Below are 72,089 nucleotides of genomic sequence, written 5' to 3'. Positions count from 1 at the left end.
AAGGATCTAGTACGCACCCTGATCTGGGAATCTATTTAGGAGCGAGGGGGCTCCGTGAACTACTGATCTTCTCATGTCTGAGAATTTCATGCAGTGGTTCCAAACGTCCAGGTCAACTCCAGAGGATCCATTTGGTGTGAGAAACCCCATTTTGCCAGAAAATCAACAGCTTGATTTCCTGCTCGCCACATAGTTGAAGTTTTGAATAAGATCCCCCAGCTCTTGCACCAACTTGGTAGCTCTCCAACTGTGGCTAAGCTTATCCCAATTAGTTCCCTGAGTCAATTTCTTAAGAGTATTTATCATAAGTTGGGAGTCTCCTTCCACTGCGAGCTTTCTGTATCCCAACTTGATGGCTAGGATTAGGCCCTGACAGGAACCAAAAGATATTGCTTCGTTATTACTTGCATGGCTATAGTAGTCCACATATATGAATTTGGTCTTCACTCTGTAGTCTCAAAAGAGCTAGTCGAATCCCGTAGGACCCGTATTTCCTCTCGAGGCTCCATCAAAACTTAATTTTGTGAATCCCTTGGGTGGGGTCATGAAGATTTGATCTGAATCCACTCTGCTTGGAATTGGTTTCCAGGAGTCTGGGGTAATCATTGTCGGTGCCAGTTTTAGGCGGTTAAGGATTCTGGCCTCTTGGGGAGTAACTTGCCAGCATTTGGTAGCCACTTCTCTCCTAGGATGGTTTCACGAATGTTTTGAACTATCCCTTCCCACACTAACTCCTGATTCTGTCATATGATCTTGAAGATCATGTGGTTTCACTCTTTCCAGATGAACTAAAGAGTAAATCCTAGAACTAATTCCAGGCCCGGTTGAGGATTGGGTTGGAGAAGAGGCCTTGTCTTGAAAGAAGAATGGATTCTCTAATGCTTTTGAGATCCTAATCCATTCTGCTGAAGAGATCTTCCACTTGATTCCATTTTTGAGTGGAAAATAGGCACGTATTTAGAAAGTGTTCTAGGTCCCTTGTGTGGAATCCACAGAGGATACAATGTGAGGATCCGTAGATACCTCTTTTTTGGAGTTGATCTCAGGTTAGGATTCTACCCCTCTAAACCAGCCAAAGAAAGAAGGCCACTTTCGGCCACCACCTTCCCCCCATATATTTTTCCAAATATTTTGTTGGTTCTCTTGTCTCCATCGTGCCTTTAATTTTTATGCCTCCTGTATGCTAAAGGTTCCCCTTGTAGTGTATCCCCACCTTACTAATCCTTCATGTCTGATGATTCTTGTGGTTTTCAGTTCTTTACCCAAATGAATCCATTGGTCTGAATCTGGAGGTTCTGTCCAGTCCTCGCGGCCTTTCCATCTTCTCCATCCTTTTGTTGGTGAGTCTTCTTTCCAATACTGATTCACTGTATGATAATTTCTTTCTGAGGCATAGAGGAACAAATCACTCAGATCCTGTCTAGCAAAAATATTTCCTCTCTACTACCATGAATCTTGTTAGAAGTGAATTGCTTTCCCATTCGTAATTTCCCAGAAGAAGTGTTGATGGATAAGATCATTATTTTGAGTTTCCAGGTTCCATATTGCAGATCCTTTGGGTAGGTCACTGTACCTGAGGATATATTTTGTGTGGGTGGGCATGCCATATTTACATGTCCAACTTTTTATCCATAAATCATCTCCTCCTCTTATCCACCTCCACCATAGTTTAGCTCCTATTACTTGATTTAGGGTCAGAGGGTCGTGAAGGCCCAATCCTCCTTCCATTTTCAACTTGATTAAGTTGGTACACGAAACCAAATCCCAATTCTTCAACTGATGAGCCCCTCCCCAAAGGAATTTTTTGAAATTATCATCCACTTTTTTCCAAGATCTTTTGCGGGATGCCATACCTGAGAGTTGGTAGATCAGTATGGATTGAAGGAAAACGTCTAGGACGACTGTGTGATTGGCCAAGTTGAGAGTACGAAATGTCTAGTTACTGAGTTTTGTTTGGATTTTCTGGAGGAGAGAGTTCCAACATGAGGTTTTTAAAGAGTTCAAAGATAGGGGCATTCCCAGGTATTCATTGGGAAGAGAGCTGACTCCAAATCCTATCACCTGGGCTAAGAAGGTTTGAATATTCCTTATAGTGTTGAAAAAGAAAATGCAGGATTTTCCATTGTTTATCAGGGTCCCAAAGGCTTCCATGAAGTCATGGATAATTTATTTTATACGGTGGGCTTCTCACAAGGAGACATGGTAGAAGAGCAGCATGTCATCTACAAACTATTGGTGTGTGATAGGGAGGTCATTTCCCCATAGTATTAGACCTTGGATTTTTAGAGATTGGGCTTCCTTTTTCAGGTACCTGCCTAGGCCTTCAGCTGCGAGGATGAATAACAATGACGATAGAGGATCACCTTGTCTCAAGCTTCAAGAGGGGTTGAAAGTTCTGGTTGGAGAGCCATTTAGGAGGATGGAATAAACATGGGAGAAAACCATGGAAAGGATGCAGTTGATCCATCTCTGATCAAAGTTGTAGAATTTGAGAATGTTGGTGAGGAAGGTCCAACTAATACGGTCATACACTTTGGATAAGTCTAGCTTGATCATCATACCAAGGACTTTGAGATGTTTTAAGGAGTGAACTACCTCCTGGGAAGTGATGAAACCATCCAGGATCTAATGCGCCTCAACAAAGTTTATTTGTTCTAGGGAAATGAGGTTAGGAATCATGGGTTTGAGGAAATTAACATTGACTGTGACTATAATATTGTAGATAAAATTACATATGGCAGCCGGTCTAAACTCTTGCGGGTCCTCCAATTAGGTCATTTTCGGAACTAAAGTAATAAATGTAGCATTTAGGTTTAGACATCCCTTTTGGTTATGTCTAGACTCCTCCACCACTTCCAACACATCTTTTCCAATGAATTCCCAAGCCACTTGGAAGAACTATGATTTGAATCCATCGGGCATGGGGCTTTATTTTTCGCCATCCTTTTGACCATCTCCTCCACTTCCTTTAAGGAGACCACCCTCATAAGGCCCAAGCTCTGGTCCCTCGATACCAGTTGGGGGATGTTTTGAGTGATTCTTTGAATTGCCTTGGTCCTATCATGAACTGGTTCAGAGAGAAGGGAGTGGAAATGGTTCATTTCCTCATGTTGGACTATTATGTTTCCAGCTTCATCCTTTAGAGAGAAAATCCTATTGTGATGGTGATGTTGGATCATTTCTTTGTGAAAGAAACGAGGGTTTCTTTCCCCTTCTCGTAGCCAGTTAACTATAGATTTTTGCTTCCATAAGATCTCTTCCTATTTTTGTCGTTCTTCTATCTACTTGATCGTCCTCCCTTCTTCCTCCACTAGGTGTTATGCCCTACCTTGGCTTATGATTTTTTGTTGGATTTTTTCCATCTTGTTATTTATTTCGTGTTGGTCTCTCATAATGTGCCCAAACTCTTCCTTGTTCCATTTCTTAATCTTGATTTTTATTTCCTTAAGCTTCAATTGGAACGTGTGCATATGGTTCCTGCCAAGTTCCTCACTTTCCTTCCACCATTCTTCCACTTTCTTCATTAGCTTAGGGTCCTTGAGACAAAAGGACTCAAATATGAAGGGATGGCTTTCGGTACCTACGTTTAGGTCAATCTCCAACCGAATTGGCTAGTGATCAGATCCCATACAAGGGAGGATGGATGATTCTAGTAAGATTTCGCGGCTAACTACCTACTCAAAAACTAGAAAATGGTCCAGACGTGATGCAATCTGGTGTAGTCCCCCTCTTCTATTATTCCAGGTGTGGATTCCATTGTTGGATGGCATGTCAACCAGGTGAAGCACGGTGATCAAGTCTCTGAACATTTCCATGTCTACGTCATGATGTCTGATTCCCCCTTTTTTCTCCTCTAGGGATGTAATCATATTGAAATCTCCCCCAACAATCCATAAGTCGTCTCGATAATCTCTTCTCAAGTTTTCTAGGTTTTTAAGGAAAACCCCTTTTTCTCCTAGAATATGAGGTTGATAGACTCCTGTTAGCGTGGCCCAATCTCTAGATCCAATATGTCTAAATATCCCAAAGAGGAGCTTGAAGGATAGTGCGGCTTGAAGGTCTTTATGATGTTTCTCAGTTTGGCTTCTGGGATCTTGGCTTCTTGGATCACCATAATGTTGGGCTTGTCATTCTTAAGTATCTCTTTCAAGTAGTGTTGTTTTACTTTGTTGTTAAGGCCCCTTATATTTTAGGATGTAATTATAATTTAGACCATTTATTGAGTTGATGGAATATCGTTGACAGTGGAACCACCCTTCTAGAGTTCACCAGCCCTTCTCCTATCATTTGGATGGTCTCATTTAAATTTTTTCTTCCTCGTTTCTTCCCTCCTTTCCCTAGGGGTCCATGGTCCCCCCTAGCTGATTTGTGATCCTAATTGTTCCAGTTGAACTAATCCACCTGTCCCCTATTTTTCTTTGTGTTGTTGGAATGTTTCTTTGTACAATTTCTTCTAATCGTCCGGTATAAAGCGCTCGTCCAAATGCCTCCACTCTTTCAACAGCCTGCATGAGAATTTTTATTAATTGCTTATGTCTTCTCTTTGACTGTCAATTTCCATGTTGGCCTGTTCTATTGGTTGTTCTGTGACCTCTTTCTTTGGTTGTCTGGACCTATTTCTTCCATCTGCCCTTCCCTTGATTCTTCCTCCTCCTCCAGGATGTCATACCGGTTGCTATTTTGTGTTTCTTTTCTTGGTCGCGGTTGGGTCGTGGTATGAGGGTTCTTTTGAGTTCACCTATTCCTCTCTACTTTCTAAAAACCCTCCTCCACTTCTTGTGATTTCCCTAAGTTATTGGCTTTGGATGGCTCCTGGGTCTTGGACTATTTCATCAGGCAATCCCAGAACAAATGTCCATATTCATGGCATCTACAACATCTGAAGGGGATATGCTCATAGTTAATGGGTTGTTGCCATACCTCCTCATGGTATTCCAGTTCAATGGATTCTGGTAAGGGTTCTGTTATATTCATATAAACACAAATCCTTGTGTAAGATGTGTACCTTCCCCTTCTCATGGAGTCCAAAACTTTCACAAATCTTCTTATGGAGTTCCTGATACCCTCCAGGATGTCCAAATCCTAGAAGTACACGTGGAGGCCAAAGAGGTGAACCCATACCGGAGTTGCTACAGATTTTTCCATATTTGGATTATAACACTCTCCCTAGTGTCTTATGAACAACCCTCCATTATTAAAGAAATATGGACCACCATCGAAAACCCTTTCCTTATCCTCCATGTTGGAGAAAATCGTCGTAAATCCCCTAGTCCCAAATTCCAACTTGAGGTGGCCTTTTGGTTGCCATTTATGATGAATCCACTTAACCAGATCCCATTTAGTTAGCCAGACTCCCATAAATTTGCAGATCATTGTGTGGTCCTTCATATATTTCCTGTAGTTCTCGAGTTTGTTGCTAGGTATGACAAAACTAGGATTCTTTGTTGCCCTTGGGAGGCACTGGTCACACATGCGAGTTTTCCATTGGGCTCTGAGGATAGGGGGTCATTTTCCATGATTGTTCTTAGTGTTTGTAGTCTGTGTGCCCTGTGAAATTGTTTCGTCACTCACAATGTTTCAGTAGGAGGGGATCTCTCCCCCCCTGTAGTGACATTCATACCATCTGTCAATGTGATAGTCTAAAGTAGGGCAAAGCTATCGACGACGTATAGAGATGTAAGATTTCTCAGAACCCTAGTAGAAACCTGAAACCCTAGCAAAGCGCTCTTCCTACATAATCAATTAAATTAATTGGATTCTCATATTTTTATGCATAAGAATCATGCAACCTTTTTCCAAAATATAACATGGTTTCTTTTATTTTTATGCACAAGATTCATATGCAATTATTTTAATAAATTAACACAATTAATCTATCCCATTACACACTAAACCATGCAATATTCCCAAGAAATTAATGCAAATTTAACTTATCTTTGAGCAATTTTCCCTTTGCTCCATTAGCTTCCATCAGTATTATTCAATTGGTAATTTTGGAAATGAAAACCAAAATGACCTACTTTAATTTAGTGACATTCTTCACCTCCAACTGCAACAAACCTTTGAATCGAAGGGTTCCAAAGAAAATTCTTTAGAACAATACAGTTAGTCACTTGCCCCAACTTTTTGCATGACAACTATAGATAGGTAAAAACTTTATTTCTAGCTTAATAAAAAAACACAGAGATGATGGAACAAACCCCTCCAAAATAGATCCTTAAGTGAAAATTATAATGTGATATATATATATATATATATATATATAATGTCAAACAAAGTATACTCTACAGACCAAGTGTGTCACTAATTATATTTATCCTCATTTCACCCATAAGCACATTTCAATAATTTCTTCACCTCGCTCAATCTATCATATTAAGTATCAACACATAATTCTAAACATTTTATAATATCAAAATGGTGCAATACTTATCTTTATAATGGATGGACCTTCCTCTAATATTTTGTAGAACTTGTATATACGTGAGATACTTGCATTGTAAACTTCCACTATTAGCAGTAAGAAAATTCCAACAGTTGCCTTAGTTTTTCATATCAAACTCTTAAGGAGATCCATTATTTCATCCGATCACTCTCTGTTGAAAGGTCACACCTCTCATTGGAGCCACAAGACCCATCTCCAAATCTATGCCAACAGAGAGTCATGCTTCCATAACAACACATTTTGTTGTGTGCTACCCTTCTTAAAAAATTGAACAGCGATCATTCCAAGAAGCACTTCCTGTGTTGGAGAAATTTGTAGGGTTCACATAATAGTTTTGTAATTAATTCCTATTAGCAACCATTTATATCACACTAAATTAATAATATTTTCATGAATTCCATGTGTAAATACATAGTTCTAGGAATCCTACATTCTCCCCCCTTTAAAGGTAACAATATCCTTGGTGTTCATCTCTTCTTTCTTTAGTCATCATTATATTTTTTCGAGTCTTTATCTCCCACTGGAACTTTTTTTTTTCATTTATATTGCTTTTATTTCTTGCAATCTACCTTTTAAATCAAATTTTACTCATGACCTATCTCCAGTCATGATAGTTTTGTAACCAAAACAACCAAAGGGGATCCTTTCCATTCAAAATGAAGGATTTTATTTTTAAGAAATACCAATAAGTAAAAGAAATAATGTTTTATTAAAAACCATGAATATTTATAGTTGTGATAATATTCAATCTTTACTGTCAACCTTTTTGTCATTGTTCGGTTTCGTAAAACTTAAACAAAATATCTATAAAAATTGATTATCACTTGCTAATACTTTTGGGAACCATGGCCACTTCTCAAAATAAGTTAGTTACAGGTAATTTATTGGTTGTGGAAAGCACTCTATGAGTGATTTATCATCCCAAAAACAAGCACCTTGGGTGGCTCATTAGCCTCCATGGAAAGCACCTTGTAGAATATAACAAACAAATCCAATTAGTATCTCTCAATGATAATGACATTAATTTTACCATAATATTTTCAACTGTTACTCATTTATGTAATTCTAGGTAATATTTTAACTATCAATCATTTACCAAGTATGTCAACAATTACTCAGAGAGCATATAGTCCTCTAATTCAAAAAAATTAACAAAGTAATCATAACCGCACAAAGTGGATTCTATCTTAGCACTTGCTAAAGACATCCATAAGATTAATATCATGAATTCTTGGATATACAATAGATGTCGCCCTTGAACAACAATTCTGGTAGTTCCTCCCAATTGCTAGGATATTTTCCTCCCAGGAAACTCATCATAAACATTTCATAGATTTACACCTCCTTACCCTAGGCGACGTCATGCTAGATCAAAGTATAGGTCCATTCTTTATCTCCCATTGGCACCTTTAAATTTTGATTTCATTTATGTCCCATATTCCTTCTGATATATCTTCCATGTCAGGCTAGGAGGGGATCTAGGTGGATATTGCTGGCCACCCGCCAATTCCACTTGGACTCCCACCATTGCTTCTTTCAGTTTTTCAGTTTCCTTTATTGTAGCACAGTTTACTATTTTTAGCAATTTTTCGGGTAATAAACTTCCAGAGCTGTTTTGAGGCACTAAACGATGTTTTTTTTGAAATCTAGCCAACAATTTTTTGTCCATAATCATCTTTTTTTTCATAGTCGTCGGAGAGATCTTTCTAACGGGTTATCATGCGCATCAAACGAAGATAATATGACCAAGTCGTGACCCTAGGAAGTTGGTTGTCCAACTCACTCCAATGGGGCCCATAAACTCTTGGTGTTGCATCTCCTCAAGTTAGGGTTTTGGTTGTTTAGGGTTTGATCTTATTGTTCAATAAACAAAAGGCCCTTGAGCCTCATTGTAAGGTAGTTTAGAGGCATGTAGCCACCACATCTCTTCTCAGAGATAAGCTACAATCAGTCGAGCTAGTTTATTTTGATTTCTGCTTGTAAGCATATTTCAGTATTTTCCTTTAATGAAATGAAGTATTCTTTATGTTGTATCTTTGTATTTGTGTTTATTTCTGTACTTTATTGCATTCTTGTTTAAATCTAGATCAACGGTGTCATAGCGGTATGCTCTTTCTCTATTTTTCCTTGCATGTCCCCAACGAGGTCGGGATATAAGGAGTTAGGGTTTGAACTGGTTGAACCTTTGCAAGACCAGCCTCAAAAATCCGAAGGCCTCCCATGGCGGATGAAAAGAAAGATGAGGGGGAAGGAGATCCTATCAAAATCTTGCTCGAAGAAGCCCTCGAGCGACAAAGGAACGCGATGATGGACAACTTTGCCCAGATCCTTCAGCGACTACCTAGGGGCGACACATCTACTTCTAGCAGCTACTCTGGAAGCACCACACCCTTTAAGGTACAAGTTAACTTTGACATTCCCATATTTGAGGGTCAGATAGATGCAGACGCTGTAGATAAATGGTTAAATCTGCTAGAAGGGTATTTTTCTGTTCATGATTTTTCTGGCCAGGAAAAGATTACTTTCGCTCTTCTCAAAGCCACCCCCCACATCAAGGACTGGTGGGAAACCTACTGCGAGAAGAAGGATGAAAGTATGACCTCACTATTTTCAGCCGCACCCACTTGGAATTCATTCCAGGCTGCCATCAAGGAGAAGTACTACCCTGTTAGAAGCTATGAGGATCAATACATAAAGTGGACCACGTTGCAGCAGGGAAGGGACCAAGACGTTCTAGAGTTTACCAATATTTTTCATACCCTTCGCACAAAGTTGGGTCTCAAGGATTCGGAGTAGAATTTGGTACTCAAATGCCATAGCTACCTGCACAATTACATTCAGGATGAAATAGAATTCCTGAACATCTCCTCACATGACACGGCATATTGATATGCCGTCAAGATTGAGAAAAAGTTTAAACAGAAGAAGCGAGACTTTGGATCTGTGAATCTGAAGTAGGGGAAAGTTGCCCCCAAACCTCAAAACAAAGGACAAATATGGGCAGCCCAGGACAACCTGCCAAAGCCGCAAGAAAAGAACAGTGTCGCGAATCCGAAAAAGGACACAGGAAAGTGGTGTGAGTTCCATAAGAGCTCCACTCACAACACAAGTGAGTGTTGGGCCAAGCAGTCACTGGTGGCCAAGCTAAAGGCTTCAAAATCATATGCATGTTTTAACTCTGAGTCAGAACCCGACAAGGGGAATGAAAAAGGGAAGCAGATTATCGATGCGGAGCCCAACGTCACCGCTGCCACCATGAAGATCCAGAAGTAGGAACCTGAAGATCCAGAGGAGTAGGAGCGCCTCTTCCACTCCTATATGTGGGTAAAGGGATCCTTGCTATAGTTCATTGTCAAAAATGGGAGTGGAAAGAACCTCATTTTGGCAGAGGTCATGAAGCGGCTGGGCTTACCGACCACAACACATCCACAATCGTACACCATCGGGTGGCTTTACCAAGGATGGGATCTTCACGTGAGCTAGCAGTGTCGCCTTCCATACAACATCAAGCCCTTCACGGATGAGGTATTATGTGAAGTTTCTCCACTTAATGTTTGTGATGTATTATTAGGCCAACCATACTTGTGGAAGCAACATGCTATGTATGAATCAAGGCCTCGTGCTGTTATTATTACTTTGGGAAATAAGTTGCACAAGATACTGGAGGTAGCACCGCCTACTACCATATCTCTGGTTACTGCAAAACAATGCAGTAAGCTCATTTCCAAAACAGGGAATTTTTTTTTCCTGATGATACGCCCTCAAGGAAAGAAGAAGACAGTGGCCACGACCTCTAGACAGGGCCCCTCCGCACAACAACTACAGATGGAAAAGGTCGTGGAGGAGTATGAGGACATCTTCACCTCCCCTGCAGGAGTTCCTCTGCATTGTCAGGTCAAGCACTCCATCGACCTGAGCCCAGGTGCACCACTACCCAATGGACCAATCTATCAGTGCTATGTTTTGGAGAACGCTGAAATCAAGTGGCAGATTCAGGAGATGTTGCAGAAAGGTCACATCTGACCAAGTTCATCATCCTATGGAAGCTCGATCGTGTTGGTATAGAAGAAGGATGGGACTTGGAGACTCTGTATTAACTATCAGGCACTTAACAAGATCACTTTCCAGAATAGGTACCCGATCCCACAGATTGATGACCTTCTAGACCAACTTAAGGGGGAAAATATTTCAGCAAGATCGATTTGAAGTCAGGTTATCACCAGGTACCAATTGAACCCTCCGATGTGTGGAAGACTACCTTCAAAGCCAAGGAGGGCCTTTACAAATGGTTGGTTATGCCTTTTGAGTTGACGAATGCTCCTGTAACCTTCATGAGGCTAATGGATGACATCTTGTAGCCATTCACCAACTCATTTGTGGTGGTATACTTGGATGACATCTTGATCTTCGTCCATAGTTGGGAAGAGCACCTCCACCAAATCCGACAGGTTCTCCAAACACTATGGAAACACAAGTTATGTGCCAATTTGGAGAAATGCACTTTTTGCATGACCCAAGTTCAGTATATGGGATACATTATTGATGAATGGGGGGTGCATGTAGATCCAGACAAGATCCAAGTCATTCGGGATTGGCTGTCTCTAACCACTCTGACAAAGCTCCGCAAGTTTCTGGGTCTCGCCAACTTCTTCTACAGGTTCGTATTGAGATTTTCTCATATCACATGGCCTTGGAGTCAAGTCACCAAGGGAGGAGCGAAAGAAAAATTATTTTGCTATGAACCTCAACATAGGGCATTCATAGAGTTGAAACATCGCCTCTTCTCTGCACCAGTGCTCGCATTACCAGACTTGCGACAACCATTTGAGATCAAGATAGATACCTCTGACTATGCTATTGGGGCAATCCTTAATCAACACAAGTATCCAGTGGCATATCACGGTGAGACACTTTTAGACACAGTCTGAAAGTATCCCACTTATGAAAAAGAGATGTATTACATTTTGCAGGCCTACCAATAATGGAAGCATTACATTTTGGGGAAGGAAACGGTCATCCACACAAACCACCACCTCATGCAGTTCATACAGACCCACAGGAAGTTGCAGAATGATCGCCATCAGAATTGGTCAACATACCTGCAACAGTTACATTTGAATATCAATTATAAGAATGGCAGCACCAATAATGTTGCAGATTGCCTCAGTCGACCACCGATCAAGGCGTTAACCACCGTGCTCAACTCTTGTGGGCACGAGACTTTTGGTTGGACACTTCTCTACGAAAGTGACCCAGAATTTGGCCAAACATACCAAACACTCTTATAAGGTCAGCATGTTCTATATTTTCACCTCCAGTATGCGTTGTTATGACACCTAGGTCACCTTTGTGTTCCTTCAAGCGAGCATGCCTAGATGATTTGGGAATCACACTACATACCGGCTATTGGGCATTTCGGGGTCGAGAAAACAGTGGCAGTATTGTAGAAGTATTTCTATTGGTCGAGTCTTCGATGGGATGTCGGGAAGTACATCAGATCCTTCACTGCCTGTGCCATTGCCAAACCAACCATTAAGAGGCAAGGCCTATATACCCTGCTGCCTACCCCTAGTCGAGCCTGGGAATCCATCTCGATGGATTACATGTTGGGCCTTCCTCCTACTAAGCATGGAAACGACTGTGTTTTTTTGGTCATCGACAAGTTCTCGAAGATGGCCATTATGGCGGCCTGCAAGAAGAATATCACAGCAGAAGCCACTGCTAAAATATTCTTTGAACGAGTGTGGGTAGACTTTGGGATCCCACAGTTTATCATCCTAAATCGGGACAGTGGTTTCCTTAGTAAATTTTGGTCCAGTATCTGGTCGATGATGGACACCAAACTCACTAAGTCCACAACCTTCCATCTCCAAACTGATGGCTAGACAGAGGTTCTCAACAAGATGATCGTACATATTATGTGCATGTACAACTCAAAGCACCGATGCACATGTGATGAGAGCCTCCCATATGTTTAACACAACTATAACTGATCTCTCCACAGCTTGACTAGCCACATCCATTTTTAGGTGGGCTTGGGTTTCCAGCCACTATGTCCCATTGATGTGGCCATGCCATTTGCAGATACTCAGGAAGATTCGGCTCATGTCTAGTCCGAAACAAATAGGGAAAATAGCTTCATTGTGCACATCCAACATATCTGCGAGCAGGTCCATAACATTTTGGAGAAATCAAATGCCAAGTACAAGTAGCAACATGATCAACATAGGGTTCCACATAAGTTTCAAGTGGGTGACAAAGTCTGGTTGCAATTGCAAAAGGAACACCTTACCAGAGCCTATCGGAAACTCAGACTACTCTGATATGGCACTTACACCATTACCAATGTTGTGGGGGACAATTTGTTTGAGCTCATCATTCCCCCATTCCTTGGCCTGCACCTAGTGTTCAATGTGGACCGCCTTCGGCCATACTTTCCATCATTACTAGACACATCCGACATTGCAGAACAACTCACACCAACAAAGTTAAATCCAGATTGCATGGAACAAGCTGCAACTGATCAGATCATGGACATGTAGGTCAAGCACACTAGCCAGTAGAAGATCCAACTGTATTGAGTTTCAAAGCAGGCCAACTCCTTCATCAGGGTAAGTGGCTCACCACGGACCAAGTTTAGCAGAAGTTTCCTCATCTCATGGAGGAACTCAACGTAATGGGGACCATTTCTTCTTGGGGGGGGAGGAATGATGTAGGTGGATATTGGTGGCCACCAGCCAATTCCACTTGGACCCCCACCATTGCTTCTTTTAGTTTTTCACTTTCCTTAATTGTAGCATAGTTTACTGTTTTTAGCACTTTTTCGAGTCCTAAACTTCTGGAGCAATTTGAGGCCCTAAACGACATTTTTTTGGAAATCTAGCTAACAATTTTCTGTCCAAATTTGTCTTTTCCGTCGTATTCCTTGGAGAGATCTTTCCAACGGGTTATCACGCACGTCAAACGAAGATAATATGAACAAGTCGCAACCCCGGGAAGTTGGCTGTCCAACTCACCCCAATAGGGCCCATAAACTCTTGGTGTTACATCTCCTCGGGTTAGGAATTTGGTTGTTTAGGGTTTTCTCTTACTGTTTAATAATAAAAAGGCCCTTGAACCTCATTGTAAGGAAGTTCAGAGGCATGTAGCTGCCACATCTCTTCTCAGAGATAAGCTACAATCGCTCGAGCTAGTTTATTTCCATTTCTGCTTGTAAGAATATTTCAATATTCTCCATTAATGAAATGAAGTATTATTTCTGTTGTATCTCTGTATTTGTGTTTATTTCTGTACTTTATTGCGTTCCTGTTTAAATCCAAATCAGTGGTATCAGAGGGGTCTGCTCTTTCTCTATTTTTACTTGCATGTCCCCAACAAGGTCGGGATATAAGGAGTTAGGGCTTGAAGTGGTCGAACCTTTACAAGACCAGCCTCGCATATCCTGACGACTTCCCATGGCGGATGAAAAGAAAGACGAGGGGGAGGAGATATTATCAAAATATTGCTCAAAGAGGCCCTCGAGTGACAAAGGAATGCGATGATGGCCAACTTTTCCCATATCCTTCAGTGGCTACCTAGGGGCTACACATCTACTTCCAGCAGCTACTCTGGAAGCGCCACAACTTTTAAGGTACAAATTAACTTTGACATTTCCATATTTGCGAGTCAGATAGATGCAGACGCTATAGATAAATGGTTAAATATGCTAGAATGGTAATTTTCTTTTCATGATTTTTCTGGTCGGGAAAAGATTACTTTCGCTCTTCTTAAAGCCACCCTCCACGTCAAGGATTGGTGGGAAACCTTTTGCGAGCAGAAGGATGAAAGTAAAACCTCACTATTTTTAGCCACACCCACATGGAATTCATTCCAGGCTTCCATCAAGGAGCAGTACTACCTTGTCGGAAGCTATGAGGACCAATACATAAAATGGACCACGCTACGGCAGGGAAGGGACCAAGACGTTCCAGAGTTTACCAATATTTTTCATACCCTTCGCACAAAGTTGGGTATCAAGGATTCAGAGCAGCATTTTGTACTCAAACACTGTGACTGCCTGCATAGGTACATCTAGGATGAAATAGAATTCCTGAACATCTCCTCACTCAGCACGGCATACCGATATGCCATCAAGATCGAGCAAAATTTTAAACAGAAGAAACGAGACTTTGGATCTGCGAACCTAGAGTAGGGGAAAGGTGTCCCCAAACCGCAGAACAAAGGAAAAAGACAAGGTGAGGTCTCCCAGAACAACCCGCCAAAGCAGCAAGAAAAGAACAGTGCCGCGAAGCCGAAAAAGGACACAGGAAAGTGGTGTGAGTTCCATAAGAGCTCCACTCACAACACAAGTGAGTGTAGGGCCAAACAATCATTGGTGGCCAAGCTAAAGGCTTCAAAATCAGATGCATGTTTCGACTTTGAGTCAGAACCCAACAAGGGGAATGACAAAGGGAACTAGATTATCGACGTGGAGCCCAACGCCACCATTGCCACCATGAAGACCCAGAAGGAGGAACCCGAAGATCCAGAGGAGGAGGAGTGCCTCTTCCACTCCTAAAGGTGGGTAAATGGCTACCCTCTATAGTTCATTATCGACAACGAGAGCCAAAATAACCTTATTTCAGCAGAGGTCGTGAAGCAACTAGGCTTACCAACCACAACACATCCACAACTGTAAACCATCAGGTGGCTTCACTAAGGACAGGATCTTCGCGTGAGCTAGGAGTGTCGCCTTCTGTACAACATCAAGCCCTTCACGGATGAGGTATTTTGTGACGTTGCATCCCTTGAAGTTTGTGATGTATTATTAGGCCAACCATACTTGTGGAAGCCACATGCTGTGTATGAATCATAGCCTTGCACTGTCATTGTTACTTTGGGAAATACATTGTACAAGATACAGGAGGTAGCACCGCCTACCGCCATCTCTTTGGTTGCTGCAAAACAATGAGTAAGCTCATTTCCAAAATAGGGAAATTTGTTTTCCTGATGATACGCCCTCAAGGAAAGAAGAAGACGGTGGCCATGACCTCTAGACAGGGACCTCTGCGCGAAAACTACAGATGGACAAGGTCATGGAGGAGTATGCGGACATCTTCACCTCCCCCACAGGGGTTCCTCTGTGCTGTCAGGTCAAGCACTCCATCGACCTAACCCCAGGTGTGCCTCTACCCAATGGACCTATCTATGGGCGCTCTGTTCTGGAGAACAATGAAATCAAGAGGCAGATTCAAGAGCTGCTGCAGAAAGGTCACATCCGACCGAGTTCATCACCCTATGGGAGCCCGATCGTGTTGGTATAGAAGAAGAACGGGACTTGGAGACTCTGTATTGATTATTGGGCTCTGAACAATATCACTGTCTAGAATAGGTACCCAATCCCACAAATTGATGATGTTTTGGACCAACTGAAAGGGGGAAAATATTTCATCAAGATCGATTTGAAGTTAGGATATCACTAGGTACCAATCGAACCCTCCGATCTGTGGAAGGCTACCTTCAAAGCCAAGGAGGGTCTTTTTGAATGGTTGGTTATGCCTTTTGGGTTGACGAATGCTCCTGCAACCTTCATGAGGCTAATGGATGACATATTGCAGCCATTCACCAACTCATTTGTAGTGGTATACTTGGATGACATCCTGATCTTCAGCTAGAGTCTGGAAGAGCACCTCCAGCACATTTGACAGGTTGTCCAAACACTGTGGCAACACAAGTTATGTGCCAATTTGGGGAAATTCACTTTTGGCATGACCCAGGTTCAGTATCTAGGATACATTATTGATGAACGGGGGTTCATGTGGATCCAACCAAGATCCAAGTCATTGGGGATTGGCCATCTCCAACCACTCCGACAGAGCTTCACAGCTTTCTGGGTCTCGCCAACTTCCATTGTAGGTTCGTGTTGGGATTTTCTCATATCACTTGGCCTTCGAGTGAAGTCACCAAGGGAGGAGTGAAAGAAAAAAAAATTTGGTCTGAACCTCAACAAAAGGTATTCACAAAGTTGAAACATCTCCTCTACTCAGCACCAGAGCTCGCATTACCATACTTGCAACAACCATTTGAGATCAATACAGATGCCTTTGACTATGCTATTGGGGTATTCCTTATTCAACACAGGCATCGAGTGGCATATCACAGTGAGACACTTTCAGACACAGTCTGGAAGTATACCACTTATGACAAAGAAATGTATTCCATTGTGTTGGCCTGCCGACAATGGAAGTATTACATTTTGGGTAAGGAAATGGTCATCCACGTAGACCACCAGCCCATGCAGTTCATACAGACCCAAGGGAAGTTGCAAAATGATCGCCATAAAAAGTGGTTAGCATACCTACAACAGTTCCATTTTAATATCAAGTATAAGAAGGGCAGCACCAATAATGTTGCAGATTGCCTTAGTCGACCACCGATCATGGTGTTAACCACCAAGCTCAACTCTTGTGAGCACGAGACTTCTGGTTGGCCACTTCTCTAAGAAAGTGACCCAGAATTCAACCACACATACCAAACACTCTTGGAGGGTCAGTGTGTTCCATATTTTCACCTCCAGGATGCCCTGTTATACCACCTGGGTCACCTTTGTGTTTTTTCAAGCGAGTGTGCAAGATGATGTGGGAAGCACACTACAGTTGGGATGTTGGGCATTTCAAGGTCGAGAAAATAGTGGCAATACTACAGAAGTATTTCTACTAGATGAATCTTTGACAAGATGTTGGGAAGTACATTTGATCCTGCAATTCCTGCTTCATTGCCAAACCGACCATCAAGAATCAATGCTTATATACCTCGTTGCCTTCCCCTATTCGACCTTGGGAATCCATCTCCACGGATTACATGTTGGGCCTTCCTTCTACTAAGCATGGAAACGATTGTTTTTTTGTGGTCGTCGACACGTTCTCGAAGATGGCCATTATGGCAACCTGCAAGAGGAATATCACAGCAAAAGCCACTCCTAAACTCTTCTTTGAACGAGTGTGGGTACACTTTGGGATCCCACAGTCTATCATCTTACATCAGGAGAGCAGGTTCCTCAGTACATTTTGGTCTAGTCTCTGGTCGATGTTGGACACCAAATTCACTAAGTCCATAACCTTCCATCCCCAAACTGATGGCTAGATAGAGGTTTTCAACAGGATGATCGTACATATTCTGGGCATGTACAACTAAAAGCATCCACACACATGGGATGAGAGCCTCCCCTATGTTCAACACAACTATAAATGGGCTCTCCACAGCTCAACTGGCCAGATCCCTTTTCAGGTGGGCTTGGGATTCCAGCAACTATGTGCCATTGATGTGGCCATGCCATTTGCAGCTACTTGGGAAGATTTGGCTCATTTCCTGTCTAAAACAGATAAGGAAAATAGCTTCATTCAACACATCCAACATATCTGCCAACAGGTCCATGACATTCTTGAGAAATCAAATGCCAAGTACAAGCAGGGACATGATCAGCATCCGCTGCCACACAAGTTTCAGGTGGGTGACAAAGTCTGGTTGCATTTGCAAAAGTAACACCTTACCGGAGCCTATCAGATACTCAGACCACTATGATATGGTCCTTACACCTTTCCAAGGCTATGGGGGAAAATGCATTTGAGCTCAACATTCCCCCATTCCTTGGCCTACACCCAATGTTCATTGTGGGCCACCTTCGGCCATACTTTCCGCCATTACTTGACACATCCGACATTGTAGAACAACTCACACCAATAGAGTTAAATCCAGATGGCATGGAACAAGCTGCAACTGATTAGATCATGGACACATAGGTCAAGCACACTCGCTAGTAGAAGATCCAACTATATCGAATTGTCAAAGCAGGCCAACTCCTTCACCAGGGCAAGTGGCTCACCAGGGACCAAGTTCAGCAGAAGTTTCCTCATCTCATGGAGAACTCAACGCAATGGGGAACATTACTTCCTAAGGTGGGAGAAAGGATCCAGGTGGATATTGGCGGCCACACACCAATTCCACTTGGACCCCCACGATTTCTTCTTTCAGTTTTTCAGTTTCCTTAGTTGTAGCACATTTTATCATTTTTAGCATTTTTCAGGTCCTAAACTTCTAGAGCCATTTTGAGGCCCTAAACGACGTTTTTTTGGAAATACAGCCAACGAATATCTGTCCAAAATTGTATTTTTGGTCTTACTCCTCAAAGAGATCTTTCGAATGGGTTATCATGCCAATCAAACGAAGATAAGATGACCAAGTCGCGACCCCGGGAAGTGGGCTGTCCAAATCACCCCAACGGGGCCCATAAACTCTTGGTGTTACATCTCCTCGGGTTAGGGTTTTGGTTTTTTAGGTTTTCTCTTATTGTTCAATAATAAAAAGGCCCTTGAGCCTCATTGTAAGGCAGTTTAGAGACATGTAGCCGCCACATCTCTTCTCGGAGATAAGCTACCATCAGTGGAGCTAGTTTATTTACATTTCTGCTTGTAAGCATATTTTAATATTCTCCATTAATGAAATGAAGTATTATTTCTGCTGTATCTCTCTATTTGTGTCTATTTATGTACTTTATAGTGTTCTTGTTTAAATATGGATCAGTGGTATCAAAGCGGTTTGCTCTTTCTCTATTTTTCCTTGCATGTCTCCAACGAGGTCGGGATATAAGGAGTTAGGGCTTGAACTGGTTGAACCTTTGCAAGACCATCCTCGCAAATATCGACGGCCTCCCATGGCGAATAAAAAGAAAGTCGAGGGGGCAGGAGATCCTATCAAATTCTTTCTCGAAGAGGCCCTCGAGCGACAAAGGAACACGATGATGGACAACTTTTCCCAGATCCTTCAGTGGATAACCAGGGGTGACACATCTACTTCCAGTACCTACTTTGGAAGCACCACACCCTTTAAGGTACAAGTTAACTTTGACATTCCAATATTTGAAGGTCAGATAGATGCAGATGTTGTAGATAAATGGTTAAATCTGCTAAAAGGGTATTTTTTTGTTCATGATTTTTTTGGCCAGGAAAATATTACTTTCGCTCTTCTCAAAGCCGCCCCCCACATCAAGGACTGGTGGGAAACCTACTACGAGCAGAAGGATGAAAGTACGGCCTAATTGTTTTCAGCTGCACCCACTTGGAATTCATTTTGGGCTACCATCAAGGAGTAGTACTACCCTGTCAGAAGCTATGAGGATTAATACATAAAGTGGACAATGATGCGGCAGGGAAGGGACCAAGACGTTCTAGAGTTTACCAATATTTTTCATACCCTTCGCACAAAGTTGGGTATCAAGGATTCAGAGAAGCATTTGGTACTCAAATACCATGACTACCTGCATGGGTACATCCAAGACGAAATAGAATTCCTGAACATCTCATCGCTTAGCACGACATACTGATATTTCGTCAAGATCGAGCAAAAGTTTAAAACAGAAGAAGCAAGACTTTGGATCTGTGAATATAAAGCAGGGGAAAGGTGCCCCCAAACCACAAAACAAAGGACAAACCCAATGCCAGGTGGCCCAAGACAACCCACCAAAGCCACAAGCAAAGAACAGCGGTGCGAAGCCAAAAAAGGACTGTGAAAGTGGTGTGAGTTCCGTAAGAGCTCCACTCACAACACAAGTGAGTGTCGAACGAAGTAGTCACCAGTGGCTGAGCTAAAGGCTTCAGAATCAGATGCATGTTTCGACTCTGAGTCAGAACCTAACAACGGGAATGAAAAAGGGAAGCAGATTATCGATGCGGAGCCCAACGCCACCGTTGCCACCACGAAGATCCATAAGGAGGAACCTGAAGATCCAAAGGAGTAAGAGTGCCTCTTCCAATCCTAGATGTGTGTAAAGGGCTCCCAACTACAGTTCATTGTTGATAGCGGGAGCCAAAAGAACCTCATTTCCGCAGAGGTCGTGAAGCGACTGGGCTTACCAACCACAACACATCCAAAATTGTACACCATCAAGTGGCTTCACCAAGGACAGGATCTTCGTGTGAGCCAACAATATCACCTTCCATACAACATCAAGCCCTTCATGGATGAGGTATTGTCTGACATTGCACCCCTTAATGTTTGTGATGTATTATTAGGCCATCCATACTTGTGGAAGCCACATGCTGTGTATGAATCAAAACCTCATGTTGTTATTGTTACTTTGGGAGATAATTTGTACAAGATATAGGAGGTAGCACCACCTACCGCCATCTCTTTGGTTACTGCAAAACAATGCAGTAACCTCATTTCCAAAACAGGGAAATTTCTTTTCCTGATGATACGCCCTCAAGGAAAGAAGAAGATGGTGGCCATGACCTCTAGACAGGACCCCCTCTGCACAACAACTACATATTGACAAGGTTGTGGAGGAGTACAAGGACATGTTCACCTCCCCCACAGGGGTTCCTCTGCACTGTCAGGTCAAGCACTCCACCGACCTGACCCCAAGTGTGCCGCTGCCCAATGGACCAATCTATCGGTGCTCTGTTCTGGAGAATGATGAAATCAAGAGGCAGATTAAGGAGCTGCTGCAGAAAGGTCACATATAAACGAGTTCATCACCCTATGGGATCCCGATCATGTTGGTACAGAAGAAGGACAGGACTTGGAGACGCTCTATTGACTATCGGGTGATGAACAAGATCATTGTCTAGAATAGGTACCTGATCCCACGGATTGATGACCTTTTGGACCAACTGAAGGGGGGGAAGTATTTCTACCAGATTGATTTGAAGTCAGGATATTGCCAGGTACAAATGGAACCCTCTAATGTGTGGAAGATTTCCTTCAAATCCAAGGAGGGCATTTTTGAATGGTTGGTTATGCCTTTCGGGTTGATGAATGCTCTTGCAATCTTCATGAGGCTAATGGATGACATCTTGTGGCCATTCACCAACTCATTTGTAGTGGTATACTTGGATGACATCCTGATCTTCAGCTAGTGTTGGCAAGAGCATCTCCACCACATCTGACAGGTTCTCCAAACACTATGGCAACACAAGTTATGTGCCAATTTAGAGGAATGCACTTTTGGCATGACCCAGGTACAGTATTTGGGATACATTATTGATGAATGGGGGGTGCATGTGGATCCAACCAAGATCCAAGTCATTAGGGATTTTCCATCTCCAACCACTCTGACAGAGCTCTGCAACTTTCTGGGTCTCGCCAACTTCTACCACAAGTTCGTGTTGGGATTTTCTCATATCACTTGGCCCTTGAGTCAAGTCACCAAGGGAGGAGTGAAAGAAAAATTCTTTTAGTCTAAACCTCAACAGAAGGCATTCACAGAGTTGAAATATCGTCTCTGCTTAGCACTAGTGCTCGCATCACCAGACTTGGAACAACCATTTGAGATTGAGATAGATGCCTTTGACTATGCTATTGGGGCAGTCCTTACTCAACACAGGCATCTAGTGGCATATCATAGTGAGACACTTTCAGACATAGTTCGGAAGTATCCCACTTATGACAAAGAGATGTATTCCATTGTGTAGGTCTACCGATAATGGAATCATTACATTTTGGGGAAGGAAATAGTCATCCACACAGACCACTGGCCCGTGCAGTTCATACAGACCCAAGGAAAGTTGCAGAATGATAACCCTAAGAAGTGGTCAACATACCTGCAACAGTTCCACTTGAATATCAAGTATAAGAAGGGCAGCACCAATAATGTTGCAGATTTCCTGAGTCAACCACCAATCATGGCGTTAACCATCGTGCTCAACTCTTGTGGGCATGAGACTTCTGGTGGCCACTTCTCTACGAAAGTGACCCAAAATTCGGCCACACATACCAAACACTCTTGGAGGGTCAACATGTTCTAGATTTTCACCTCCAGGATGCGTTTTTATGCCACCTAGCTCACCTTTGTGTTCCTTCAAGCAAGCGTGCCAAGATGATTTGGGAAGCACACTACGGTCGGCCTGTTGGGCATTTCGGGGTAGAGAAAATAGTGGTAGTACTGCAGAAGTATTTCTACTAGCTGAATCTTCGATAGGATGTCGGGAGTTACATTAGATCTTGCACTGCATTCGCCATTTCCAAACTGACCATCGAGAAGCAAGCCCTATATGCCCCACTGCCTACCCCTAGTCGACCTTGGAATCCATCTCCATGGATTACATGTTGGGCCTTCCTTTTAATAAGCATGGAACTGACTGTGTTTTTGTGGTCTTTGATAGGTTCTCGAAGATGGCCATTATGGCGGCCTACAAGAAGAATATCGCAACAGAAGCCACTCCTAAACTCTTCTTTGAACGAGTGTGGGTACACTTTGGGATCCCACAGTCTATCATCTAAGATCAGGATAGCGTGTTCCTCAGTACATTTTGGTCCTGTCTCTGGTGGACGTTGGACACCAAATTCACTAAGTCTATAGCCTTCCATCCCCAAATTGATGGCCAGACAGAGTTTTCCAACAGGATGATCGTACATATTCTACGCATGTAAAACTAAGATCATCCATGCACATGGGATGAGAGCCTCCCCTATGTTCAGCACAGCTATAACTGGGCTCTCCACAGCTCGACTGGCTAGAGCCCTTTTCAGGTGGGCTTGGCATTCCAACCACTATGTCCCATTAATGTGGCCATGCCATTTGTAGCTACTCAGTCTGATTTGGCTCATCTCCAGTCTAAAACAGATAAGGAGAACAACTTCATTGAGCACATCCAACATATCCACCAATAGGTCCATGCCATTCTTGAGAAGTCAAATGCCAAGTACAAGCAGCGACATGATCAACATCGGGTGCCACACAAGTTTTAGGTGGGCGACAAAGTCTAGTTACATTTGCAAAAGGAATACCTTACCAAAGCCTATCGAAAACTCAGACCACTCCGATATGGTCCTTACACCATTACCAAGGTTGTGGGTGACAATGCATTTGAGCTCAGGATTCTCCCATTCCTTGGCTTCCAACCAACGTTCAATGCGGACTGCCTTCAGCCATTCTTTCCACCATCACTAGACACATCCGACATTGCAGAACAGCTCACACCAACATAGTTAAATCCAGATTTCATGGAACAGGCTGCAACTGATCGGATCGTGGACACGCAGGTCAAGCACACTTGCCACCAGAAGATCCAACTGTATCGAGTTGTCAAAGTAGGCCAACTCCTTCACTAGGGCAAGTGGCTCACCAGGGACCAAGTTCAGCAGAAGTTTCCTCATCTCATGGAGGAACTCAACACAATGGGCATCATTGCTTGCTAAGAAGGGGGGGGGGGGAATGATCTAGGTGGATATTGGTGGCCACCCAAAAATTCCACTTGGACCCCCGCCATTGCTTCTTTCAATTTTTCAGTTTCCTTAGCTGTAGCACAATTTACTATTTTTAGAATTTTTTTGGTTCCTAAACTTCCAGAGCCGTTTTGAGGCCCTAAACGACGTTTCTTTGGAAATCTAGCTAGTGAATTTCTTTTCAAAATCATCTTTTCCGTTGTGGTCCTCAGAGAGATCTTTCCAATGGATTATCATGCACGTCAAATGGATATAATATGACCAAGTCATGACCCCGGGAAGTTGTCTATCCAACTCGCCCAACGAGGCCCATAAACTCTTGGTGTTACATCTCCTCGAGTTACGGTTTTGGTTGTTTAGGGTTTCCCTTATTGTTCAATAATAAAAAGTCCCTTGAGCCTCATTGTAAGGTAGTTCAGGCGCATGTAGCTGCCACATCTCTTCTTAGAGATAAGCTACCATCGGCCGAGCTAGTTTATTTCCATTTTTGCTTGTAAACATATTTCAGTATTCTCCATTAACGAAATGAAGTATTATTTCTATTGTACCTCTGTATTTGTGTTTATTTCTATACTTTGTTGTGTTCCTGTTTAAATCTGGATGAGGAGGTAACTCCTCAAATTAGATTATGTATATTCATTTAGGTTGTTCATAGTTATATACATGAGGGAGTGACTGTTGAGTTTCATCTCCCGATGACTCTCCATTTTCTCTTATTATTTATTTACACTATTTATAATTGTTCACCCAATCCCTATGATTAGGTGTCAACATTCCCCTTCTTAATCTGAAGGGATGTTGGTGAGTCCAAGCACCATTCTGAATCTTTCAAGCTTTTCTCTTCCAAGTGCTTTGGTGAAGATGTCTGCAATATCCTCATTAGTGGAACAATGGTGAAGATGGATTGTTTTGGCCACAACATGACGTCGAATCAGATGATATTTTGTATTGATGTGCTTTGTTCAATCATGGAACTTTGGGTTCTTGGCCAACCTTATTTCTGAGGTATTGTCAATTATGAGTGGAGTCGAATGTACTTGTTTTACCTGCAAATCTTCCAGAATTTTCCTCAGCCACACATTTTCTTTTGTTGCCTCCGTTGCTACCACATATTCTGCCTCTGTTATGGAATCTATTGGAACTGATTGTTTGTGTGATCACCAGCAGACAGCTCCTTATCCAAGACTCATCACATAACCAGAAGTAGATATCCCAATTTCTTTGTCTCCATCGAAGTCTAAATCAGAGTATCCAATCAAGCTAAAGTCGCCCACCTGTGTATACTTGAGTCCAAAGTCTTGAGTTCCCTTCAAGTGCTTTAAAACTATTTTTACAGTAGACAAATGTCCCTCACAAGGCTTTTGCATAAACCTGGAGAGGATTCCAACAACAATCGAAATGTCTGGTCTGGTAGTAGTCAGGTAGTTGAGACTTCCTACAAGTTATCTATACTTTGTTGCATCCTCAAATTCTTTTCCTGCAATGGATGTGAGTTTTAAGTTTTGTTCCATTGGATTAGTTAGAGGAGTGTATTCAGCCATGCCAAACTTGTTCAACAATTCTCCAATGCACTTATTTTGAGAAAGGAATATGGACTTCGGATGTTGAGTTACTTCAATACCAAGATAGTAATTAACATAGCCCAATAAGTCATTTCAAAACCTTTCCTCAGTTCCTTCTTTATGGATGCAATGTAGCTCTCATTGTTCCCTGTGATCAAAAGATCATCTAATATACCATAAGATATACAGTTGTTTTGCCAACTTTCTTCACAAACAAAGTTGCATCATCAAGATCATAATGTTTGAAATTGAGTTTTAGAAGATGCTCAGTTAGTTTTTCATACCAGGCTCACAGTACTTGTTTGAGGCCATACAAGGATTTCACAAGTTTTCATACTTCATGTCCTTTCATAGCAAATCCTTCCAGTTGGGACATAAAACATTCTCTTTTAGATCTCCATTCAAGAAAGAAGTTTTTACATCCATTTTATGGACTCTCCAACCATTTTGAGCTGCTAGGGAAAAGAGTGTCCGAATGGTAGCCCATTTTGTTGTGGGGGCAAAAGTCTTCTCATAATCAGCCCCTTCCTTTTGTGAAAATTTTTTTGCCACAAGCCTAGCTTTATGCTTGTCAAGTGTGCCATCAACTTTATACTTTTTCTCGTAGACCCAATTGCATCCAATTGGTTTGGTTCCTAATGGAGGATCAACCAGCTTCCAAGTGCCATTATTTATCAAGGCATCATAGTCCTTTTGCATCACTTCTTTCCATTCATCATGAGAAGCAGCTTCTTTGAAGGAAGTTGGTTCAAAATCTGTAGACGAATTCAATTCACAATCATAAGAAAAATCCATATCAACAGGTGAATCAGAGTCATCTACATCAACTCCATTTTGCTAGGTTGAATTTCTAATTCCTATCTTTCCAACCTCATCAAGATGAACATTTTCAAGTGTTTTTTTCAGCCACTTTGGGGGACCTTTCTGAGAAGGTCCAAGCTACTCAGTTGATTGATTTGTGACTAAATCAAGATTGAGTCTCCCAATTCTGTCAATCACATCACTCAAAGTATCATCCGTTGTTGGATTTTTATGCAGGGGAGAGACTAATTCCGAAGAATATTCGACAAGTTGATCTAGTATAGGAATCCCCTCTTCAAGATGTGGAATATGATTATCAAATTCTTGAAATGATTTTTCATTTGTGAATCTATCCAAGCGATCAAGTTATCGCTCAACAACATTGTCAGCTTTAGATGATTCAAGAAATATTACATGTCTAGATACAACAAACCTTTTATTGAATGCATCATAGAGACGATATGCTTTGGAGGTGTTTGAATACCCCATGAAGATACACTTACGACTCCTTGCACCAAGTTTGTTTCTATGTACCTTTGGTATCAAGGCATAACATGTGGAACCAAAGACACTGAGATTCTTTATCAAAGGAATATGCCCATACCTCATTTCATAAGGAGTCTTGTTTCTAATAGCATAGATGGACATCTATTCTTTACATATATAGCACATAGAACTGCATCAATCGAAAACATCAATTTTACATTCTTGAAAAACATCATGGAGTCCCCCATATTTAAGATTGTCCTATTCATTCTTTCAGCTACTCCATTCTATTGTGGATTATATGGCACAATTTGTTGATGTTTGATCCCATGTTGGCGAAGATAGCACATTCAAATTCATTTGAAGTGGATTATTTTCCATTATTAGTGTGAATAGAGACAATATGAGTTTGTGCATCACTTTGAATCCATGTATGAAAGTTCTTGAATGTTTGAAAAGCATCAGATTTGTTCTTCAATAAATAAACCCAACACATTCTGGTGTAGTCATCAATAAATGTCATCATATATTTATTTCCATTTGCAAAAGGAACAGGCATTGGACTACATAAATATGAATGAATGAGTTCAAGTTTTCTATGTGCTTTGGAATGTGAATCATGAAAATACTTTTTTCTATGTTTTTCTAGAATGCAAGAATCACATTGCTTAAGTTTCCTAGGAATTGTAGGCAAATCAGTAACACCATTTTTCTTCAACAAACTGAGGTTGTCATAGCTCAAGTGTCCAAATATAGCATGTCATAATATAATTTATGGAAATATACCTTCTTCATAATGAGAATTGTGTGAGAATTTTTGTGCACAAGCAGAGGTACCTTGCGGCTTGAGAAGCCTTTATTCTTCTATCCCCATCATGACAAGTGAGTGATCTGATGATTTTCTCACCTCAACCTTTCCATTAAACATATGAATGGAGTGTCCTTGTTGGCAGATGTGGACCAAGGACAACAAGCTTCTCCTCAGTTGTGGGAGATAAAAAACATGATGCAGAAGAAAGTCTGGAAGACCATGCAATTTAAGCCTGATTGTGCCAAGCCCTCATGGCTTGAGTTTTGATTATCTGCAAAGTATACTGCTCCATTAACATTGTCAGTAAATTTCTCAAAAAATCTCTTTTAAAGATCATGTGGCAAGTTGCTCCTGAATCAAGCAACCAATCATTTTTCCAAGAAGCAAGTGAAGCATTAAACAAGTCTTCATTTACTCCAATATTACAGTGTGCCACAACATAGTGAGTGAATTCAGCTACTTTACCTTTCTCTTTATCATTGGTTTTACCTTTGGGTTGGTTTCTTTCCTGCTCAATTATGTCCCAAGGAAACTTGCATGTGGTTGCATCATGTGATCCATCTCTTTTGCAACGTATGCAATGAAAATATGACTTTTCTTCTTGAGAGTGTCTGCCCCCCCGCCTTTAAAATTTCTTCTTCCTCTTCCTCTTCAACCAGCTCTTCCTATGGAAGAATCTTGAGAAAGATTCTTCTCTCTATGTGCAAGACACACATTCTCTTCAGAAGATTGAGGAGTTGTCTTCTTCCCAAAAGCTTTCTCTCTTTCAACAAGTTTTTTCACAAGGGAGTCAAAGGTAATTTCTTTGAGGTTTCCATTTGATTGCAATGACTCAAGATAATTTGAGTAAGTGGGATAAAGTGCCTTGACAAAAGATATCAAAGGAATTTCTAGTTCAACATTAGTGACTTTGATATCATACACAATATATTTTACTTTTGATGCAAGAGTAAGAGGATCATCATTTTGTAATTCCAGCTGAACAATTTAATCATGAGTTGAACAACTTGAAGTGTGGAGTGCGAGTCATAGATTTCATTCAGTTTTTGTAAGGCTTCGAAAGCATTTGAAAATGGAGAAATATGGCAACTCACCTCTTCATTTACTGATGCTGCAATCAAGGCATAAGAATTGTCGTTTGCCTTTTCCCAAATGGCGAATTCCTTGTCTGAGGTAGGTTGTTCTAGTTCTTTGTCTCCTCTCCGACACACACTCCTTTCCACAACTCATTAAAAATGAGAGTTTGTTTGATTTTCTGTGACCATCCTGGATAGTTATCCTTGCCGGTGAGAACCACTCCCACAATAGATATCAATTAATGCATTTTTTTTTTTAACTGTGCACTGTAAAAAAAAATATACTTCTGCTGCCAATATATAAAATATTTTCACTTCTGGTGTTAAAGAAAAAAACTGCACTGTAATAACAATATTCTGAAAAAGAAGAAGAAGAAGAAGAAGAAGAAGAAGAAGAAGAAGAAGTGAAATTCTAGTAAAAAATGCAGTATGAAGGGAGTAGCGTACTAGAGGGAGCAACTTACTGGAGGGAGAAGCGACGGTGTCAGAGGAAGAGTAGCAAAAGCTACCTCTATCAAGTTTTGTATCAATATTTGATTAGGTTTTAATAACATATGGAGAAGCTATTGGAATTCAACATTAGAAATCTATTGTGTTCTCATCCATTATCCTGGAAACATTGGTCTGCGTATGAAAGGAGGGGCTGTATGGAGCAACGATAACGTGGAGAGCACGGTCATATGGAAACAACGATACCCTAGAGAGGGATCTTTACACAGAATAGAGTTGTTGTCGAAGGCTAGAGATAACAACGTATACACTGAGTTGCATTCGAAATGCTGCAAGAATGATTTTATGGGCCAGACAGCGCACCAGGACTATTCGCGGCCTCATAAAATAGTGTGTTTCGAAGTATGGGAGCTAGAAGGGGAGCTACACCAAGATTTACACCAATTACCACACAAAGGGCAGAGAACTGAAGAATATGGTAGATTTAAGGACAAATTTATGAAAAATGGAAGAAGGGAGTTACAATGGTAGACTGCAATGCCAAAAATGGAGTTGGCTCTGATACCACGTCAGGCCAGGAGGTAACTCCTCAAATGAGATTATGTATATTAATTTAGGTTGTTCATAGTTATATACATTAGGGAGTGACTGTTGAGTTTCATCTCCCGATGACTCTCCATTTTCTCTTATTATTTATTTACACTATTTACAATTGTTCACCCAATCCCTATGATTAGGTGTCAACATTCCACCCATGAAATTTATCTCCGGTCGTTTGAGCTTTTTCTAGTCTTCCACCAATGATATTTATCTCTAGTCATGTTAGATATTAGTCATCAGATCAGCCAAATAAGATAATACCTCTTGGAAAAATGGAGGATTTATCTAGTACCTTCTTGGATAATTTTCACCATTTCATGATAGTTGGAAGTCTAACATATCATGTGGTGGATCCTCTAATATTCTTAAACATAATAGTAAATAAAATTATTCCATTTTATCTAAAAAATAAATATTTACATTCTTACAAAGAATATTTTCTTTTCAATTTTTTTCATCCACATGTCATCTTAGAAAATCATAAAAGTCATTTTAAATGGATTTACCACTTATCCTTGAAGTTATTTGTAAATATGCATAAAATCAAAGTCATAATTCGATTTCCACTGTCATCAAATGTTTCCTTGAAACATTTTACAATCATTACTTATGGTTCCTACTAGCTCATGATTTGTTGGAGAGTTTCAAGCCCTACTACCTGAGCATCCTCATGGTTTTTGCCTTCAATTAGGGTGTCCCACGAAATCCAACAATTCATAGGAATCGTGACCAACATCCTATGTTACACAAGTGATGTTCATTTAAAATTTTTCATATAATGATCAACAAGCATTTTATAAAAAGCATCATTATGTCTTCTATGTACAATATTGCATGTCATGTTTGTATAATAGTAAAGAGTATACCTTCACATTTATAATCGCAAATAACATCGCAACCTTTTAACTTTCATTTCTTCTTATATTTTGTGTTATTGGAATATTAGTGGTGTCACTATGTTGACATTAATCTACCCTTGCTTAATCACATAAAAACATTAGTCACAATTGTATCTCATATATTCACACTCTTTACAAACTTATGTTATTTACATATCAAACATCCTATCAAATAAACTCAGAATGTATTTTAATTTTCACCTACGTCAGTGTCTTTCAATGCTTAAACAAAGTAAGAAGGTATAGGTCCTGTTAATTTTCCAGTTGTACAAACTATTTTCATTCATTAAGAGTAACCATGGATCCTCTAGAAAATACATCCTCAAAAATTTGAAAAAAAGTTTCGACGAAAATGTTTTCCACAACAACGATTAAGGGATCAGGATCTTCTAATAGATATAGCCATTTTGATCCAAACATCGACATTCCGGAAAGTTCTAATTCATGAAAAATGATATTTCATTTTCATGCATATGTTCTAACGATAAGTAATTATGCACCATTACTAACTTGAAGTCAATCACACATATTTTTGTGGTGAAAGAAATCAGTTATGTGAATTGATTCAAAATCCCATCCATATTCGGTTTAGTAATGATAATGAAGACACCACAATTCTATAACATATTGGACCTAACTTATTAGGTTTAATATGTAGTGTCACCGACAATATTCATAAAGGATAAAATGCAATATTTTGTTAGATTCATGATGTATACTAACTCATTCATATTAGCACATCTTTGAGTTTGCATTTTCATGTCTAAGGTTTGAGTGATCAATGTCTAAGGTTCTATAATTAAGTTGGTAGAACATACATAGGCCAATTCATCGCATGAATTTCAGTACATTATTAAACTATCGGAAAATCATGGTGGCTCGCATCCAATGAGTTATCGTTTATGTGTGTTCATATGAGAGTTCAAGGCCCTTTTCCTTTTTGTTCTTATTTTTGACATAACAATGCATTTCTATTTATCAAACACTATTGTTATCATAATCTAAGTTCTTGTAAAATAGTCAAATATTTATAGTCATGCTTATTCATAGTTAAACAAATATCCACTTCCATAGACATCATATTTTCTTGCATACCTATGCATTCTAGGATGCCAGGGCTACCAATAACCCAAGGATACTTCACAAACAACCTTGTATTTAAACCCAATTCAATAGTATTTCAACAAACATTTACATTGTGCAGTAAATATAAGAGTATGAATTTACTTTCAGAAATTCCATGAGATATTTTCCACTCATCTTCCACTCTTTTCCTCGCCTTCTCCAATTACATATGTGTTCATTTAAAAAATGGTGCAATGGGAAGGCCAAATGGGAATTTAAATCCAAACACATAATGCTCCAAATTCCCTATGAAGTTTCTATGAAATTATTTCGTAGTGCAGTTAAAAATTATGCAGGTGTTGTGAAATGATTTCATAGTCCCCAAGAGAAAAAAAGGTATTGTGGTTTCATGAAGGTGAAACGACTTGAATCTCTCAAAAATCAGTTTCTCACTCCTTTGACTTGCTTTTTAACACTATAAATGACTTACCTTACCTCTCTTCACAAGGATTTCCAACACCAAATCAAATTTATCATACATAAAACAAATTTGAAAGGGTTTTGACAACATTCAAAACAAGGTTCTTTATTTTGTTGTTGTAACAACACTCAAATCATTGTAATTCCAGGGACTTCCATGAACGACCCGACTATAGATATGATTGAGCCAAATCTCTCTTCAACCACCCCATGCCATATTCCAAACATGATTGTGGGATCTCATAAAACACATCAATGAAAACCATCCAGGACTTACAGAGGCCAAACCACATCAACTCATCAAACAATGATTCCACCTCACTGTTAGAAATCAAAAACCATCACCATATTGGTCTCTACCCAATCCTTCCAGGGCTCCAGAGAATTTGTTCCAACTAAACCTTCCAGGAATAGTAACATAACACACAACTATTGTTGGACTTCCAGAGTGATTGTCCAATCAGGGCTTCTAGGACTAGTAACTCAACCCACCAAGGATTTCAGAGTTTTTTTTCCAAACAGGGCTTCCAAGAACTAGTAACTCAACCCGAGCTAAAGGAAACATGAGAACCAACCAGAAAAACAAAGAAATGAACCCACAACACCATACATATCTAGGAAATGGAAAGGCTAGGAAAATCCACTATCAATCTAGGAAATCCTCCATGCCAATGACAAATCATGACCAATAAACCACATGCATATGTGAGGCATGCCACAACTAGTGAATAAAACATACCTGAAACTCGGTACTTGCAAGAAAAACCCACTATATTTGTTTATCTCAATGTCCTCTTGTGCTTTCATGCTCTTCCTTTTCGTTGTTGCTCCAAAACTCCAAGTATGACACACTCTCCAAGAGTGCTCAAAGAAAACTCTAAGTCTCCAAGAGTATGAGAGAGAGATAAGAGAGACATGGCTCCAAAATTGAACTAACAACCGTTTGTGTATTGATACTCAGAAGCCTTTTTATTAATGAGGCCTCTATATTCATCATTTTCCATTATTTTCCTTCATTTTCCTCATCACATGCAACCTGTGACCTTTCACCTCCCTTTTCTCCTAATTTCCATTATTTTCATAAATAAATGTGCCAAAATGTTGTTTTTCCTTCATAAATCCTTTTCCATTTCCTTAGTCATTAATCAACCACAAGTGATCCCCAGCACTATGATTTTTCCCAAAATTCAGCTTGGAATAAGTGTCCCATCAACCGTGATTATTATTTTTCCTTTATTAACTTTTATTACAGAGAATTTTCACCAGGGTTATTATAAAACCCTCCCCCTTGGGGGAACATCATCCTCGGTGTTCAACAACACCTACAACCAACAAGGCTATTGTAAGCAAAACATATTTCCCATGGAGCTTTATAACTTAGCTTGTAGCAGCATTTATAATGATCATCTTGTTGAAAAGGAAACCAACATAACATAACAAGTATAATATCATAATGACATGACACCCATACCTCTTATTATAGCTTTATAAAATAGCTCATGGCAGTATTTACATCCATATACATATGTACATATACCAAACATCATGAAAACATGTACCAAAAATATATACCAAAACATCTGCTCAACTAGCTAATAAGGAAGGATACATAACCTGCATATGATACGCCATCTCCCATGTAGCTTCATCAGGCCCAAAGTGTTTCCATTGCACTCTAACCTGATCAATTTCTCAGTTCTAGAACATGAGCATATTTCTCTGTAAAATGGTGTATGGTTCTGGTTAGAATTCTCCTTTTGACTCCACCTGCAATACAAACCAATCAATCACATGATCAACATCTTTAACATACTTCTTAAGAAATGACACTTGGAAAACATCATGGCCTTTCACTGTCGTAGGAAGTGAAATTTGATAGGCTACTGGCCCAATCCTCTCAATGATCCTGAAAGGTCCACAAAACTGGGGTGCCAACTTGGCACATGATCCAATCCGCAGGGAGCTCTTCTTCAGTTTAATGTGAACGTACACCTCTTCCCCAACTTGGAACTCCCTGAAAACACTACTCTAATGTGCATAGCTTTTTTTCCTATCCTGTGTTTCTTTCAATTTCTTCTTGATTACATGTATTTCCTCATCCATGTCTACTAACATGCCCAGTCCAATCAACACCCTATTAACTGGATCACACCAATAGATGGGAATATTACAACTCTGCCCATACAACACCTTAAACGAACTCATCCTTAGTGAATTTTGGTACCATTGTTATAAACGAACTCTACCAGTGGAAGGTATTCTTCCCACTTTTGATGTTGATGCATCACATACATCCTCAACATGCCCTCCAATATCATGTTGACCCTCTCTGACTGTCCATCTAACTGCGGATGATAAGTTATAATAAAGGATAACTTTCTCCCCAAACCTACAAATAAATCCTTCCAAAATTTGGAAGTGAACTTTATTTCCCTGTCTGATACAATCTTCTTTGAAACTCCATGCAATTTGACCATGTCCCTGATCAAGACCTATGCTACATCACTCGTTGAGAATGTAGACTTTACTGGAATGAAGTGTGCAACCTTTCTCAACTTTTCCACAACAACCATGATGGAATCATGTTGTCTCACTATTCTTGGTAAAACTATGATAAATTCCATGGAATTTCCATTATGGAATCGGAATCGACTGTAATAGTCCACCTAGATGCTTACATTTTGACAATCCAAGAACCCAACAACAAACTCTGTTATGACTCTCTTCAAATCCACTCAATAATAGAATTTCTTCACTACTATCAGTTTCTTCTAATAACCTGGGTTACCTGAATATGGTTTCGCATGAAACTCACTCAATATCACCTTCTTGAGCGCATTATTATCTGGCGCATATATCATGTCTCTAAAGCTAACTAATTCCTCTGTTGTGAGATGATAGTCCACATCCTGTGCACCTGCATCTGTACCTGTATGTGTACCACCACTTGTACATGTACCTATACCTGTACCTATACCTATACCTATACCTATTGTTGAGAAGGTAAATCCCCTCTACGGATAGAGGCGATCCCTACTAGCCCAACAGGGGTCTAGCAACAATCACACAATGCTGCCACGCATGTTCCTAGTTACAATTAGACAAGAAGTAAAGAGCACCTACTTGGATTCCTGCGCTGTCGTTTGTCGAGGGGATGTTTCCCTTACTCCTTCGCTTCAGCTGGTCATAGTCTTCCGCGATCCCCGCGAACGGACACCTGCACACACGAAGGAAAAGCAAACGCAAGCGTGAAATCTAGTAAAAGTAACTATATGCCAGTCAGAAAAGACATAATTCACATTTATCCATTGCATAAACAAACGAGAATGGAACAATAATAGCAGTCATCTATTATTAATCAGAATAGAGAAGAGTACAACCAAATGTTCTGACGTCGATAAACTTCTCAGGAGGGATCAGTCAGCATGTATCTCAAGCATTCACCTTTGAGGATGGTTCTCCCAAGACAAACTAGTCTCTCTCTCTCACACAAATGTCACAAACAAACTTCCCAAAGCAATCAATCACTTCCACTCCTAACACACCACACCTATAGCAGCAATCTGAGCACTACAAGCTCTTGTATAATCCAAGCTAAGTCTAGCTATTTTCTAACTAGCTGCTCATGGTAATGGTGGAAGTTTATATAGGAGAAGGAGTCTCCTAAAAAGGTGGAAGGATGAGCTTATCTTCAAGGGGAGTAGTTGCAAAAGGTCGAACAGGCATGCCATAGAAGGGAGTCGACATTCACAAAGCTAACAACCAAGCCTGGAGAGATCTGGAAGGCTGGTTGTTTGAACAAATCGCCCAAACTGGATCAGCGCGGATTATATGGAGACTGCCGCGCTGTCAGCACATGACAACAACTGAACAAGCCATGACAGCGCGGAAGGACACGTGAAAGCCGCGCTGTGCGTCATCGCGGAAAAGTGATGTTCTTCCGCGATGGCAGCGCACGAAATAGACTGTGGGGCGCTGGTCATCGCGGTTATTTTAGGAACAGACGCGCTGATGCACAAAACTTTGGAAAAATGGGTTTTTAGCCAGTTCAGGGATCAAACACTTAGTGATTGTGACTTCTTGGACACAGCAGGGTGACTGACAGGAAGGCAGTGATAAATTACTGTGTAACAGATGCCCCCTAAAGCATGAAGACCGAGAGAGTGGGAGGGGTGAAATGCTTTACAACACACGCCGAACTGGAACACCACCAGGAAGTACCGAAAAAATCTCTGACAATCATGTACACGCAGTCTAGGCATGGGCGCAGCCAACCAAAAGACATGCAAGACTGGTCTATGGTATGGACGCAGCCACCCAGCTAAAGAGACCATAATAAAGACAAGGTATGGTCGCAGCCATCCATGAAGACTCAGGTATGGGCGCAGCCATCCATCAATGAGTCATGTAATGATTATCCACAAAATCGCAACCTGGACCACAGTGAGCAAGGATCCAGGGTCTTGCGCTCCATCTCGACCCGAACAGAGTACAAGTCCACACATGTGAATACAGGGGTTGGAGTCGAACATGTATGAACATCGCCTGATTACCGGTCAATGATGAGAACCGTTAACAGACGCGAGAGGTACCACCAATAATGACAATGGCCCTCAAGGTACTATAGGTACAATCCGTAGCGTGTGAATCAATGAGTTGGTGTCGAACACCCACGGAATCATTCGATCGTAGGTCAATGATGTAAACCTTGCGTCGAACACGAGGAACCTGCCATTGAGGCATGCAGGCTCCAAGGCACCTGGAAGGAGTCTCTAAGTCACTTTCTCGGATAATGAGTTGAAGTCGACGAGAAGTGGCCTTGATCGAAGGTGGGCCATAATGATTCCCACATCAGCGACACGAGACAAAGGTATAATAATTTGTGATGAGATAGCGAACGAGGTTGCTTTGTGGCAAAGGACAACTTCTCTTGAACACATAACGGCACTATAACGGATTTGGCAGTACTTGACATCAAATGAGCAGCGGGTAGGATGATGATGGCAATAAACAGATGAGAGGTCAAATAGGATGTCCCAAACCCATGGAGGTTAGTGAAAACGAGATGAGATGACCCCACCCAGACACGAAACAGCGGAGTGCCGTGTTCAAGAGCGACGTACTGCCGAGACGACTGTAATCAAAGTTCCATTTTCCCCACCTTTGCAGGCAGGTACCCCGATTATTTTTGGACGACAAGCTTGACGGGGGTAACATATGCTTGATGTGTGTCATGTTGACAATATCCGATGTCATTGAGTGTTTAACGAGCCTGACAAAGGAAAAACTCGGCTTCTTTTCTTGTTTCGAGAGTCTGAAAAGAATGCGGAAAAGGAGGCTCCAGGGGGGTCCTTTTTCGTACAGTTGTGTCTCTCGAGCCCGAAAAAGTATAAAACTGTGCTCGAAAGAACCGCCCGGTCATTACAACCGAGGAGTACTTTTCATAAATAGTGTCGCCGACCGGAAAAAGTAAAAAAGTGGTCGAAGACACGTCGTTTTAGAGCCAATATCGAGTGCGAAACGACAAGCACCCGGCGATCTTTTTGGTTTAACGGTCGGAAAAAGAGCTTAAAAACGACCGCCTTTCGTTCCCTTTAACGAGCTGAAAGGGAGCCCGGCCATCTTCTCTTGTTTAACGTCGGAGAAGAGCTTAGAGACGACACTTTGGGAATCACATGAATCGTGGACTGTCATGACCAAGCTGCGATACCTGTACCTGCACAAGGGCACTACCCGCATAAATCCATTCGATATGCGTAAAAAACATATTGAAACATGCTTGAAAACAGAACCAAGGCTAGTTTTATGGCAAAAAATGGTAAAAACCCAAAAAATATGGTAATTTAGGAGTTTTTACTATAAATAGGGGGGGTAATAAGTCATTTTTACCATTTTACCATTTGGAGTGCGAAGAACGTGGAGAAGCCAAAAAGTTGACGGAGCGATTTCCAGCCCATCCGGAGACCATTTTCAGATCTGCTTCTTCCAGGTAGGTTCCCATTCCTTTGCCCTGCATTCTGGTTCATTTTAGGAGTTTTTTAACGGTCGAATAGGCCCAATTGGGCATTTTTTACTTGCATGGGTGCGCCCTCGGTCAGCGCGGAAATTGCCCACGGGGTCGCGCTGATCGAAAAATAGGCAATGTAACCAACTTCGGGTCAGCGCGGAAAAGGCGTGTTCTTCCGCGCTGACCTCGCATTTTTAACAAAGAGCTGCCATTGTCAGCGCGGCTGTTTCTAAAACAGTCGCGCTGGCGCGGAAAAATTTTGTTTTTTTTGAAAATGAACGTGAATTTTTACCTGGAAGCACTTCTGATCGGTTTTATTGTTCATGCAGGACATCATGGCCTTTCAATGGCAAGAGAGAGTTCACGATGTGGAGGATGTGGCTGCTTGGGGAGACGTAAATTGTTGCAACGCCATGCGGGCGTGTGGATTCATGAAATTCTTCCTGACGCCGCGTCTGAGGGCCCAACATGATTTGCTGGAGCTGCTGATCAGGGCATGGAACCCGGTGGACCAAAAATTCACCATCCGCGGTCACGACATCGAGTTCGATCATATGGACATCTTCTTCTTGACTGGGCTGTCGCGCCGAGGTGGGAGGCCCATCTTAGAGGGGCAACGACCTAGCGGTGGTACCCTGGATGACTTAATGGCTGAGGTTTGCCCAGGGGCAGTAAAGACGCGGAGTGGGAAGTGCTCGATCCCCACAGTGAGAGACATAGTGTTGCGCACCATCCTGTTCATGGTGACCCGGGCAGCGGGCAGCATGGCGAACCATGAGGCGTCCAAGACTCATCTCCTACTAGCCCTCGAGTGTCTCGAGCCTACCGTGTTTGACTGGTGCACTGCAGTGTGCAACAATATGAAAAGGCAGTTGAGCAACTGCCGTCGCGGAGAGACGAAGCAGTTCGGGTATGGATCGATCCTGGTCCCGCTTATTCTGGAGCGAGTACCAGCCATGCGGCTGCAGTCTATGGCTGTGGATGCCCCCAGAGATCCTCGAGAGACGAGGGCCACTCGATGGGCTCGGATTATGCCACGTGGGGGTGGCGGCCGACCGCATAGCTGGGGGGTATACTTCAGAGACTGGTTGGACCAACAGGAGATCTTCGTACAGGATTGGCCATATGCGGGGATGGATTTCCGCAATGATCCTGACTTGGTGCTGCCTCCGGGTGAACAGTGGGATGATGCAGGTATGACACTTTTTGTCTTTTTGAGTTTTGTATATTTTTTTTTTTTATTAAGTACATGTCCTAATAAATGTCTTGTCACGCAGATGTAGGGCCTACTAGACCGATTGGCCTGGCTGTCACGGCACGGAGAGAGGGCCCAGGAGCCGGAGCTTTGGCCTTAGCCCCTCCAGAGGCCAACACGCCAGAGGTTGTGGCTCGCAACCTTGAGGGGTTGCTGGAGGGGGTACCGGATTTCCAGGGGGTTGAGGAGGTCCCTGTGGAGCATCAGATCCACACAGTGGGTGTGGAACCCAGAGTGCACCGCCTTCTGAGGCGGGTAGCACGAGCGGCCGTGTACTACAGAGAGCACCACCCGGCCGATTAGTCACCTAGGTTTTATTTCCACTGTTTATTTTGAGACATTATGACTCGGATGTACTGAGATTTTGGGACACGTACTTCTATTTTTGAGCGCCTCAGTGCGCCACACGATATATATATATATACATACCGGTTTTTGGATGAGTCGTTGTTACATGTGATGATGTGTTATCTTGTGTTATGCGTTTGTTCAGTACAATTTGTGATCTTATGTATGGATTTGCATGACACTCGACTCATGGATTTTATATGTTTAATGCAAGCTTAAAACACACATGCAAACTATGCTTGGAATGATTTATTTACATATGCTTATGGTCTTACTATGCTGTTCTTTCCTTCTTCGTATGATGTTTATCTGTTTCGCAAATGTCTGTCTAATACACGATTTGCCAATGCATCAGTCAACGTATTTAATCGTCTTGGAATATGCTGATAAGTAATGAAATCAAAACTCCGTTCTAACAATCTCACACGTAGGTATAACCTTAATATGCGCTGGTCTCTGACGGAATATTGCCTGTTAAGCTGATGGACCACCAACTGGGAGTCCAGGTTTACCACTAGCTCCCGGATGCCGAGATCAACTGCTTCGGCGAGTAATTCTATTACAGCACTGTACTCGGCAACGTTGTTAGTGGTACGACCTAGGCACACTCCCTGCAGGTTTATCAACTCCCCGTGAGGATCGTAGATCACCCACGCTGCCGAAGACAAATTACAAGTACTACGGCAGGCACCATCAGCGAAACCAACATAAGGAGTACGAGACATCTGCGCAGGAAAGAGAGAGCATAATAAGGGGCAAAACACGCCTTCACACCAAAGCAAAAGAAACTCATGCAGTAAAAACTCAAAAACACACGTATATACAAAGTGACTGTGAGCAGTTATGCATAGTACTTCTTCAGATAGAGCCCATTTCGGGGCTTGTCAAGAGGATTCCCTTCATAATCAATCAACTCATATGCGCCCTTTTGTAAAACACGTTTCACGATGTAGGGGCCTAACCACATGGATTCGAGTTTTCCTGCCCCCAGCTTATCCTTAGCTTGATCGTAGAGCAGTACTAAATCTCCCTCAACAAAGGAACGAGGATGAATATTTTGATCGAAGTGAGCCTTGACTCTCTTCTTCTGCGCTTCGATAGCCAGAGAGGCCAAACGACGAGTCTCGTCTAACCGTTCTAGGTAAAGAAGTCGTTCCTCCACCGAAGTGGTGTTGGGAAGCAACTCGACAGCTAATTTTAATGAAGGAATTTCACATTCGACGGGAAGGGTAGCCTCCAGTCCATAGACTAGTTGAAACGGGGTGAAACCGGTGGCATCCTTCACAGAAGTCCGGTAGGCCCACAAGGCTGGGAAAAGCATTAGATGCCAGTTTGACTTGTGCGTATTGACGGTGCGTTGAAGCATGGTGATCAAAACTTTGTTCACAGCTTCAACTTGACCGTTAGATTGAGGATAGTAGGGTGACGAACTATCTTGACGCAAGCCTAACTGGTTTGTTAACTCTGTCATCATATGATTTCGGAAATGCTTTCCATGATCTGTAACGATAGCCTGAGGGACTCCGAAGCGAGTGATGATATGATTGAATAGAAACTGCGCCGCTGTGTGACCGTCTTCGTTTAATGTAGGCATTGCTTCGGCCCACTTGGTGAAATAATCCACGGCAACGATAATGTACCCATGCCCCCCGGCCGAACGAGGGTTACAGGACGTATAATCGATGCCCCATTTGGCAAATGGATCTACGGTTACAACAGGGTGCAGTGGTGCAACAGGTGCACACATCTTCCGGTGGTAAACCTGGCATTCATGGCATGCGCGTACAGCAAGGATACAATCCTTGAATATAGAAGGCCAGAAATAACCAGCGCGGAGGATCTTTTGAGCGGTAGCGTATCCGGACATGTGGCCACCACAAGCGCCGGAGTGGCAGTCATTCATGACTCGCTCAGCTTCCTCGAGAGTTAAGCATCGGCGAAGAAGGGAATCGACGCCGAGGCGGTACAGGGTGTCGCCCAAAATGCGATACGGTTGAGCCTGATGACGGATCCGTCGTCGGGCTTCTTTTGATGTATTAGGACGAAACGAAGATGTTTGTAAATATACAATGATGTCCCCGTACCATGGGTCGAGAGTGCTGATGAGAAAGAGTGTTTCATCCGGAATTTGCTCCTCTAAATGAGATGGTGCAGATTGAGATGGTAAGGAACAGAGCAGTTCAGCAAAGACCAGTGATTTCTTGGACTTGGCGGCAGTAAATTCCAAGTCGAACTCTTGGAGGATTACGATCCACTTCGAGTATTTGCCCCCCAGCAACTGACGTGATAAAATATAGGTCATGGGGTTGCAGTCAGAGATCACGGTCGTTGTGCGCAACAGGATGTAATGACGGAAACGTTGGACGGCACATACAGCAGCCAATGCCAACTTTTCGACATATGCATAGCGAGTCTCTGTATCGAGGAGGTTGCGACTAAGATAGTATACAACGTGCTCTGAGCCATCGTCATCATCTTGCACTAAAACCATGCCGATGGTGGTATCGGCAGCGGCCAGATAAAGGGTGTAGTCACGGTGGTAATTTGGAGGTCTTAGGAGCGGAGCTAAGACCAGAAGGTCTTTAAGATGCTCAAAAGATTGCTGAGCGATAGCGTCCCAATGAAAGGGCGTGTCTCGCTTTAGTAATCGCGTGAAACCCTTGGCCACCTCGGCATAATTTGGGATGAATCGTCTGAGAAAATTGGCTTTTCCCTGCAAGCTTTGTAATTGCTGTAGAGTAGCAGGGGGAGGAAGATTCACAATGGCCTCGACTTTAAGGGGATCCAAACGGATGCCTTCTCGGGAGACGATAAACCCGAGTAGTCGGCCAGATTCCACGCAGAAGACACACTTATGCGGATTGAGTCGAATACGGTAGTGTCGACAGCGAAGGAAGATTTCGCGTAAATGAGATGGATGGTCTTGACGTTTAGCTGAATGAGCGGGTAGATCATCCAGGTAAGGTTGTACGATGTTTCGGATATCATGAAAAGCATACGACATCGCACGCTGGAAAGTGGCACCGGCATTTTTAAGACCGAAAGGTAGCTTCTTGTAAGCGAAGGTGCCCCAAGGACAAATGAAAGCGGTCTTGTGCTGGTCTGCGGGGGCTATGTTGATCTGGTTGTAACCAGAAAAGCCGTCCATGAACGAATAAATTTCGCTTCCTGCGCAATCATCGATAAGCTGGTCAATAAAGGGCGTAGGAAAGTTATCTTTTGGACAGGCGCGATTGATATCGCGATAGTCAACACAAACCCGAATAGTGCCCTGTTTTTTATTGACAGGAACTATATTAGATACCCATTCCGTGAGGGGAATGGCATAAATGAAACCAGCTCGAAAAAGCTTTTCAACTTCGGCCTTGATGGCTGCAGCCTTTCGAGGATGCACCGGGCGTAAACGCTGACGAACAGGCTTAGCCCCAGGATAGGTAGGGATTTCGTGCTCCACGATACTGGGGTCAATGCCGGGCATTTCTTCGTAAGACCATGCGAAAACATCACGAAATTCACGAAATAGATCTGTGTAGATTTGAATTTCCTCGGGAGTACATGTGACTCCAATATGAATATTTTCGACAACTCCTGTTTTGACAGAGATGTCGATAGCCAAAGTTTGTGTAATGTTACCCATGTTCCCTTCCGAGGACACTTGATATAACTGGATAGGTGTTTGGAGAGGGATATGTGGGAGACATGAAGCAAACTTTCCGAGACACGTGGCCATTTCCGAATAAGGAGGGAGGAACGAAGAGCGATGGTGGTGATCAAACCAAGGGAGCTCTTCGGGAGACATAGTCTCGATAATAGCCTCGTCGGATGGGAATGATTCTTTCAGGGGGTCCGAAGTGGCCTTCTCTCCCAACCAGGGGAAGGTTTGAGGTGAATCGGGAACGCTGCTTGAAAAAGCAGGTCCGGAGGTTGAAGCCGATGCAGCAACTATTTCGATGTAGTTGAGCTCGGCTGGGCTCAACGGCATCATCTCGCCCCATGAGTCTTCTTGATTCACGGGAGGGAGAACCCATGGATCAGAATGCGTCCTGATCATGTTAACGGAGGCGAGATTTGGAGGTGGGAGGGGAAAGACTCCCATCAAGGAGGGATCTTTAAATAATCCGGCACCCACACTCTCGAGCGATTTGAAGGTATGCTCCACGAATGGTACATTCCCTTCAGAAGAGGAAGCAAAAAAGGACAGCTGGTCCACCGTGACGATTTTTCCTTGATGGGGAAAACGAATGACACGGAGTAAGGAGGAAGCCACGGCCTGCATGGCATAAGTCCAGCTTCGTCCTAGAAGGAGGTTGTAAGTGAGGTTAGCGTCAACGACTTCAACCTCGACTTCTACAGTTTTGCCTTCTAAAGAGATAGGTAAACGCGGGAGGATACCAAGTGGACGAGATTCTCTTCCATCGAACGCCTCTAGGGTGGTGGGAGACTGGCTCAGAGCAGGCGAACCAAGAGCCTTCCAACAAGCAACCGACATGATGCAGGTTGAGGCTCCTTCGTCAATGACAGTACGGTGAATCGTCTTGCCTTTGATGAGAACTTGTATAAGGAAGGCCACCTGATGAGGTAATCTCTGCGTGAAACCTTCGAGGTCGAAAGAAATGAGATCCGAATCTGCCGGGTCGATGCCACCAATTGCTGATAGCAGGGACTTCCTCTGGGAGGGGCAGCTCTGGAGGACTTCTAACGCGGACATAGCAGACGGAGCCTGAGCTAAGTCCTCGACAATGCTATAATGCTGTGCGGCACGAGCATTGGGGTTATAAGATGACTTCCTGAGTACACCTTTGGGAGGGGGTCGGGGGATCGTCTCGGTGCTGGGCCGTTCAATGTGAAGAGGGCCAGAACTAGACGCGGGAGCGCTGGAGGGGACCTCCGGCTCCTTCCCGGCTGAAGATGGATATTCTTTCGTTCGAGTCGTGACGTGGACGGGGATGGTTCCTGCCATGAATACTTGAGAACCGAACGAGGAAGAGGATTGAGAAGGGTCTGCCACCTGATGCGTCTGCTGGGATGGGAAAGGCTCTTTGAGGACGGCGGGGGACCCTGAAGCACCTTTTAAAAGCCGACTAACCTCGGACCGCCTAGGGCAGTCCTTGGTGTAGTGATCCTCCTCGCAAATGAGGCAGGGATACTTAGGCTTCCGCTTGGCTCCGTCCTCGGTGGGAGGTTTAGGAGAATTTTGCTTAGGTTGTCCGGATTTTTCTTTGGCCTTTCCTTTCTTTTTGCCTTTCGAGGATTTGTCTGCCGCGGTGGACTGAACGGCATTTACCTCGGAGGTATTCCCAGGAATAGATGGGCTCTGAGAAGCATTCTCGTTAGAGGCGTTTTGTTTCTGTTTCCCAGAGTTTGCGGTTGATTTCTTACTTGGTGAATTCACGGAGCCAATAACTCCATCCACAGACGGTTTCGGTGGAGCTTTGGTTTGTCCGTGCCTCGGGGCATCTGGCAAATAGTCATACAAAGTACCTGACTGAGAATATACTAAGTCAAGGTATTGAGCTCGCGCAATCGCTTGCTCTTCAGTTACACATGCCCCCATTGCAATATCTTTGGCAATTTTAGGAACAAAGGACGTGGTAAACCAGTCGGTCAGGAGTTGATCGGGAATCCAAAATTTAATCAAACGACGGCGCCTTCTCCATTCATGTATATGATCAGAGATGTGCGTTGCCGTATCCTGTTTTAGAGACGTGAGCAAATGGGTCCCAGTCTCGTACCGAATGGGTAACTGAAAATGAGTAAGAAAGGCCATAGCCAACGAGTTAAAGTCTGAAAACATACCGCGATGAAGTTCGATGTACCATTTTGTGGCTGAACCAGTGAGGGTCCTCTGGAAGAGGCGCAGTCGGATAGAATCATCAAGCCATGAGTTAGATGAACACCAAAGGTGATAGGTCATTACGTGGGCTTGAGGATCCTCTCCGGCTTTGCCGTCGAACTTTGGACAGTCACCTGGTATTTTGGTCGGAACCGGTGGCCACCATGAGTTATGTAAAATAGGATCATTTGTTAACTTGGACACATCGGGTAGTTCCAACGTAGCCAAAAATGGAAGCTGCGGGTTGAAGGACATCTGTGGCTGAGGGTTCGAGGCAATATTAGGGTTCCACCCAGATTGGGGTTGCCCCCACGAACTTTGTCCAGACGGACCTGGTCCGAAAGGACCGGCCGCATAGGAATTTTGCCCTGATGGACCTGGTCCGAAAGGACCTGGCACATAGGGAGTTTGTCCGTAGGGGTTTTGTCCGTGTGCGGACGACTGTCCCTGTGGTTGCCCCCCAGCTCCCCATGAATTAGCAGCTTGCCCACCAGGTTGACCATATTGATAATTTTGATAGGGAGTGACCTGTGGTCGCTGATAATTTTGGTAAGGAGCATACTGATTTTGCCCCTGGGGTTGCTGGTAGCCATGTGACTGCTGGGTCGCATACGGAGCTTGGTAGGCAGGCTGCGTTTGATATGGAGGTTGATAACCTGTTTGAGTCTGAGGCCCAGAGTATTGTCCTTGAACCGGTTGAGGTTGGACTACACGTCCCGAAGGTTGACTTGGTCGGATTCGAGATGGACCTGGTTGGCCAGCAGGATAGCTTTGCTGAACGCCAGGTTGTCCATGTGCCACCAAGGGCTGTCTTCGCGGAACGGGTGGTCGAATTGGTTGGATAGCTGGTTGACGCTGAGGCTGGCCAGCTTGTCCAGGTTGACGGTGAGGGTAGACCCCGGGTTGATTTGGCTGTATAGACGGTTGGCCCGTTTGTCCCCCACTGTAACCAGGTTGGGAAGAGGGTTGGGCTTGCTGTACGGCAGGCTGCCCTCTTGGGTATATAGGCTGGGCAGAGGGTTGCGCCCCTTGCCCAGAAGGATTTGTGTTTCGAGGGGTAGGTGGGCCCTGTTGAACATAGGGTTGTCTACCCTGGCCATAAGGATACCCTTGCTGGACGGCTGGTTGATTTGAGGGATTGTAAACTGAGCCAGTTGGTCCAGAGGGGTACCCTGGCCGGAAACCAAGCTGGTCTTGAAAAGACGGTTGCTCTGGCTGCCCAGTAGGTTGATTCTGATATGGGTATGGCGGACCTCCCATGTCCATAGGTTGTTCCTGGTAAGGTTGACCTTGTGGGTGCCCAGATTGTCCTGGGTCAGGCAGGCCATATAATGGTTGCCCTTGAGGGGGCTGCACGTAGAATGACGGGTCCTGATTGGGTGGTCCTATGGGCTGCCGAGGAGGGTCTCGGTTTCCAAAGTACTTAGTAGTGTGGTCATACCTGACATTCAAAGATTCCTCGTTCTCTTCGAAGGGGTGACGAGGGAGACCTGAGATTTCCTCAAGGAACTCACCATTTGCATCGAAGAAGAAAACAGGACCATCGTAATCTGGGTCTGTTATAGGTTCCCCATAAGCATCATACGGTCCTGATCCTGGAATGCCTCCAACAAAAGAACCAGCTTGAGGAACTTCAGACGAGGGAATCGGCGCAGCACTGACGACCGGAGTCGAACGTGCTACACAAACAGTAGGTTGAGCGGGAACTGAGGTGACGATCGGGTTGAGTTCTGAGGTGAGGGGTGGGAAAAGAGGCTGTGAAACAAAAGGGCCAATCGAGGCCGCGAGAGAAGGATCCCATATGGTGGTAGAAGTTGTTCTAGCATCATATCTATCCCTTAGCGATTGATATCGTGGAGGGAGGGGAGATGAAGACGGGATCGGGGTCTCAATGTCTGTGACCGCGGGTGTCTCAATGTCTGTGACTGCGGGTGTCTCACCCGTGCTGGAAGCTGCCCCCTCCATTGGAGATGACATACCTAAAGGGGTACGGGGGGTTTGGGGGGTATCCCAATCTTCTTCCCAGACGGGATTCCAATCCTCCAAGTAATCTGGGTTGCCTGGGGACCGTACGTTAATAGGCTGGATACTCGGAACAATGGGAAGAGTACCGCCTTCAACTGGTACCTCGGGAGCAACAGAGGATTGAGAACCTTGGTCACTTATACCGGGAGTTGATGGGTCAGCCAGGATGACCAGACCCCTTAGAACTCTTAAAGGAAACTATCGATAAAAGCCTACTCAAAACTATCGCACACAAGACCTAAAAAAAGGAGATGTTATCGTGGCCAAATTAATTTTTAAGACGCAAGGACCAGACTTGACCTTTTCATATTTCAGGAGTCGAGAAAAGGAAAAAGATGACTCCAGTCTCCTTCGAATGTTTAATGAGCACGAAGTGACAAGACGCTCACAGGCACCTTTTCGTTTAGGGAGTCTGAAAAGGATCAAAAGTGACTGCTCTGGAACTCTAGGTAGAGGGTGTGCCAAACTCTTCGCAAAACCACAGAATACTTTTTAGGGTACGGGTGGTCAATCTTCGTGAATGCTGTGTTCACTGCATTGCGAATTGTAGGGCGGCCGACTCGGCTTCCTATGGATAAAGGATAAAAGCCTAGTGGGGTCTCCCTATATACTCGACGGTACGTGGGAGCGCAGTCCGTATTAGACCACTATCGAGTCACAGAAGGAGGAATCACCCAACCCAATGTGAAACAACAGTGACTATGTTTTAAGACGCCGGAACACGTCTCTAACCTAGACCTCTAAATATTTGCGTTTAGTTCCAATGCGTTTTTAGATTCATTTGGTTCATTTTATAGTTGATCTTGAGATTAAGTTTCGATTTCAAGCTCTATCGTATGTTCGCTCACAATTACTTAGATGCAATCTATATGCAAAAGAATTTCGTTTCGTTCGATGAATTCTAGCTATGAGAGGGCAAAGAATTTTTTAAACAAAACGAAAACAAACAAACAAGTAGCTAAATGCAACTAAAGCGAGGAAAGGAAACTTTTCTTTTGAAAATGGAAATCAATGAAATGTTCTTTTCCTTCTCGAATTTTAAAATAAGCTACTAATTCATTTTCTTTTAGTGACATAACACACCTAAAGGAATTTGGAGGAACTTGAACACCAAGTAAACTACTTAATGAGAGCACACGAAGTTCCCAAAACACTCGACCAAAGTCTCGAAATCAAAGGGAAACAAGGCAATGCACGAGCTATGTGATCTAAGCTCTGCAAAACAAGCAAGGATTGCAAGCAAGGAGGAAGCGGAAAAGATCACTTGGAAGCACAAACCAATACACTCTAACAATCACTGAAAAAATGCGAAAAGCGAGTCTAGAACGAGCTGGTCAATCAAGCAAACAGGGATCCTTGCGGGAGGCTTGACACACACATGGCCGCTAGATGTCCTAGGGTTCAGAGCGTGAAATCAAATAGAGAAAAGCAAACATCCGACGGACCAGAGTCGCAACCAGTCAATTAGAGACCCAAACACAATCCAGTAATCGCAAAAGTAAGGATGAAAACGTGAACCAAGCAGCTAGAAGGGAAGTTGTTTGCAAACTTAAAACCAAGCAAAACGAAACCCTATGGAGTTGAGCTTCGTAATCAAACAGTTCAAAGTTCAGAGAGTGAAAAACAAGTCATCAGACAAGTGGGGAGAAGCAGGGAAAGTCACAGCAAGAGGTTCAGGAGGTCAAATTGGACAAAAAAAAATTTTTCAGGCTCAGCGCGGGTAGCCTTCAGCAACTCTGCGCTGACAGGGGGAGGCCTTCAGCAACTTTGCGACGTCAGCGCGGAAAGACAGGGAAAAAGCGCGCTGCCCTAGGACAAACGAGGTCAGCGCGGATATAAGACACACAGACGCGATGACTTAAAACGCAAAGGAGAGGGGGCGCGATGTCAGCGCGGAAGAACACGAATAAAGCGCGCTGCCCTTGAAAACGAGGTCAGCGCGACTGTTAGACGTACAGGCGCGATGAAGAGAAAACCAAAAGAACAGGGCCGCGATGTCAGCGCGACTGTTCCGAAATAAAACGCGCTGGGAGTAAAAAACAAGGAAAGCCAAAACAAAAACTTCCCAAACCAAAGGCAGGAGCTTTTTAATAATAAAGACGCTTTCCAGAAACACCCAGAAAGTTCATAAGCCACAAAAGACAATCCCAAAAACCCACAAAGAGATCAATCAAAGCCAAACACAAAAGTGGACTCAAAAACAAAAAGGCTGTTCCCCAGCGGAGTCGCCAAATTGTTGAGAAGGTAAATCCCCTCTACGGATAGAGGCGATCCCTACTAGCCCAACAGGGGTCTAGCAACAATCACACAATGCTGCCACGCATGTTCCTAGTTACAATTAGACAAGAAGTAAAGAGCACCTACTTGGATTCCTGCGCTGTCGTTTGTCGAGGGGATGTTTCCCTTACTCCTTCGCTTCAGCTGGTCATAGTCTTCCGCGATCCCCGCGAACGGACACCTGCACACACGAAGGAAAAGCAAACGCAAGCGTGAAATCTAGTAAAAGTAACTATATGCCAGTCAGAAAAGACATAATTCACATTTATCCATTGCATAAACAAACGAGAATGGAACAATAATAGCAGTCATCTATTATTAATCAGAATAGAGAAGAGTACAACCAAATGTTCTGACGTCGATAAACTTCTCAGGAGGGATCAGTCAGCATGTATCTCAAGCATTCACCTTTGAGGATGGTTCTCCCAAGACAAACTAGTCTCTCTCTCTCACACAAATGTCACAAACAAACTTCCCAAAGCAATCAATCACTTCCACTCCTAACACACCACACCTATAGCAGCAATCTGAGCACTACAAGCTCTTGTATAATCCAAGCTAAGTCTAGCTATTTTCTAACTAGCTGCTCATGGTAATGGTGGAAGTTTATATAGGAGAAGGAGTCTCCTAAAAAGGTGGAAGGATGAGCTTATCTTCAAGGGGAGTAGTTGCAAAAGGTCGAACAGGCATGCCATAGAAGGGAGTCGACATTCACAAAGCTAACAACCAAGCCTGGAGAGATCTGGAAGGCTGGTTGTTTGAACAAATCGCCCAAACTGGATCAGCGCGGATTATATGGAGACTGCCGCGCTGTCAGCACATGACAACAACTGAACAAGCCATGACAGCGCGGAAGGACACGTGAAAGCCGCGCTGTGCGTCATCGCGGAAAAGTGATGTTCTTCCGCGATGGCAGCGCACGAAATAGACTGTGGGGCGCTGGTCATCGCGGTTATTTTAGGAACAGACGCGCTGATGCACAAAACTTTGGAAAAATGGGTTTTTAGCCAGTTCAGGGATCAAACACTTAGTGATTGTGACTTCTTGGACACAGCAGGGTGACTGACAGGAAGGCAGTGATAAATTACTGTGTAACACCTATACCACCACTTGAATTCTGCTGCAACCTGTGCACAATATCCATATACCTGACATCTTGCTGACCTGCCTACAACATCCTATCCTATAAATCTATCTTGTAGGAGCTCATAGTTGCTATGTGGTTTACCTGCATCCACCTACTAGGAGCATATTCCACCTAATTCTCTTTACATTTGATATATCTGATCTCAAAATCGAACTCATAGATTTTGGCCAACTAATGAGCATGCCTTCTATTCAGATTCAGTTGGTCAAATAGATATCGTAAACCATTGTGAACACTCATCAATACAAACATCCTACCAAGAATATAGTGTCTCCACATATTCAATGCATGTACGATTGTTTCCAACTCAAGATCATGTGTCAGGTAGTTCTGCTCATGTTCATTCAGCTTCTGCGACTCATAGGATACCACTAGTCCATCCTACATAAGGACTCCACCAAGTCCTCCCTTGCAAGCATTTGTACATACTACAAACTCTTTGTCTGGATCTACAATCTTTAACACTAGTTCATGTGTCAACGAATGCATGAGTTTCTCAAAACTAGTCGCACACTCCTCTATCCATTCAAACTTCTTAACTTTCCTTTGCAATGATGTGATATGATAAGAAATCTGCAAGAAGTTCTTGATGAACCTCCTATAATAACCTGCTAACCCCATGAAAGATTTCACCTCATCCATATTCCTGGGAATGGCCCACTCCATGATAGATATTACCTTTTTGGATCCACTGCTATGTTATCCTTGGAAACCACATGTGCCAAGTAGTATACCTCAGTCTGAAAGAAAGTGCACTTGTTGAGCTTAGCATAGAACTGATGCTCTCTCAACAATCTCAACATTGCTTCTAAATACTCATCATGCTCTTCTTCATTTTTTAATATACCAATATATCATCAATGAATGCAATAAAAAACTTGTCCAACACATTATTCATTAAGCACATATAGGTAGCTACAACATTAGTTAAACCAAATGGAACTACAAAAAACTCATAATGCCCATACCTGGTCCAAAAATCTATCTTGCAGATCTCAGATCAATCTTTCGAGAACATTGTTTCTCCCTTCAATTGATCGAACAAGTCATAAATCCTCGGTAATGGATACCTATTCTTGATGGTTGCTTTGTTCAACCGCATGTAGTAAATGCACATCCTGAGAGTACCATCCTTTTTCTTCACGAACGATATCGGTGCACCCCATGGGGATACACTTGGCCTAACGTATCCCTTGTCCAACATTTCCTTCAACTGTAACTTCAACTATACCAACTTTGGAGTGCTCATCTTGTAAGGTCCTTTTGATGCTGGAGTTGCCCTTGGCACCAACTCAATATAAAATTATACTTCCCTGTGAGGTGGAAACTCTAAAATATTTGCAGGAAATACATCCTGAAACTACTGTAGAGATAGGTACCTTCTCAAAAAATTTGTATCCTCAACTTACTTACCAAGTTTGTCACTAGAAATGTCCATTGTAAATAACACACACCCTTTCCTCCAACTAAGCTTGGCCTGCATTACTTTCACCATTCTAATCGATGTTGCTTTCTACTTACTCTACAATACTCTTTGTTCTCCATTTTCATCCAAGCACTCAATGGATTTGACATTGTTGGGTTGTGTTATATTCTTTCCACGACTAACCTACGTAGTGAACTAGGGGGTTAGAGGGGAGGCAGAGCCCCCCCGTCTTTGCGTCGATTGCGCAGCAAGGAGGTCACAAGGGGGGTGGTAGGCCCCCCTATTCGGGGGGTTTGAGGGGGGGGGGGGGGTAGCCCCCCTCTACGGGGTCCAGGGAAGCGCCCCGGGAAAATTTTTTTTGGACCCTATATTAGGTTGGGCGAACCTACCTATGGTTTTTTCAGTCCATGGTATTGGATGCTTCGGCATGTATAAATATGTATTGTACCATTGAAAGTAACATAATGAAAAATCAAGCTGGTAGTCATGGTTTTGGGATCCAGGGGAAAATCTATTTGTATATGTGTTTTGTGTGTTATGCTCTCGCATTTTTTATTTTATGTGTTTTAGAATTTGTATGCAGGTAATTTCTGTACGGGGTTAAAATCTGCATTTGGAATCAGAGATGTTTTGGCTTCAAGGGGACGCCTTTGTTATTGAGGGGTTTTTGCTCGGGCCTGTGGTAGACCATGTTCAATGGGAGATCTGCGAGATCAATTCTGGTGGCGAAAGAAGATGGTGAGTAGTGGAAAGATAAAGATCGAGAAATTTAATGGTCAGAGTTTTGAGTTATGGAAACTCAAGATGGAGGATCTCTTGGTGGATAAAGATCAGTGGATTATGGTAGATCCGGGTACTAAACCAACAAGAGTGTCCGATTAAAAATGGAAGAAGTTGGATCGGAAGGCAAAGAGCACAATACAATTATGTGTCTCAGATTCAATATTGCTGAATGTATCAGGGGAAGCTATGACGAATGCTTTATGGGATAAGTTAGGGACTTTGTACCAATCTAAGTCTGTGGTGAATAAATTGTTCCTACGGAAAAAGCTGTATAACCTAAGGTTGAAAGATGGAGACTCGGTGACAGAGCATCTAAATGCATTTAATACTGTGGTAAGTCAGTTAGCATCTGTTGATATTAAAATTTCAGATGAAGATAAGTGCATCAGCTTATTGTGTTCTCTACCAGATTCATGGGATAGTCTGGTTATTGCAATGGGTAGCAATGCAACTACCTTGCAGTTTGATTAAATAGTCTCATCCTTGTTGACAGAGGAGATGAGACGGAAAAATATTGAGAGCTAGAATGGTGATGCCTTGTCTGTACGAGGATGGTCCCAGAACAGAAACAAAAATAAGTCATCAAGTGGGAGATCTAAATCTAGAGGGAGATCTAAATCTCCAGGAAAACCTGTAAAGGTGGTGTGCTGGAAATGCAAAAAGGAAGGGCACTTGAAAAGGGAATGTAAATCTAAATCTCCTGATAAAGGAAAGGGATCTGATGATGCTCCTTCTGCAGAGGCGAAAACCACCTCAGATGAAGGTGGGTATGTGTACTTGGCTTCTTAAAGTACACATGTAGATCATGAGGCATGGTTGATTGACTCAAGTGCATCATTTCACTTCACTCCCCATAGAGAGTGATTCTGCGAGTATGAGAAATACGATGGTGGTGATGTCTTCTTAGGGGATGATAGGAAGGCTAGAATCATTGGTCGTGGAAAAGTAAAGTTGAAGTTGCAAGGTGGAAGGGTTAGAACACTTCTGGGTGTTCTGCATATTCCTGCATTGGCCAGAAATCTAATTTCTGTAAGCAAGCTGGATGATGCAGGTGTAAAAACAGTGTTCGAGAAGGATACCTGCAAGATGGTTTGGGGAGCACTGGTATTGATGCGGGGAGTTCGGACTGGAACTCTATACAGGCTGCAAGGTAGCACTGTTGTTGATGGGTGCAACAGTTCTATGGTTCCTGAAAATGGAGTAGAAAATCTAGTGGTCTCTAGAGAGAAGACCATGCTGTGGCATCAAAGACTTGGACATATTGGAGAGAAGGGCCTTCGAATAATTCATGGTAAAGGTATGGTAGAAGGTATGAGTAACAACTCTCTGGATTTTGATTTCTATAAAAATTGTGTATATGGGAAGTAGAATTGGGTGAGTTTCCCCTCTGGTGGTAAGAGGGTGAAACATATATTAGAGCTTGTGCATAGTGATGTGTTTGGACCTGTGAAGGTTCCATCACTGGGTAAGTATGTGTACTATGTATCATTTATAGATGACTTCTCAAGGAATACATGGATATATTTCCTTAAGAAGAAATCTGAAGTCTTTGACAGGTTTAAAGAATTTAAGGCTCTGGTGGAAAACTAGATAGAGAAGAAGATAAAGATGCTGAGGACAGATAACGGTGGAGAGTTTTGCAATAAGGAATTTGAAGAATTCTGTAAGAAGTGTGGTATAGCACGATAGAAGACTACTCCATATACACCTTAGCAAAATGGATTTGCAGAAAGAATGAACAAGACGTTGATGGAAATGGCAAGAAGCATGCTTAGTGGTGCGAGGTTAGGACAGGAATTCTGGGCAGAGGCGGTGGAGACGACATGTTACCTGGTCAACAAATCACCTTCATTAGCATTGGAGGATAAGACTCCACAAGAGGTATGGACTGGTAAGAAACCCTCTCTTTCAGATATGAGGGTATTTGGATGTGATGCATATGTACATGTTCCAAAGGAGAAACGAACCAAGTTGGATTGTAAATCTGAAAAGTGCATCTTTATTGGGTATAAGGATGGTTTAAAGGGTTATAAGCTTTGGAACCCGGTAACAAGGAAGGTTGTGTACAACCAAGATGTGGTGTTCAGAGAGGTGAAAGATGTTATTAAACATGAAGTCCAACCAAAGGAACCTGAGAAGATAGAGTTTTAGGTAAAGGAGGAAGAATCAGACTCTACAACAGAGGAGGAATCAGAAGATGAGGAGCCACAAACTCCAGGTGTAAGAAGATCAATTCGAGAAAGAAGGAAGTCAGAATGGTATAGTCCATCTACTTTCTATTCAAATTTTGCTTTATCTATCACTGATGATGATCCCAGAACTATGAAGGAAGAAGTGGATTCAGAGGATGGAAAGCTCTGGAAAGAGGCCATGGTTGATGAAATGGCATCTTTGCACAAAAATGAGGCTTGAGATTTGGTGGAGTTACCAGCTGGAAGGAAATCCATTGGTAGCAAATGGGCGTTCAAGAAGAAGACAAATGCAGAAGGAAAGGTGGAGAAATACAAAGCTCAGTTGGTAGAAAAAGGTTATTCCCAGGTGCCGGGAATTGATTTTGGTGATGTTTTTTCTCCTGTTGCCAAGGTAACTTCTATTAGATTACTTTTATTTGTTGTTGCTACTTTTGATTTTGAGGTAGAACAGATGGATGTGAAGACAACATTTCTTCACGGGGATCTGGAAGAGGAAATATACATGAAGCAACCTGAAGGCTTTGTAGTGAAGGGTAAGAAAGAATGGGTATGCAAGTTAAAGAAGTCTCTGTATGGGTTAAAATAGTCACCAAGGATCTGGTATCAGAAATTTGATACATTTATATGGGGACTTGGCTTCACGAGAAGCAAAGCAGATCACTATTTGTATTTTAAATTAATTGGTGACCGTGTTATTTATCTGGTCTTGTATGTGGATGATATGTTGCTGGTTGGAAATGACAAAGAAATTATCCAGCATTTGAAGACCCAATTGTCCTCCAAATTCGACATGAAAGATCTTGGTGTTGCAAACTATATTTTAGGCATGGAAATTAAAAGAGATCGGGAAAAGAGGAATATCTGGTTAAACCAGAGGAAGTATGTCGAGACAATACTGCAGAGGTTTAATATGCAAGATAGTAAACCGGTGAAGGTTCCTATTCTTGTAGGTGTGAGGTTATCTGCGGAACAATGTCCCAAGACACAAGAAGAGGAAGAGGACATGTCCCGTGTTCCATATGCAAGTGCAGTTGGTAGCTTGATGTATGCAATGGTTTGTACTAGACCAGACATTACACATGCAGTGGGAGTATTGAGCAAGTTTATGTCAAAACCAGGGAAGGAGCACTGGACAACAGTGAAGCGGGTTTTCGGGTATTTGTGTGGCACTAGTGATTATGGTTTGTGCTACCGAGGAAGTTCAGGATTGGACAGAATGTTGGATATTCATGGCTTCGTTGACGTAGACTAGGATGGAGACCTAGATTAGAGAAGATCTACAAGTGGGTATGTCTTTAACCTACTTGGAGGTGCAGTCAGTTGGATGAGTAAGAAACAATTTGTAGTGGCACTATCAACTACAGAGGCATAATACATGGCAACCACTCATGCAAGCAAGGAAGCAGTTTGGTTGCAGAGATTGTGTTCAAGTATGGGGTTAGTACAGGAAGCTATAAGGATAGACTATGACAGCCAAAGTGCAATTTTCTTGGCAAAGAACCCTGCTTATCATTCAAAGACAAAGCACATTGATGTTTAGTATCACTTTGTGAGGGATATGATAGAAGACAAAAAGGTGTTGCTGGTAAAGGTGGACACTTTGAATAATACTACAAATGCATTGACAAAATCTGTGAGCTCTGAGAAGTTCTCCTAGTGCAGAGAAACAATGGGCATTTTAGGGCTAGAAAAGTGACTAAGCTCTCCTGTGGCCACGTGTGGCAAGAAAACAACAAGTGGGAGAATGTTAGGTTGTGTTATATTCTTTCCACGAATAACCTACGTAGTGAACTGGGGGGTTAGAGGGGGGGCGGAGCCCCCCCTTCGTTGCGCCGATTGCGTAGTGGGGGGGGGGGGGGGGTGACAAGGGGGTGGGTAGCCCCCCTCTACGGGGTCCAGGGCAGCGCCCCGGGAAATTTTTTTTTGGACCCTATATTTGGCTGGGCGAACCTACCTATGGTTTTCGATCCATGGTTTTGAATGTGATGGTTTTTTCGGTCCATGGTATTGGACGCTTTGGCATGTATAAATATGTATTGTAACATTGAAAGGAACATAATGAAAAATGAAGCTGGTAATCCCGGTTTTGGGATCCAGGGGAAAATCTTTGTGTATATGTGTTTTATGTGTTATGCTCTCGCATTGTTTATTTTATGTGTTTTAGAATTCGTATGCAGGTAATTTCTGTACGGGGTTAAAACCTACAGTCATAAAAATCCACCTTGGTTCTATGAAGGTACAAATAATCCATGCCCAACAATAGACTATATGATCCCAATGGTAATACATTCAAATGTGTTGAGGTAGGCATACCATTCAAATCTAATGTACAAGCTCTTACCTAGTGATTAACTCGCTTCTTTGTACCTATAGCCAATTGCACTAACCAAGACTTTGCATGCTATTTGTTATTGAATCCATACTTATCCACCGGGTCAGGATTAACATAACTATAATTAGATCCAGGGTCATTCAAAATAGAAACAACTTGATCACAAAGATTACCGTCCATCCAATGATATATGCCTAATGGTTTTCATTTCTATTATCCAATGCTGCATAGATCCTAGGAATACTTTGCCCAACATCTCCCACTGCCTGTACCTCTTGAGCACTGTAGATCTGTGGTCTACCACCCTGATGTTGTGGACAATCTCTCCTATGATTCTCTCCTCTGCAATTCCAACATTGTAAAGGCTTCCCACCTTCATCCTTATTCTTCAACTTAGATCGAAGTCCCTGTCCTATGTTAGATGCATTGAACTTCTTAGATGGTGTTGCATTCTCTTTATTACATGTACCCTCAAGTCTTGCTTGCTTCTTATCCCATTTTCCTTTATTACCTTTTTAGTATGGCTTAGTCTCAGATTTGTGCTTCAATTGATCATAATTATGCTTTAGCTTTCGGATGGCCTTCTCCAGTGATCTAGGCTCCTCAAATTCAATATTTTCCTTCAATGCAATTGGTAATCCACTAGTGAACCTTTGAACCTTGTTCTTCTCCTTGAGTTAAGGCACATACCTCGGTAGCTCCAAGAACCTCCTAGTGTACTCCTCATCGGTCATTGATCCCATCTTTAGCTCATAAAATTATTTTTCCATGTCATCAAAGTATCTCTTCAATAAGTGATTATTCCTAAACAGTCTCTCAAATTCACTCCAAGTCAACTCCTCCTCATAAATATATATGACATTCTTTGCATCTTCCCACCAAATATCTTCTTTACCTTTGAGATTAAATGTAGCTATTACAGATTTCATGTTCTCTGAATAATCATGCAACTTGAAGAACTTCCTCATACCAAGAAACCATGCCTCTGCATCCTGTGATTCCTTCACCTCTCCATCAAATGTGTGTGGATTTTCTTTCTTAAACTCGTCGAGAAAATATCCCATGTCACTCCTCCTGTAAGGGTGATAACGATGTCGATCATAATGACTACCAAATCTAGAACTAGAATAACACCTATGTCTATCACCTCTCATATCCATAGTGTCCAGGGACCTTCCATCTCTAATCGATTCCTCTTTGTCCCACTCGTACTCACCATGAGACCTATTGCCATATGCCCCATAAGTTTTATCCTCGTACTCATGGTTGACTTGAATTCGTCCCTATCGCTGCAATTCTGACAAACATTGAAGTATCACTGAATTTACTTCTTCTTGTTTCTCTTGTTCATGTATGATTATGTCATTATATACCTTACAAATCCTTATTTCTACTTTTAAGTTTCTTAGGGTGTCTACCAAATCAGAAGAGTGCCCAACACCACACTTCTCATCTGATCCATAGGGAGAGTCTTGAGAACTATATTCTACCATGATTCTAGTCATCTTTGATATTATTCCTACAAGTTATATTATGTCATCTAAACCAAATCACAATAAACCAATGTACCTTATCATAATTCAAGGAGGATACCTCATCTGTAATATCAATAAATTAGCGTAAAACACATATAACATAATCATGAGAACATATAAAAATATAATACATAAGCGTATAACCATATAACCATCATTCCAGCTAGAGTCCAGTCATCAATGCATGACCATATAAACTACACATACCTTGACCTCATGCATAATGATAACAACCATATCAATGTATACTGATGATAAAGAAGCATAAATAACATGTAACCAGTCATACAGTCATGATAACACACTTCACAACAACAACATCCTCCTTCACATGGAAACATCACTACAACCATGACCAAAACCATGCATATGCATCAAGAAAATTGTCTCACAACACAAGAAACACATATGAAATCTACATGAATGCATGATAAACACACAACCCATCTAGTCCGAGGGGTGAACTATGCTCTGATACCACTCTGTGATGACTGCCTCCCGCATCTACACAAGTAACCAATCAAACAGGGTAAACATGTGATGAGAAGTTACTATGATATGATTCGACTCTTGATGTGTTAGTTAAGGAAGTGGAACCGATGGAACACATCACATAGAACTTCCACATTAGCAACAAAACTCACAGGAGTAATCCCAATCGCTCAGGTAACCAACCCATGAGACCAGCTAAAGTTTTAGACCATTAAACCCCTTGATGCTCCCTTGATATGGAAAATCATGTGTCTAGGAGGCTTCAGACGCTCCCACATCATGAGTGTGCATGCGCTTGGGGAATTTTATACCCAGTGTTGTGCCTACATCTCTGGGATTTGAGCCAACTTTTCAGGGCCAGAGCCCAGGGCAATGTCCAAAACTCAATGACACTCTCAAAACTGAAAGATAACAACTGAACACTGATACAAATGCAACTACTTGAATAAGGACTTGATTGGACCCCTATTAGCCATGACAAGCATTTCGTCAAACATGTCACAAATATGTAATCTACAGGTTTAAATAACATATATGAGCATAAGGGTCTCACACTCATTTGAGAATCATTAAGAAGCATTGATGCCTCAACACATTAGCTACAGTTTCACCATTACGTCATAGATACATTGTTCATTCATTTACAAGTAAAAATATGATGAGAGCCATACACAGTCATTGTCATAATACATGTTCATAACCATCATAATAACAATAGAAATACTAAGGAAACAAAAACCATATATCCACATATAAACCAATACAATAATCATGAAATAACCAGGAGAAATAACCTCATATTAATGATGCAAAGGCCAACTAGCATCGGGACTTCCATGAACCACCCGACCATAGACATGGTTGAGACAAATCTCTCTTTAGCCAGTCACCCCCATGCCATATTCAAAGCATCAATATGGTATTTGATCAAATGCATCAATCAAAACCATCTAGGGCTTATAGAGGGAAAACCACCTCAACCCATCAAACAATGATTTCACCTCACAGTCAAACATCACAAACCATCACTAGATTGGTCTCTACCGAAGCCTTCTAGGGCTCCAGAGCATTTGTTCCAACCAAGGCCTCCAGGACTAGTAACTCAAACCATAGTTATCACTAAGCTCCCAAAGCATTTTTCCAACCAGGGCTTCGAGGACTAGTAACTCAACCCACCAAGGGCTTCCAGATTGTTTTTCCAACCATGGCTTCGAGGACTAGTAACTCAACCCAAGCTTTTATAGGGATTCCAGATCATTTTTCCCACCAGGACTTCCAGGAACTAGTAACTCAATCCAAGCTAAAGGAAACATGAGAACCAAACAAAAAAATAAACAAATGAACCCACAACACCATGGCTATCCAGGAAATAGCAAGGCTAGGAAAATCCACTATCAATCCAAGTAATCCTCCATGCCAATGACATATCATGACCAGCAAACCACATGCATATGCTATGCATGCCAAAAATAGTGAGGCAAAAAATTAATGCAATGCAGAACCTACAAGAAAAACTCGTTGTAGTTTCTAATTCTGATGTCCTCTTGCATTTTCATGCTCTTCCTTTTCCTTCTTTCTCCAAAACTCCAAGTATGCCACAATTTCCAAGAGTTCTCCAAGAAAACTCTAAGTGTCCAATAGTATGAGAGAGAGAGAAGAGAGAGAGAGAGCTCCAAAATTGAACTGACAAAAGTCTATGAACTGGTCCTTAGAATCCTTTTTATTAATGAGGCCTCTATTTTCTTCATTTTCCATTATTTTCCTTCATTTTCCTCCTCACATGCAACCCATCACCTTTCACCTCCCTTTTCTCTTAATTTCCGTTATTTTCATAAATGAATGTTTGAAAATGCCATTTTCCCTTTCTAAATACTTTTCCATTGCCTTTGCCAATTTGCTTAGCCATTAATCAACCACAAGTAACCCCCATCACTATGCTTTTTTCCCAACATTCAGCTTGGAATAAGTGTCCCATCAACTGTGGTTATTATTTTTCCTTTATAAACTTTTATTACATGGAATTTTCACCAGTGCTGTTACAAACTCCTATTATTACTTTACCATATTCATGCTTCATAATTTCTACTCCATCATAGGCTTCATGGATGATGGTTCTCATATCTTTGAGAATAATCTATCAAAATAGGTTCTTGTTCCTACATCATTACATCAATTAATTCTTGATGTGGAACAATCATATAAATCCTTCCTCCATGTAATCCATTATCAATCTACAAAATATAGAACTGTTCAAACTTGCCAATATATTGCTCAAAACTTTCCTCATAATCATAGATCATCTCTTCATACAACCAAATATACCTTCCTCCTTTCCTTTTGTCAATTTCATCTTCTAATGTAGTTCTTGGCTAAAATTTGTTGTCTTGAATCTACTACATACCTTCTCTTGCCTCAAAATTTAAACAATCTTCATTTAATTATGGTTATTTCTTTCCTTTACGACCCATTAGTTGTAGCTTGGAGTTTCATCTTCATTGTCATCCAAGACAATCTTCTCCTTTTTCAATTCTGTTTTTTCATTCTAAATATGCAACCCTTGGTTCACTATATTATCTTCCAAGAATTTCATCTCATCATTTAATTCAAAAAAAATTCTTGAATTTTATTTAAACTCTATGGAATGTCCATCATGTGGATCTTCTGCCAACCATTCCTCTAAAAACTCTACCTCTTAATCTTTCCTTGCTTTCCCTAGTGTAAAATTATCATTTCTAATTTCAGCAATTGAAACCTCTTTAAACATGTCTTCATGAGGTATTTACTCATCCTTGGTTCTCATATAATTACTATGACACAATGTTGTTCCTTCACATTCTATATTTGTTAAATTGTTGGGAAATGATGATGTATCACTTTCATTTAAAACATAAATTAAACTATGTTTCCCTATTGCTTCTTCATAATTTCCATACATATAACAATTATGATTTTTGAAATAAAAAAATTCTGGAATTTATGCTGCTATCAACGTCATCTTATACTCCTCCATGTCTTGCATAATATCTCCATTTTGGTGCTTTGTTGAAGATTCCTTTGTCATTAAAGGTTTCCTATCATTCTGGTCATTGTAATAAGTTTTATTGTCTTCAAATTTACTTCTTGTCTCAACTTCGCTATCAAATTCAAAATCACTAAAAACATGTTCAAAGTGCTCCTCAATCTCAACCATTTCTTCAAAAAGTTGAAATTCCTCATCAAAATGTATAATTACCTTTTCAAAATTTTTATCTTCACCTCCAAACACACATAAATTGTTAGATTTAAAAGCATGATACTTTTTACTTGATTTCTCAGCTATTACATCTTCTTATTGATCTAAAATACTCTAATATTTCATCAAGTTGTCAATGAACTCCTCTTTAATTTCTCTTAATTCCTCTTCATCAAAGAACAATACTTGTTCAAATTTACATATAAAAACATCCATTTCACACTTAGAAACTATGAGTTCTTCTTCCAATTTGACATACTTCTTCTGTCGCCTCTCCTTCGCAAGGAGTTCCATATCAACTTCTTCTTGCTCATATCCAACCATAACCCTAGTGATCTTGACTTTCTCGTAGCAATTGTTTGACATGATTGAGTTTTGCTCTTAACTCAACCATCTCCTTCTCAAATAATCACTCATTCCTTTGATTCCAACTACTTTGTCCCTTTTCTTCTTGTGCTTGTGACTTTCCTTTGAACCCTTGCTATGACTAATAACATTCATCTTCATCTCTTCCTCTTGCAAATTCTAATTTTCCACTAGTGAGCTACAACAAGCCCTTCTTTTCTCTATAACAAGTCTGCTACTTGTCACCCATACCAAGTCATCCTCTTGGTATCTTCTCTTATCTAGGTTCTTTGCAGTAGAACCTCTTCTTGAGCACTCTTGATCATCATATTTCAAAGTTGTTGGTTTTTGCATCTTCAATTTCTCACTTTTCTTAGTTTTCAACAAATTTGCTTTATTATTGGGTTATGTCACCATTTATTCATCTAAGATATGTTCCCGCCCCTTCTTCCTGTTGTAAGGTTCTTCTTCTCTTCAACTTGCAAGTTTTACTTCTTTGTTCAAGTCAATGAATAAAATAAAAAAATTTACCATTCATATTTCATTAAACTTGATCCTTTCCAAGTTTCAAATTCCATACCATCTTTGTCATTTCTAAAGTTTCACCATTTATTTGTCTTCCAAATTTATTTCCACTTTCCACATAAAAATGTTTAAAAGTCCATTTCCTCTTGAAAAAGACACTCTGCTATGTTTTTTCATGCTATCCAAATCTACTTCTAATAACCTGCACAACCTTACCTCAAAATACATCAAAGTATCCTCTCAACCCTGTCTATAGTATTCCAAAGCATTTTCTCAAAATAATCACCAATCTGTCAATTTAAATTATGTTCAATTTATTTTTTTTCTCACAATTTCATTCTAATACTTTCACAACATCCCATTCAAAATGCCTTCATACATCTTAATGAACACTTCATGCCTTTCTACTAAGCTTCAATCCAAATTTGAGATTAGTGAAGGTCTAATCTATTTGACTTATGAAATATGATTTATAGAAATCTAGGTTTTCAATGTTTGCGCTATAATTTTATGACAAACACCATAAAATTCCTTTGATATTTCCTTCTCAAATAAAATATGTTTCACCTCACAAGTTCTTTCCTAAATCTTTTTTTTGTACTAGCTCTCTTCTCCAATTTAAAATGCAAGGTTATATTCGACCATCCCTCAATAAACTATAACAATATCTCCAAATTTTATTACAAATTCATTCAACCTTTATCTTAATGACTTTCAACACCGTGACAAGTCACTTCTTTCAACTCGCTACCCCTAATCTTCATGTAAATTGAACAACAATTTCAAAATCAAATCACCTATACATAAATCGCCTCTCTTCATTGCCAACCTATATTAAAACCTATAAATTCCATCTATACATAAATAAAATCTTCTTTACATGCAAGCATCTTCAGTATCACTTCATTTCACTTTCAATTATATTGTAAATCTAAAATCCATTCTCTATTATTCTGACTACATCACCAAAGAGCAAACATGCTCTGATATTCTCCAAAGAACATAGTTGTTCTGATACCACTGGATGCAATCCAGGTTGCCTAGACTATACTGCCAATAACTGAATGCTACTCCATAATAACTCCATATTTAAACCCAACTTAATAGTTTTTCACAAAACATTTACACTGTGCAATCAATATAGGAGTATGAATTTATTTTGAGAAATGCCATGATATATTTTCCACTCACCTTCCACTCTTTTGCCAACCTCCTCCAATAACATATGTGTCCATTCAACAAATGGTGCACCAAGCAGGCCAAATGGGCATTTACAAATGAACACAAAGTTCGCCAAATTCCTTGTGAAATTGTTATGAAATGATTTCATAGCATAGTAAAAAATCATGTAGGGGTTGTGAAATGCTTTTGTAGCACCCCAAAAAAATTGTATTGTGGTTTCAGGAAGGTGAAATGACTTGGCCCTCTCTAGAATCGGGTTTTCAATTCCCTTGAAAAAAAATTAACTCTACAAATGACTTACCTTACCTCTCTTCACTAGGATCTCCAACACTAACTCGAATTTATCAGACATAAAATAAATTTGAAAGGGTTTTGACATTGTTCAAAACAAGGTACTATGTTTGGCTACTATAACAACACACAAATCATTGTAATACCACGGAATCACTATTCTAGAACACGACACATTCTTCCACGTGATTTTGAAGCCAATAGAACAAGAAACCAACATGAAAAAGGGTCAAAATAAAACTACCGAAGCCACAAGATTCAAAGTAATTTTTCATGTAAATCAGTACAGTGAGCTACAAAAAATCATAAAATGACCAATATCAATGCACAAGAATAAAAATCATAAGTAACAACAGCTCATAAGCATAAACCAATTTGGTTTAAACACATGGATTTTTATTCAATCAAACAACAAAAACTTACAATCCCCTTTGCCCTCCAATTTCGTCATTCACACAGAAAACACTTTGCAATTCACACAGATTGGAAAGTAGAGAAATTTGCAACCTGAGGAGTGTAGTTGCTTAAGTTACTATCTTCTCTCCCTCTCTTTTCTCCTCTCTCAGGAGCTTCTCTTCTTTTCTTCCTTGCACTCATTCTCTTTAAAAAGAAAGCTAACATGGGATAACCAAGGGTCACAAGAGATGAATCGTTTCATCTTATCTACAAACAAGGAAACTAGAACCATATTTAAAAAATTAAATATCTCCACTTATTTAAAAATAAAACTCCTCCTAAATTAAATATTTACAATTTCTAAACAAAATTCCACCAACACCCCCCCCCCAACCCCTCCAATATTTCCATGTGACCTTCCCATCACATTGACAAGATTTTGTCTAGTCTTCATCAAATTTTGTGCTCCATTTATGCACCTACATCACATACTATCTTAACATGCATGAAAGCCTATACAAATATTTACTTATACAAGAATACTAATTTACCATTAGTACTTGAGTATTGATAAAAAATACGGTAACAATCCCGTAAAACCCAAATTCGATAGTGTGTTTTCATCATTATACCAATAACATGAAAATGAACTACCATTATCCCATTGTTTACAACTTTTAACAATAATATTCCATAAGAAACCAAATGATGCATATCGCAATATATCATCAAAGAAAAGTTTAATAGCCTTTCGGCAGATCACATACAATTTATTAGTATTTCAGTTACCAATAATGATGTAATGCAATGCTAATTCTTAGAATGTAGGGAAATATGCTAAATAGTCAATGCTACTAAACTGTCATAAACTCAATCAAAATCCATGACAAGACACATTCGATTATTATCTATTATAGTTTAGACCTACCACTTAACTCATTGTTTATTATCATTATTTGAGGGGGTTCTTTTAATGTATTTTAAGCATGCTATTAACAATTTCAAAGACAACCCCTGCCTTTTGATATTCTTTTCACTATCACATAATTTTTGTTATTAATAAAGTAATGCATTCTTTCATTCTCATATTATAATAAATGCATTGAAGCTCCAAGAATTTTTATTTTAATGAACCATTAACCATTATAAAAGTATGCATTCAATGTTTGGTAGTTAATCCATAACATTAATATTGACTGTGTGAGCTTTTTCAAAATTATCCATGAGTTAGTTATAATAACTGCGACATAATTTGTGATTTTCTTTTATTAATCATAAGGACTGAAATTCCATGAGTACAATTATTCTTCCAAGCCATCATTATCACTATCATTCTTCAATGTAGTCATTGACACCATCATGCACCTCATATTACATACAACCTACTACATGCATTTCTATGTAATTTCGTTAGTACCATACATGAGCTTATATTGAATAAAAACATACCTCTACTCCTCCTCATTTGTACAAAACCCAAGAGGTTCTATTGCTGCAACCTTTTCTTTGATACCACTTGTAACATCCATCGGTATACCTCGTGCAAAAGTACATAATTTTAGAAACGTTTTACCATTTTTACTAGCATGTAATATTTCCAATGACTTATACCATAATCATAGATATAATCATGATCATTAATTGAAGTAACCTTGGAATACAAAATCTCTTGAAGAAATAACCAATAATGAAAATCATTAACATAATTCCTTCTTCTGCAACTTTACATCATTAACGTTATTCATTTCATCAGGCTTGTTAATAACATATTGAATTATGTAAGTTGCAACATAATTCAAGGTAGAAATATCATCAAGATAACATAATAGGCAACACACAAGTGGACAATAATGATATGCCCTGGAAACCATGAAGGGAAAAACTAACAAACGTTTATTTTATTAAATGTTTCATGAGGGAGTTCATCCGTCACTTAGTAGCAGCAAGGGATTCCATCCCTTTTCCATTGTTAAAATTTTACAAGAAAACATAATTTTAAATTCAAACATAATTAACTTGAGGTCAATACATTCAACATGATGTCATCTTTATCAAACACTTTACCCCACATTTATCGAGCATAGTATCATCATAGCTTGGTTGTTTCTTGTAGTAATTTATCCCCTGTAAACTATGTTGACAATCCTTCATTGTTCACAAATCAATATTCAAGCACAATTACCTCATTCCCTGCCATAGTCTTAGTTATCATCCATCCTTCTCCTGTTGAAAAAGGGATAAATAAAAAACTACCAGTATTTTCTTCGCATAAGTCACGATTCTTTCCTGTAATTGTTCTCGTCAACAACTCTAGCATCATGATTAAGTAAAACATCCATTTATAAAAAACAAATAATCAATCTCTACTAATTATCACAAATGATCTTCTATGCATTATGCATATTTTCATGTATAATTATCTTGCACATGCATAATAACATTAAGAATCATCCTTAGTCTTTTACTTTCTACATGCATCTCTAAGTGGGAAACCATTCTTTTTTGTACCAATGTAATAACATTGGGAAATAATAGAAAATAAAACCAAATTTTTATTTTTTTTATTCTAATTCATTATAAAAATGTGCATACTTACAAATACAAGTCTAATTTTTCATATTTCTAATGTATTAATAAATGCATACAAAAACAATGTCTACTTATCTTGCTTTAAATAAATGCATAAACTTATTAAGCATGTGTTCTTATTTATATTTCACATATTTTAAATACATGTGTATAATTATAAAAGCATGTTTTCTTATCCCCATCACATTTTCATTAAATAATATGCATAAAAGATAACAAGCATGCCTTCATATTCATTTTTCACATACTTAAATTGGCACTAATAATTACAAAAGCATGCCTAATTTTCCATATTTCAAATACTTAAGTAAATGCATTATAGTTCTAATTTGGAAAACACATTTATAGAGGCCGACTATTGTTTATAAATGTAAAAATGATCACAAAATCATTTATGCATTTCCCTGAAACAATGCATTTCCATATGCAACCCACATTTATATTAACAACCTCTACTGTAATGCATGCCTACCATATCATAATTCTCCATGCCAATGTTTAAAATAAACATACGATAAAATTTTAAAAGGCATTAATGCATATATTAATTTTCAATATGGGATTTACACCCACCATAATTCTCAATGTATTTCAACTCAAAAGATTACTTAATGGTCTCCTTTAAGATAATAACATGGAAAGTAGATGCATCTTTTTATAGTGTTGGTAATTGTAATTTACATGTAACCACATTGATTTCTTCAAGGGTATCAATGGGTTGCAATATCTTAGAGACAACTTATAATATTTAACCTTGAAAGAAGATATATTTTTAATGGAATTAACGATGCAATCCTTTTTAAAGAAATTAACATAGTTAATTTATCTTTCTACACACAAAAAATGTGCAATCTTTTTCAAGAAAATAACATGGTTTTTTATCTTCTTATGCATAATATTCATATGAATTTTTTTTCAAGAAATAGCATGGCCACTTATCTTCTTATGCAAAAGGTTAGTATGAAACCTTTTTTTTCAGGAAATAGCATAGATACTTATCTTTTTATGCAAAAGATTCATATGCAATATCTTTTCAAGAAATCGAATGGATTCTCAACTTTTTATGCACAATAATCATGCAATCTTGTTCTAGAATATAACATGGTTACTTTTCTTTTTATGCACAAGATTCATATACAATTTTTAAAAGAAAATAACAAAATTAATCCATCCCTCTAAAGACAAAACCATGCAATATTCCAAATAGATCAATGCATAGTTAACTTACCCTTCTCTTGAGAAGTCTGCCCTTTTCTCCCTCAGCTTCCGCCGATATATTTAATTGTTAATTTTGGAAAGGAAAACCAAAATGAACTACTTCAATTTATTACAATTCTTCACCTCCAAGTGCAACAAAGATTTGAACCAAAGGGTTCTGAAGAAAATCTAAAAGTACTCCAACAAAAAATCTTTAGAGCAATACAATTAGCTGCTTGCCCCAACTTTATGCATGGGAACTACAGATAGGTAATAAATTTATTTGGTGGAGCAATGAAAAAATAAAGATACTGGAATAAACCCCTCTACAACATATCCTTACTTGAAAATTATAATGTGATATATATGGAAAACAAAATACACTTTGCATACCAAGTGTATCACTAACTATATTTACCCTCAATTGGCCCATAAACACATTTAGTTAATGTCTTTACCTCATTTAATGTATCATGTTAAGTATCAATACATAATTATAAACATCTTATAATATCAAAATGTTGCAATACTTGTCTTTATAGTGCATGGACCTTCGTCCAATGTTTTGCAAGACTTGTGTATATGTGAGATACTGTCATTGTGAACTACCACCATTAGCAATAAGAATATTCCAACTGTTGTCTCCTTGTTGTGTATCAAACTCTTATGGAGATTTCTTATTCAATCATGTCACTATTTATTGAAAGGTAACACCTTTCATTGGGGCCAGAAGACCCATCTCCAAATATATGCCAGCAGAGAGGCATGCTTCCACAACAATGAATTTTGTTGTGTGCTAGCCTTCTTGGAAACTCAAACAATGATTGTTCCAAGTAGCGCTGCTCGAGTTGGAGAAATGAGTTGGGTTCACATAATGGTTTTGTAACTAATTCCTAGTAGTAACCATTCATGTCACACTAAATTAATAGTATTTTCATGAATTCAATGTGTAAATGTGTAGTTCTAGCGATATTACAAATTTGATGACCATTCTGCAAAAAACACACTTTATAAGGAGTAGGGTGTGTTTTCCACTTTGAATCTAGTTCCTCTACCATATCTGTAGAAATAATATTTTCTCTACTACCACTATCAATTACAAGCTTACAACACTTACCTTTGAACTTACATGTGATCCCAAATAAGCTTGTCATTTGTGCACCCCGGTTCTCCACATTTGTAACATATGAGTTGATAGTCTCTACCTTTACCTCTACATCTAAAGAAAGCTATTCTTCCTCTGAAATCATCTACTCTAAGTGAAATTCCACTAGAACTTACATGCTCTTAACTTGGAGATTGAAATCTCCCTCTTTACCTACTTGACTTTGCCTCTTACGGGGTTTCTTCCTCTATTCCTTTGACTCTGCTCCCTAGTGATACTTTCTTCTACTTTTAAAGTAGCTTGATAAGAATCCTTTGCTATATTCAAGGTTAAGACGTTGATCATATCTGGAATCTCAAATCTTAGACCATTAATGTATCTTGCAACTTTCTAGGCATCCTCCTCTACATGGCCAACTCTAATATTCAACCTATAAGTTTCTTCAATGTATTATTTAACTATCATATATTGAAATTTTGTAGTTTCCTTAAAATAGTGAGTTTAATCCTTGGGAAAAAAATTATCTTTAAAATTTTCCAATAACTTTTCCTAGTGTTTGATTCTAGGTTTCCCTTTCCTATTTTATTTTTCTTATACTTCACCGCACAAAAGCATTGCATTTCCTTTTAGTCTTGTGACTGCGCACCTCATATTTTTATCCTCAACATCTTCATAGTCAAAGTACTCATCCATAGTATTTATCCACTCCATCAATTCATCAACATTCAAGTTACCTTCATAGACAAGTACCTGCATCTTTGGTTCAACACATATTTTAGCTATGACATTCACTATTTTTTTCTTCTGTAAATGCCTCTCCTTCTTCCTCGCTAGAGTACTCTTCCACTTATTTACACCGCCTTCATCTTCTCTGCAAAGATCTACATCCTCTACCATTCTTTGAATTTGAAATTGTGACCTTTTACCAGGAAACATGTATTTTTGTTGATAGACATCCTCTATTAAATGTTTGCAAATTAATCTCTTTTAATAAATAAATTGATCACCACTCAAAAGAAGGCCTAATAAATCGAGGAAAACACGTGTAAGAAAAGGCGCGCAATAAATAATGTCCTACAATTGAATTTGACTAAAAATTAAAAATACAATTTATTTAGTCATGTCCAAGGACCGAATCAACCGGGTACGGTATCTGAATTTGACAGGTCCCAACCCCGACAGCGTCACACAATCGAATGCAATTAAAATAAAAAAATTCATTATATAAAACTTTTAAAAGTGGTGCGATAATTTTTCCCCTCTTAAAAGGTATGGATTTTGTGGGTTTTTCCCGTTCAAAACAGCAAAAGGTCTACGATAGTAGAGAGTTCGAGAGAAATGGAGTTATCAAAAATAATTTATTAATAATATTAAAAAAAATCCACTTTTATTGGCGATATATTAAAAATATACTTCGACTTTAGGTTTTAAATCGTACTCAAAAGCTAAACAGAAGCAATTGAAATCAAAGTTATATTATAAAAATCATTACTTAAATTATATTATTAACAAAATTAAAAAATTAAAAAAATTGAGATATAAATGAATTAAAGGTTTAATAAATAGTAAATACGAAAGGCATGCTATAGCAATAGTGATGACTATTTTAGGACTCGTAAAGATTTAACGTTTTTATTTCTGGGGTCAACTAAATATCGTGGAATTGACAAAAATATTTTTGAATAAATGTGAAATGTTATT

This window comes from Pinus tabuliformis, chromosome 9 (genome assembly GCF_031772625.1).
Source record: "Pinus tabuliformis cultivar Carrire ecotype Pingquan chromosome 9, CPIR1, whole genome shotgun sequence".
Classification (NCBI taxonomy): domain Eukaryota; kingdom Viridiplantae; phylum Streptophyta; class Pinopsida; order Pinales; family Pinaceae; genus Pinus; species Pinus tabuliformis.
This window is presented reverse-complemented; position numbering follows the sequence as displayed.